The sequence below is a fragment of the Nicotiana sylvestris genome, chromosome 10, assembly GCF_000393655.2.
Source record: "Nicotiana sylvestris chromosome 10, ASM39365v2, whole genome shotgun sequence".
Classification (NCBI taxonomy): domain Eukaryota; kingdom Viridiplantae; phylum Streptophyta; class Magnoliopsida; order Solanales; family Solanaceae; genus Nicotiana; species Nicotiana sylvestris.
The window spans coordinates 79,603,339-79,675,427 of record NC_091066.1 but is presented as its reverse complement, the minus strand read 5'-3'; the positions used below and the strand labels follow the sequence as shown (position 1 = coordinate 79,675,427).

General features: G+C 38.5%; 1 protein-coding gene and 1 long non-coding RNA gene across 4 annotated transcripts; both read left to right on the top strand.

The window, feature by feature from the left end:
* Positions 1 to 28,075: 28,075 nt before the first annotated feature.
* LOC104211468 (uncharacterized) lies at positions 28,076 to 30,273 on the top strand. Its single transcript, XM_070159208.1, has 2 exons — positions 28,076 to 28,954; positions 29,443 to 30,273. The coding sequence occupies exons 1-2, from the start codon at positions 28,076 to 28,078 to the stop codon at positions 30,271 to 30,273; spliced, it is 1,710 nt and encodes a 569-aa protein (XP_070015309.1).
* Positions 30,274 to 33,896: 3,623 nt separating this feature from the next.
* On the top strand, positions 33,897 to 40,252 carry LOC104211469 (uncharacterized). Of its 3 annotated transcripts, XR_011403245.1 has the most exons (5): positions 33,897 to 33,949; positions 34,318 to 35,520; positions 38,113 to 38,460; positions 38,807 to 38,879; positions 39,855 to 40,252. It is a non-coding gene; the product is annotated as an uncharacterized lncRNA (long non-coding RNA). The 3 variants fall into 3 exon arrangements; XR_011403243.1 differs by having other exon boundaries at positions 38,807 to 40,252; XR_011403244.1 differs by having other exon boundaries at positions 34,318 to 36,054; positions 38,807 to 40,252.
* Positions 40,253 to 72,089: the final 31,837 nt, after the last annotated feature.

The window sequence follows — 72,089 nt, the reverse complement described above, 5'->3', positions numbered from 1 at the left end:
GACTAGAACTAGGAAGTGCGTCTCCTATGAATAAAATTTCGATTTAGGAAGTGCGCCTCCTAAAAAACTTGAAAGAACTCGATTAGGAAGTGCGTCTCCTACGTGTAAACTTCAAAAACTGGACTAGGAATTGTGTCTCCTATGGTCGAACTTAAAATAAATCAGACTAAGAAGTGCATCTCCTAAGGGCGAAATATCGATTCCGGAAGTGCGTCTCCTGAAATAAAATATAATCTAAAAGCCAAACTAGGGAGTGCGTCTCCTAAAGCAAAAGTATAACCTGAGCGAACCAGACTAGGAAGTGTGTCTCCTAATAATGAAAACTTAATTCAGGAAGTGCGTTTCCTGTGCATGGAATTAAACTTAGGAAGTGCGTCTCCTAGGGGTAAAATAGTCTTAGGAAGTGCGTCTCCTATGGGCGAAACCTTAATGATTTTGAACTAGGAAGTGCGTCTCCTATGAATGAAAATATTTTAGGAAGTGCGTCTCCTATGGGGTAAAAGTAAACTTAAGAAGTGCGTCTCCTATGGGCAAAACTAAACTTTAAGGAAGTGCGTCTCCTATTGGGTACAATAAACTTAGGAAGTGCGTCTCCTGTGGGTACAATACTTAGGAAGTGCGTCTCCTGTGGGTACAATAAACTTAGGAAGTGCGTCTCCTATTGGGAAAAACTGTTCTTATGAAATGCGTCTCCTATTGGTAAAACTTGCTTAGGAAGTGCGTCTCCTTATGGGCGAAACTATTCTTAGGAAGTGCGTCTCCTTAGGTGAAACTATTCTTAGGAAGTGCGTCTCCTTAGGAAGTGCGTCTTCTACTGGTAAAACTTGCTTAGGACGTGCGTCTCTTATTGGTACAACTATTCTTAGGAAGTGCGTCTCATCTGGTAAAACTATTTTTAGGAAGTGCGTCTCCTACTGGTGAAACTTATCTTAGGAAGTGCGTCTCCTATTGGTGAAACTAACTTAGGAAGTGCGTCTCCTATTGGTAAAACTTATCTTAGGAAGTGCGTCTCCTACTGGTAAAACTTATCTTAGGAAGTGCGTCTCCTATTGGTAAAACTTATCTTAGGAAGTGCGTCTCCTACTGGTAAAACTTATCTTAGAAAGTGCGTCTCCTATTGGTAAAACTTATCTTAGGAAGTGCGTCTCCTATTGGTAAAACTTAACTTAGGAAGTGCGTCTCCTATTGGTGAAACTTCTTAGGAAGTGCGTCTCCTATTGGGTAAAACTGAACTTAGGAAGTGCGTCTCCTACTGGTAAAACTTGCTTAGGAAGTGCGTCTCCTATTGGTGAAACTTAACTCAGGAAGTGCGTCTCCTATTGGTGAAACTTAACTTAGGAAGTGCGTCTCCTATTGGGTAAAATGAACTTAGGAAGTGCATCTCGTATGGGTAACATAAACTTAGGAAGTGCGTCTCTTATGGTAAAAGCTAAACTTAGGAAGTGCGTCTCCTATGGGTACAACTATACTTAGGAAGTGCGTCTCCTGTTGGTGGAATAAACTTAGGATGTGCGTCTCCTCTTGGTGAAACTATTTTTAGGAAGTGCGTCTCCTATGGTAAAAGCTAAACTTAGGAAGTGCGTCTCCTATGGGTACAACTATACTTAGGAAGTGCGTCTCCTGTTGGTGGAATAAACTTAGGATGTGCGTCTCCTCTTGGTGAAACTATTTTTAGGAAGTGCGTCTCCTTAGGACGTGCGTCTCCTATTGGTGAAACTTTTCTTAGGAAGTGCGTCTCCTCTTGGTGAAATTGACTTAGGAAGTGCGTCTCCTAATGGTGAAACTTATCTTAGGATGTGCGTCTCCTGTTGGGGGAATAAACTTAGGATGTGCGTCTCCTCTTGGTGAAACTATTTTTAGGAAGTGCGTCTCCTTAGGACGTGCGTCTCCTATTGGTGAAACTTTTCTTAGGAAGTGCGTCTCCTCTTGGTGAAATTGACTTAGGAAGTGCGTCTCCTAATGGTGAAACTTATCTTAGGATGTGCGTCTCCTGTTGGTGGAATAAACTTAGGATGTGCGTCTCCTCTTGGTGAAACTATTTTTAGGAAGTGCGTCTCCTTAGGACGTGCGTCTCCTATTGGTGAAACTTTTCTTAGGAAGTGCGTCTCCTCTTGGTGAAATTGACTTAGGAAGTGCATCTCCTAATGGTGAAACTTATCTTAGGATGTGCGTCTCCTATTGGTGAAACTTAACTTAGGATGTGCGTCTCCTATTGGTAAAAATAAACTTTAGGAGGAAATACATCTCCTATGGGTAAAAAACAAACTTAGGAGGAAATGCATCTCCTAAGGGTGAAACTAAAACAAACTTAGGAGGAAATGCATCTCCTAAGGGTGAAACTAAAACAAACTTAGGAGGAAATGCATCTCCTATGGGTGAAACTAAAACAAACTTAGGAGGAAATGCATCTCCTATGAGTGCAACTAAAACAAACTTAGGAGGAAATGCATCTCCTATGGATGAAACTAAAACAAACTTAGGAGGAAATGCATCTCCTATGGGTAAAGACGTGGAATGTATTCCCTTGTTATACAGGTGGGCGCCTAATGGTAAAGACACAAAATGTATTCCCTTGTTATACAGGTGGGCGCCTAAAATATGAAATGCACAGACAAAAGTATTCCTCTCGTTATTCAGGTGGGCGCCTGTCAAGAAAAACAACTTTGAAAATAAAATCCTATTTGAGGGCGGATGAACCCAAAATATCCTATTCGAGGGCGGATGAACCCAAAATATCCTATTCGAGGGCGGATGAACCCAAAATATCCTATTCGAGGGCGGATGAACCCAAAATATCCTATTCGAGGGCGGATGAACCCAAAATATCCTATTCGAGGGCGGATGAACCCAAAATATCCTATTCGAGGGCGGATGAACCCAAAATATCCTTAAGGCTTGAAAATGTCTTACCTCAACACTTGCTGGGGATTATTTACTTACCTGCTGGGGGATAAAATGTTATCAGCTGGGGGTACCTGACTTCCAGAAAATTTTTCTAAATGGAAGGAAAATTTTCTGCCCCAGTTTGATAATATCCCTTGTGGCATGCAGTTCTGGCATCAATGCCATTTCCGTTACCTGCTTCAAATCAAACAAAATTTTGTTAGTTTAAAACGCGGTGGTTGGTTGTGATACTCCTACTGGGATGGCTTTCCCTTTCTCTCTTCCTTGCTCTGTGCTCCACAACTTGTTGGGGATGATATTATGTGCTGGGGATAATCCCTTCCTGCTGGGGATATCCCTCTTCTTTTGTGGCATAGCTTGGAAACTGGCATTTCCCCGACCTTTTAGTCTAGTATGGATTTCGCCAAATCATGCTCACTGCTCTCCTTGCTTTGTTCACGGGCCTTGTCTTTGAGGTTTATAACCTTGGTTTTGGCAAGGATATCCCTCTTGACGCTCGTCAATCCTTTTGTCAATTCCCTTTTGCTGGGGATATCTTTATTGACACTGGCCTCGCGCTTGTTCCTTGCTGACTATACCATTTGGATGTACTAGTCAGATCTCATCTTGAAAAGCTGATGGCATATTTGAAGTCATTTCATACTTGTTCTGACCAGACAGACTCTATTGAGGAATTTTTCTATGAAAGGAGAAAGATAAAAGAAACAAAATAAAAGACAAAGGAAACGATGACTCTTTTACAAAAGAAACTATAAATAAAAATCTATCAAACGCAGATACCGACTCTAATGGCCATGACATGCGTATGTGGCCTATCCTCCTACCGTCAATCATCTTTCAAGATCTTCAATTGGCGATTCCCCATCTGATTCTCAATCTTATTCGACTTGTAGTGCCCGAAGGGTTTTCACTATCAAGCCTCTCTCATTTTGGTTTTCTCTTAGCTTTCATCGTCTTACGGTGCCTGTGAAGGTTTTCACCAATAAGACTCTCTCATTTGTATCACTTTCTAGTTGGGGATTTGGAGTGTTGCCGGTATGACTCCCTCTGCTGGAGATTAGAGTCTTTTCTGCTGTGGAACAGAATGTTAGGTTCGCCGGTAAGACTCTTCATTGGTCTGACTTGGCATCTTTTGAAAACTGATCGGAAGGTCTTTCTTTGGACCGTAATGTGGGTTTTGGATAGGGCTAGAAAGAAAGGGTATAAAAGGCTCAAAAATTCAAAATAAATTCGGGGTTAAAAATTACAACCTTCGGAACTAGATTTATTTACAACAAACTCAACCTCTGCCCCGGTTTCTTGCTTGGGGATATCCTAATTGATTTTTTTTCATTTTTTCAAAACTATGACCGAGCCGTGAAGCGCCTACGTATCCTCTTTGAGGAATCAGGTCAAACGTAGTTCCCAATTCCTCTGTTTCATTTGACTTTTTTCTTTGTTATCATTTTCCTTTCTTTTCTTTTTCTCTTTTTTCTCTTTTTTTCGTTTTGTTGTTTTCTTTCTTTCTCTCTTTCTTTTTTTTCGTTGCTACTGATTCCGAACGAGGGGTATGAAAGAAAATAAATAAGGCTCAAAAGGGGTAACGAAGAATAAAGTGTTTAGGTAGCAGAACAAAATGCCTTCGTCATTCCAGTCTTTAAAAACATGCCAAGTGCAAACAACACAATTAAACAATAGATTTATAGTCTCTTCCGATGGTGCTGGACTTGATAATTATGTTAAACATTTTATTTTTCCTTGTTCATTTCAAAAGCACAGTTGGGTGACACTCTCACCCTCATTATCTTGAACGGCCCTCATGCCAATTTGGCGAATCTTGCTTTTAACGGTTTTTCTTTGTGTTTCACTTGCCCCTAGTTCCACATGACTCGGGCTCTGAATAATCTCAAACCGTTCTTATTTTCTTTAAATGGTCTGATCGCCTTTACAGGGTTTTATGATTAACTTTAAAGACTAGGCCCAAAGTGTGTGCGCATGTCATGTCACTAGAATCGGTGCTGAATAAAAATGACATAATGACTAAACAGAAAGATGACTGGGAATAATCAAAGACTGAATTTTTTGCATTGGACTGAACAAATGGTTTTAAAAACAAAGCAAACCGGAATAAAATCCTAAACAACTTGGACAAAACTTAAACAAACCGCTATGACAAAACGGAAAGATAAGCGGAAAGATATTGACACAAAACAAATCCGAATTACAATCCTAATAATCCGAACAACGGAAATGACAACAAAATAGACCATCAAAGATCCTCTCCGGTTGACCCAAAATGGAGTGTCTTTCCAACTATCCAAGCACGGCATCTCCGGCTGACCCAAAATGGAGTATCTTCCAACTGCAAAGCATGACATTTTAGCCATTGAGCTCTATATCAACATTGCCAAGACCATCCCCAACTTCAGTATTATCAACATCAATCAACAAGTTCTCAAGATGATTCGCCTGCTCCCTGTCACTGTCGTCGATCACAATTGCCCCTTCCTGAATCATTCTTTCGATTTCCTTTTTCAAAGAACGACAGTCTTCAATGCTATGTCCTTGGACATTAGAGTGGTACATGCATCGTACAACAGGATTGAACCCTTTTGCATATGGATCTGGAGTATAGCCAAGGAGCGGCTCAATCAGTCCTGAAAGCTTTAGCTTTTCAAACAAACTTGCGTAGGACTCCCCAATTGGCGTGAAATTGTTTCCTTGCCTTTGTTTTCCCCCATGCCCCTGTTTTCTAGGGTCGTTGGGTGCTTGGAAACGATGTGAAGGCAAGAATGCATTACGTGGTGTTGGCTCTCGCCAGCGGGGGTGACCTGATGGTTGACCCTGCGACCGGACCTTGTTCGAAGGATAATACTCAGGCGGATTATGTGGAGCTCGGGGGCAGGCTTGGGCATGATGGTCTGAAAAGAGTGGCTCTGATGATGGGTAGTAGGGCTCTGATGGTGGATAGTAGGGTTGTGGAAGGTTGTATGGAGTGTGGGGCCTGGGCTGGTAGTGAGGGGAAGGACCTCTGAATTTGGACCCAGTACCTGCTTCGACTGATGCGACCTCGAGCACACCTCCCGCGCCGCTCTGAATAGCTTGGGTCGTTGCCTTGAGCGCTGAGTAATTTAGGATTTTGTCAGACCTTAGGCCCTCCTCTATCATGACCCCTATCTTTACCACTTCATTGAAGGATTTCCCAACCGTTGTCACCAAGTGACCAAAGTAAGTTGGATCAAGTGTTTGCAAGAAGTAGTCCACCATTTCTCCCTCTTTCATGGGAGGATCAACTCTGGCCGCTTGTTCTCTCCAGCGGAAACCAAACTCACGAAAACTTTCCCCAGGCTTCTTTCCAGTCCTCAGCAATGTGAGACGGTCAGGGACTATCTCGAGATTGTACTGGAAATGACCTGCGAAAGCCTGCGCCAGATCATCCCAAGTATACCACCTACTGGAATCCTGCCTGGTATACCATTCTAGTGCAGATCCGCTCAGACTCTGGCCGAAATAAGCTATTAGCAGCTCATCCTTGCCGCCTGCCCCTCTCATTTTGCTACAGAATCCCCGCAAATGTGCCATGGGATCACCGTGCCCTTCATATAAATCAAACTTAGGCATCTTGAACCCAGCCGGGAGTTGGACGTCTGGGAAAGGGCATAGATCTTTGTATGCTACGCTGACCTGGTTGCCCAAACCGTGCAGGTTCCTGAAGGACTGCTCCAGGCTTTTGAACTTTCTCAACACCTCATCCTGTTCAGGGGCTTTAACCGGCTTTTCGATCTCTGCCGGTACCTCCAAGTGTGGATTGTAAGCATGTGGCTCGGGGGCATGAAATGTAGGCTCAAGGGGATAGTATTGCGTATCGTGAGCCTGAAACAATGGCTCACTGGTCGTTCTGTGCAAGATGGCTGATGTGGGTCCCACAAAAGTGGGAACATTTGGTGTTGGGAGAGGTTGATGGGATGGTGGAGCTTGGGAATCATGGGGGCTTCTCTCCTGAAGACAACGGTGATTTGGGAGGCTTGTTGAAGGGCCGGAGTGGGGGTATTCGGGCACGTGCCCTAGTGGCTCAGGGCTCTTTTGTGCTTTGTCTAGAGCTAGCTGCATTGCATTCATCTCTAGTCCCATCCTTTCTATCTTTTCCATCGCTTCCTTTAACAACTGGCTCATCGGCCTTTCTTCTTCGGTACTATTATCTGAAGTAGTCATGCTTGTTGTTATCGGTCCTTTGGATCTAGTTTGGTAAGGGTGTGTTGCCAGAATTCTTTAACAACTAACTGTTTGAGATTCGGAAAACAACACACTTGTTAGCGTTTAGAGTTTAACAGATTTGATAACAACACATTGAGGATGCAATGCCCCTAGGCAGTTAACCGTTTCTAACATGCTTTGCTTCAAACAACGTGCGTCATCCCTGCTTCAAACAACATGCGTCATCCCGGCTTGCTTATTTGCCCCTTTGAAGTACTTTGGGAACCCCTGTATTTTATTATATTTTGTATTTTCTTTTTCTTTAGATTTTTTCATTTTTTTTCTTTTCTCTTTTTTTCTCTTTTTTCAAAATTTTTTTTCTTATTTTTTTATTTTTTTGTTGTGGTCGAATCTTATGGAGATTGCCTACGTATCATGACCCCGCATGAATCAGACCTTGCGTAGTTCGTGCCGCTGAAAGATAAACAATACTAAACATTTTTCATATTAGAACAAACTGGGTTTCAAAGGTTTGAATATGATCTACAAACTTGAAACTCAAGCAACCCACATTATTCTAATCAAGAGATTTATAAACTCAAAAACAAAAGGCTAGCTCCCTTTCTCTGTTCGACAAATGCAACCAAACAGTTATTTTTGCAAATGTGGCCCCTTCCAATTTTCACATGAATTTTGAGGCCGGGGAGGATTATTTTGACACTTTACAAACTTGTCCATTCTTTTACGAAAATAACCTTTCGACAACTGAAAGATACTCTAAGGCTATTTCGGCAAGAACGGTTTAAGACGCGGCCGAAGCTGGCTCGGCTTATTATGACAAAATTTGAACGGTATTCACCTGACCGTCGACTCTTTTTTTCCAAATTATAATAAAAACTTGGTGTTGCAAAACACGACCCTTCAGCGTCTCGGGGACGAAGCTTTTTAAGGCTGTGTGGGTCAACTGGACCAAACTCCTAGACATGACCCAAAATGTGGCTGTTTATGCAAAGTCAGCCTTCCGGCGTCCCTTTCGGGAACATTCGGCTATTTATGACAAACAGCATCTCCTGACTTAGTTATGACTCTTTTATTGTTTTTCGAAAATAGGAAACCCAATACTGTAAACACGGCCTGTCAACGTCTCGGGGACGAAGATTTTTAAGGCTGTGTGGGTCAACTGGACCAAATCTTAAAAAATGACCCAAAGGTGGCTGTTTATGCAAAGTCAGCCTTCCGGCGTCCCTTTCGGGAACATTCGGCTATGTCTTGATAAAACAGCGTCACCCGACTTCTTTATGACAAAAATTAAAATTTGACATATATATATTTTTTATGATTATTATTTGTTTGTTTTTGGCTTTTTAGCAAAACGGTGGGGTTGGACCCGATGAGGGTTGCCTACGTATCTCACATCCGGTGAGAATCAAACCCGCGTAGTTCGGGCAAATAAGAATAAGTAGGCAAATAATAATAAGCAGATGAACTAACTCTTTTAAAGAAGAAATGAAGTATATTTTTTTTTGGATTTTTGATTGATCTTTTTTTTTTTGAAAGAAATACTTCTAAGATATATTTTTGAATTTCATTTGCTTTTTTTTTTCATTCTAAAGAAGAAGAAGAAAATATTTTTTGGAATTTTACCTTTAATAAAAGAAATGCTTCTAAAATGTTTTTTTTTTGAATTTTGAATTTTCTTTTCAATTATTGAAAGAGGAATCAAAATATTTTCGGATTTGTTTTTTTTTATTATATATATATATATATATTTTTTTTTAGAAAAACAATTAGAAAGACTTTCTAAAGAAGTCAATAATGGAAAATATTTTTGGATCATTTGTTTTGAAAATTGGGATTCTAAAAACTTTTGGCAAGACCAATGTTCTTGCAACAGATAAAGATATATATACGTTTTTTGGAAATAAAGAAAAACTTTTGGATTTTTTATATATATATTTGCAATAATAAAACCACTTTCAACGCCCGACTCCCCTCTTTTTTTTTTTTATAACATAATAAACTTATTGGACTTTTTGACATTTTTCAAAACAAGACTTGCTAATAAAACAAACTTAATAAGACACATTTTTTTTCATTTTCTCAAAATTTCGGCAGAGCTACGACTCTACTAGGACTCTTTCACGGTTTTCTAATATGTGGAAAATGATGACAACATACAAAATCTTTTGAATTTTCATGCTCTTTTTTTTATATGTATATATATATTTTTTTATATGTTTATTATTATTTTTCAAAAAATGTGGCATGGGAAACATAAGGATTTCCAAGACATCTTGGATTCCGCAACTGTTCCCCATGCGCTTTTCCCAACATGTGAAGCATGGGGGACATAGGGAATTCCAAGACTTCTTGGATTCCACAAATGTTCCCCATGTGCTTTTTCCCCAAAAATGAAGCGTGGGGGACATGTGGAATACCAAGGCTTCTTGAATTCCACAATGTTCCCCATGTCCTTAATTAACATAATGGCATGCTTATCAAAAATAGTGCAACTTTCTTATTTAACGTGATCAGCATGATAAGGAGTGTCATTTGTCCGCAAATATCATTGGTCCGCCAAATGACCCATTCACCCTTGCATAAATACAACATGTAGCACATAGGATGCCAAAGATGGTCTATTATTTTCAGGTTGCTTGTCCTAGACGGACCCAACCCCTGTGTTGAGTCCCCTAAGTCAAATGCACATGATGCAAATAAACGTTCCTACTAGGGATCCGGCATGTGGCTTCGTTATACTAAGTTCATAACCTGGGTATTTGTTCTAGACCTGGCTTACCCGAGCGGACAGCTCGAGCCGAGGGGGGGCAGCGTACCGGGAATACAGAAGCTTCACCGGCTTAGCAACTTATCCGAACCTCGTTCTAAATTGGGATTTGACACTATACAGAAAAGAAGTCGTACGAAGTACGCCCTTCTTCATGATTTAGAAGACTCAGAAAGTATAGGGGGTTCGGCACAGTTTATATACAGTTCACGTAATATCAAAGCAGTAAAAGCAGCATTTAGCACATTAGGCTAAAACATGTAAAAATCAGATAATAAATAAAGCCAAATAATAACAATTATTTTAAGCTCGAATTCTTAACCCTGAACCAGTGGTTCTGGGTGCTAATCCCCAGTGGAGTCGCCAGAGCTGTCACACCTCCTTTTTACGCACCCGCGAGGGTGCAAGGGAGTTTTTTCCAATTAAAGGACAATCGAAACGGGATTTGTTTATTTATTTCAGAGTCGCCACTTGGGAGATTTAGGGTGTCCCAAGTCACCAATTTTAATCCCGAATCGAGGAAAAGAATGACTCCATATTACAGTCTGCGTACCAGAAATCTAGATAAGGAATTCTGTTAACCCGGGAGAAGGTGTTAGGCATTCCCGAGTTCCGTGGTTCTAGCACGGTCGCTCAACTGTTATATTCGGCTTGATTATCTGATTTTAGACAAATGTGAACTTGTGTGCCAATTTTATCTTTTAACCGCTTTTATCATTATTATTTTAAAAGAATGTGAACATCGCTTGAAACATGTCTTTGGACTGCGTCACATGAAATGCACCCACAATCCGGAAACACATTTTATTTGATGTTTTGGGATTTGGATTTGGGTCACATGAAATGCACACCCATGTTTAAGAAAGTAAATTATTAAACACGCGCCTAAAGAGACTATCGCGTTTATTATTTTGGGAAGACCGTGAAATTCGCTAAACGGTCCTTCCGAATTCTAATTAGACCATACATTTTGTGAGGGCCCCGCAATCTGTACGTTTTATTTGGCGAGGCTCGTCTCATTCTATTTATTTATTTATTATTATTATTATTATTATTTTTTTAAAAAGGATGCCATTTTTACGCCTTTAACAATACTAAACCTTACGGCTTCTTTACAACTAAAATCTCATAACTTGTCAAAAAATTAATAAAATGAGTTTAGTGAACGAGTGTTTCGGAAGTAGTAACAACAAGTACTAATGCTAATTTTTTGTCCGAATGAACTAAGCAAAGGACCCCGAACAAATTAACGTCAAACTTGTGTCATAGAACAACTAGTCAAACTTAATTAAATGACATCAAATAAACAAGAATCACATAACGCAAAATGAGCAAAAATGCATACGATGAAAACATAAGCAGAAAATTATCATACCAATTTCTATATTGCATCTTCGAACATTTAACGTAACATTTCCTTATCTAATACTTGAGGTTTACTAACCTTTGAACCTCGGCAAACTCAGGACGACAAACACGACCCCGACGGAACTCAAGCCGGACCTCACTGGACGAGGAACAACGACGAAACCTCGGACAAACACCTCGACGTACCGGACCTCGACGTACCGGACCTCGACGAACAGAAAGCTCGGACCCAAAGCTATCAACGACCAGAGATTGTTGGTTGTTGCTGTATTTTTCGACGCGTTCGACTGATACGAGGAGATGGGCAGAAGGGATCATTTGGACCCTAAAAGAGGCTGCCGGTTGGTGGCAGTGGGTCGACTGGGCAGCGCGACGTCGGGAAAAGTAACAGCAGTCGCTGCTTGACGGAGGCTGGACACGGTGGAGGAAGCTGACGGACTGGTTTGTTGGAGCTAGGAGGAGGAGGAGTGGTCGTCCATGGCTGGATATGCAGGCAGTAGGTGGTTTGGACAGTAGGGTCGAGGACTGGACGACGAGGGGCTGGTGCGACGGGTTTTCTCGTCGAAGGGTGGTGGTTATGGCGTCGGGGTTGCTAACGGGGGTGGAAGGGTCTTGGTGCAGGTGGTTTCATGGGGTAGCTGGGCTGTTTCGGACGTGAGATTTTGGACAGTCCGTTTCGTTTGGTTTTTGGGGTGTTGATGGTGGTTTCACGATGGGAGGGTGATGGGGAAGGTGACTTGGGGTCGGTTTCCGGCGTCGGGGAAGGTGAGGGAGCTGAAGGTTTGTTGATGGGGGTCCTATTTGGGCGTGACGGGGTAAGGGTTATTTTTAGTAGGGTTTCTCCTCTTCTTCTTTAAGAAGAAGATGAATAGTGCCCTCAAAATATTTTCCAGTTTTCTTTCAAATCCTTTCAAAGTCCTCCTTTTGTTCAGCAAAATGTCCGTGTGTGCCAAGAAAAATGAGCCCCACGCGTGGTGGGGTTCAAGGCATATGTCCCCCACGCGTGGTGGGGTTCCCCACGTGTCGTGGACTCGGTTTATTATGGGCTAGGTCCGAAAATTAGGCCTAAAACCGGGTAGTTTGAACCCGAATATTATTCTTTTGCCCGGACCCGAGAAATAGGAACACGACGTTGCTTAACTAGTCCTATATAAGCAAAATAGCTACTAAAATAAGACTAATTATTTAAAACAAAACTATATTATTATTTTCTTAATATTTTTTCAAGATTTAAAATAGCTACAAAATATTAATAAAACTATTTTGTAATTTTCGTTTTTATATGTAAAGATAAAATATGAAGTAATATTTTTTGTATTTTTTCAAAATTATAATGACTACAAACATTAATAGAACTGTATTTTTGTGATTTTCGAATTTATATAAAGTACCAAAATAAAGTACAATTTTTGTATTTTTTTCAAGTTTATGAGAAATACATAAACTAAAATTTATATATGTATTTTTGTGATTTTTTCTTTTTGCAACGAAATAAAGTAAAATAGTTAAAATGACTATATTAGACCCAATTACATATTTATGCTAACAAAATGTGAAAATCCTCGGGGAGGGTCAAAAATCACGTGCTTACAGGCCCCCTTACGACCCAAGTGCTATATCAAGTCACCTCGTGGCGTATAAAAGTATCTCAGGCCCTCGGCCTCATATCACTCAGCATATCCTCACATATGGTCCTCGGCCTCACTTAGTCCGAAAATCATCACAAGCCCCTCGGGCATTAGTAAAACAGTAGTTCTAAGCCCAAAACATCATTTAGAAATATCATTTAAGTTTCAAATATGAATAAAAGTGGCCGAGTTTGTGAAACAGTAAATATCTACAGGACTGAGTTCAAGTAATAGGTCAAACAGTGATGAATTAGTGATAAAAATCCCTCGAGGGTTCAAATAGTTGGCACGAAGCCCAAATATGGCAATAAACCCAAATCATGATGATAACAAATAAGTTTCAGTCAAATATGCGGTAAAATCATCAATCGGGATGGACCAAGTCGCAATCCCCAGTAGTAAACAACTTCACGCTCTTCATCAGCGCGTGTCTCACCTCAATATAGCACTACGATGTGTATACGGGGTTTCAAACCCTCAGGACATCATTTACAATCATTACTCACCTCGAACTGGCTACAACTCAAGCTCGCGACATCTTTGCCCCTCTAATCGGCCTCCACGCGCGTCAAATCTATCCAAAATCAGAACGAATACATCACAATATTCTAAGGGAACATAACCCAAGCAAAAACAATCGAAAAGTATAGAAAATCCTGAAATTAGCAAAACCCGAGCCCTAGGACCACTTCTCGAAACTCAGAAATTTTCACATCATTAGATTTCTTATCATCCCACGAGTTCATACATACCAAAAGTTCTCAATTCCGATCTCAAATGGTCCTTCAAATCCCAATTCAAAAGTTCAAAATCCCAAGCCCTAGTTCTTCCATTTTTAGCTTAAGTTCCAAGAATTTCTAGGTTAATTTCACAATAGATTCGAGTTTTTAGGTTCGAAAATCTTACCTCCAATCAATTCTCCTTGAATCCCTCTTTAATCACCTTCAAGAAGCTCTCAAAATACTCAGCTATGGAGGAAAAATGGCTCAAAATCGCGGATAAAATGACTTATAAACTTTCTGCCCTGGGGTTTTCGCATCTGCGATCCCACAACCACTCCTGCGGTACCGCTTCTGCGGTAATCCCTCCGCATCTGCGGAAATCACTTAGGGGGCCAGGTTCCTCATCTGCGGTCCACGAGCCGCATCTGCGACTGCGCAGGTGTGGTCCATATGCCGCATCTGCAGTCCCTGGATATTCTTCCCAAACCGCTTCTGCGGCTCTTCTTCTGCATGTGTGGCATTGCACCTGCGGTCCCATATCCGCAGGTGCGGAAATACCAGAAGCAGCAACTTCTGAGATCTCTTAAGTCCAAAATCTTCCCGTTAACTATCCGAATTCACTCCGAGGTCCCCGGGACCTCAATCAAAAGCACCAACATGACCCAATACCTTATTCAAACTTGTTCCAATCATCAAAGCACCTCAAACAACATCAAATTACCCTAAACACATCGTATTCAAGCTTAGTTTTTGAGAAATTTTCCGAAATACGTTTTCGATCAAAAACCCGACCAAACCACATCCGAATGACCTGAAATTTTGCACACGTATCCCAAATGACATAACGAAGCTACTGCAACTCTCGGAATTCCATCCCGACCCTTATATCAAAATCTCACCTATCAACCGAAAATCGCCAAAATATCAATTTCGCCAATTCAAGCCTAATTATACTCCGAACCTCCAAAATCAATTCCGATCACGCTCCTAAGCCATAATTCACCTCCCAAAGCTAACCGAACTGTTGAAACTCACATCCGAGATCCCTAACACCTAAGTCAACATCCAGTTGACTTTTCCAACTTAAGCATTCTTAAAAGAGACTAAGTGTCTCATTTCTTACCAAATCCTTTCCGAATTCAAACTAATCAACCCGATCACATAAAACACGGATAACGAAGCGTAAAGAAGCAGAAATGGGAAAAAGGGAGCGGTAACTCATGAGACGACTGGCCGGGTCATCACAACAAGTTAGCATAAAGTTAGTAAAAATGTGCAGTTTTGTGTGCAAGAGAAGGAAGGACTATCTATGCTTTTTCACACTAAAACACCAGACTCCAAAACCATTTCAATATTCGTTATATGCCTTAATTTTGTTTTTAAAGACATAAATAAGCTGAAAATATGCTCAACAAATCTTTCCAAAAGAAGAAAACGAGCTAAGCTAGAATGATGATTGTGACTCTCTCGACGTACGAAGTGGAAATGCTTTGATAGTGACGGTTGTGTTCAATCGATAACCAAAAAGTTATGGAAAAGATATCCATTGATAATTTCCTATTTGTTATGAAATAAAAGTAATTTAGTAAAACATGAACAATAAATAAAGATAGAGAGAAGGAAGAGATTTTCTTCTTCAATTGTGTATATTTTCCTATCTATTACAAGGCCTTTATATAGGCATGAAAAGTGAAAAAAATATGTCATGGAATATGTCATTGAACATAGAAAATATGTCATTGAATATGTCATTAAGCATTTGACATGAAGATCATAGAGGAAGAGTAGACATCCACCATAATATGATATTTATCATAACACTCCCCTTGGATGTCCATAAATAATGTGTCTCGTTAAAACCTTATTAGGAAAAAATCCTATGGGAAAAAAATCCTAATGAAGAAAAAAGAGTACACATATTTAGAAATACGCATTTGGTTGCCTCGTTAAAAACCTTGCAAGGAAAACCCGGTGGGACAAAACCTTGTAAGGGAAAAAGAGTACACCGCGTATTAACTCCCCCTGATGAGAGCATCAGTTCACATCCTTCAGCCTTCGCATCCCAATCTTGTACACCAGTTTCTTGAATGTTGACGTCAATAGAGATTTGGTGAACAAATCAACCATATTATCACTTGAACGAATCTGTTGCACATTGATATCACCATTCTTTTGAAGATCATGAAAAATAACTTTGGTGAAATGTGCTTTGTCCTATCTCCTTTTATGAGTCCTCCCTTCAATTTGGGCTATGCATGCTATATTGTCTTCATACAAAATTGTGGGTAGTTTGCAACACTTCAAACCACATTTGTCTCGAATAAGATGTATTATAGACCTCAATCGTACATATTCTCGACTTTCTTCATGAGTAGCAATTATCTTAGCATGATTAGATGAAGTAGCCATGATTGATTGCTTAGTCGATCGCCAAGATATGAAAGTGCCTCCATATGTAAACATATATCATGTTTGAGATCAAGCCTTGTGTGTGCCAGATAAATACTCTACATCGGCATAACCAACAAGATCGGGACTGCAATCATTGCCATAAAATAAGCCCACATTGGTAGTCCCTTTTAGCTAACACAATATGTGTTTGATTTCACTCCAATGTCTCTTTGTAGGAGCATAGCTATATCTTGCTAAGACATTAACTGAAAACGTTATGTCACACCTTGTAGTGTTAGCAAGATACATTAGTGTATCAATTGCACTAAGATATGGTACTTCAGGACCAACATGTTCTTCATTATTTTTATGAGATCAGAATGGATCTTTATTGAGTGATCTCACAACCATCGGGGTACTAAATAGATGTGCTTTATCCAAATAAAATTGCTTTAAAATCTTTTCAGTGTATGCTGATTGATTGATAAAAATTTCATCTTTCATATACTCAATTTGTAGACCAAGACAAAATTTTGTCTTTCCATAATCTTTCATTTCAAATTCTTTCCTTAAATAGTTTACTGCTTTAGGAAGCTGCCTGGGAGTTGTAATGATATTTGAATCATCAACATACACAGAGATTATAACAAATTCAAATCCAGATCTTTTTATAAAGATACAAGGACAAATTGAATCATTCTTGTACCCTTCTTTCAATAGGTACTCACACAGGCGATTATACCACGTGTGCCTTGATTATTTCAATCTGTATAAGGATTTTTGAAGTTTTATTTAATAAATTTCTTGGAAACATTAATATGCTTCAGAACAATTTTAATCCTTCATTGATTTCCATTATACGCATATCAAGTTTTCATGTATTGCGAGATTAAAACCTGATATGATTATATCAACCATAAGAGAACATGTCTCCATATAATCAATGTGAGGATATTTACTAATTTTCTTGTATCACAAGTCGTCTTTATGTCTATCGACTTGAACTTTTTGCATAAGAACACATTTATACCTCTATTGGCTTTATATTTTCAGGTGTTGAGACTATCCACCCAACTTCACATTTTTTCAAGTGAAGTCAATTTTCATTGCATATTTTTCATTTGGCCAATTATTTATCTGTCCAAATTTCATGACAGATTTGAGCTCAAGATCCTTGTCAATATTAATAATATTGAGCGCTACATTATGTTAACAATATCATCGATGATCATTTTATATCGGTTCAATTATTATACAATAAAGAGAGAACTTATTGAGATCTCTTTATCTCATTATTTTCAGGTATCTAAGCCTCTCCCATGAGGTCTTATGAAGTGTTATGTCGTGGTGCTCTTCTAGGTCACTTGCCTCCTTATTATGACCATTTTGAATATTTGCCCCTCTCCTTCTTCAAGGAGTTTTATCTTTGGAACCGATTGATCTGTTACGCTTCATGCGTGCCATAGACTCTGTCCCTCATGGACGTTATTCTATTTGGAGCATTAGTAGCTGAAATATGATGTTTAGCTTTAGGTCAGCAAATGCGTCTGGCAATAATTTATAAATTAATTATCACTTGAACTTGAAGTTCATATTTTCTTGTACGAGGATCTATATGTATTCATAATAATTCATTTCACGTATCACTTTCTCAGCTATCCATTTTATCCCCCTAATGTTGGGATCACCAACACATTTCCCAACTTTCTTTGGGAACCCATCTTTGTGCATTGTGGTGACATAATTAAATCATATAGCACATTCATATTTCTATATAGAAATTATTTGGTTCCTGACCCTGAACCGATTGTGATAGGGAGAAATTTTCATAACTTGGCTAGATGCGTACAAATGCTGGTGTATATTAAATAATACATCTCATACCAAATTTCATTTTTGGGAGTTTTGTTCTCATAACCAATGATTTATCTATAATTAGAGGCATACAATTTCCGCTAAACCAACTTGGATTTAAATCAGTATTATTAAGTTAAATCATCATAATTTATATTCTAGAATTGTGCTCTAATAACTTGAGCAAGTAATCTTGCAAAGGCCAAACTGCAAGTTGATAACAAATGCACATGTGACCATAGAATAGATGCATCTATTAAAATCATATAATAGTAAACGGTCCACGTGGCAGGTGATCGGGCCCATATATTTATCACCTTTTATTTGTTCCAGAAATCAGGGGATTCAATCTCAACCTTAACTGGTATATCATGAGAATAAGCAGCACAAGATAATTCTTGAAGAATATTCTATTCTTCAGTATATGCCAATGTAATTCTCAATTAATTTTTTCGCATCATAATTGAACCAGGATGGTCAACCGGTTATGCCAACTAATATTTATTTTAGTAAACCTCTAGTTTACTTATGGCTTATGATTCCATCATCATGCTTATATTTGTGTAGTACAAATAGAAAGAAAATCGGGTAACCTTTCATATTTACCCGGTATGATTATAGAAATATGAAGATATTCAATCTTCCTTTCATTTATAGTCTCAGTATGCCAACCACTTTGACTTATACATTTGAAACTCAAAAAGTTTCTTTTGAGACTTTACAATATCAATGTCATGAATAATTTTATCCATCCGGGTAGTAACAAATTAGTTTTTTCGGAGCTCTTAACAATTTTTTTACTACAAAATCTTTTATCATACCATTCATATGGTAAATGTCTCATTCACAGAGAAACTTATATCATAATAAATTGTCATGGTCAGAATTATCATAAGCAAAATCATTTCTTGCTTTAATTTTGCCTTTAATAACTTTAATAAGGCATGACAAAATAATATTTGGCGTATCACATGTACGCGACCAATGACATATTCATGTAAGCGCACAATAATACTTATTCTCTTTATTTCACTCAAACCTCCCTTAGAGGTGAGTTGTGTGGTATTTCATATAATCATGAATTGCATGTCTTTATTCATTGCTTTTATCACATATTGCCACATTCAACTTTAGGAATGAGTTTGTATTCTAAATGCTTATCACAAGTCACATTCTCTTCAAGGAATGGATCATAATCAGTGACATGCTTTATTATTTTCATACCAATTTGATGGTAAACATTGCCTTCACATTTTGAAGGACTATTTTGAGAACCCTTATTGTTCTCCTTTTATAATCATAGTGATGACTATTATTATTTTGATCTTTGGAACGCCCACGTTCGTTGTTCAACCACTTGTCTTCATTTAAACTTATTATGCACTGCTACCACATTCACTTCAAGAATGGAGCAAATCAAGTGGGACAATCTTCATGCCTTTAATGAAAAATGTATTATTTTTCTTTAGTCATCATTATATCATCAATATGGTATAGTGTGACTCAAACCCAATGTATTACCAATATAAAGATATGTTAGGCCATAATAAATTGGGACTCAAACCCAACTCTTATCATTATGGAGCATCCCGATGTCTTACCCTCAATCAATGGCATAATAGGCTAAACAATATTGAGATTCATTCTCAAGCCTTAATTTCAATCACATGCCAAGAAAGTTATACATAACTAATTTGCAACTTAGCAAATCAAATTTGCTTTCTTAAATAAGTGTACAAATCTCAAATCAGCGTAAAGCTTTATTCATTATTTGTAGCATCTATATGAAATACAACCGTTTGTAGTCGGAATATTTCTTCTAAATTCTATTAGAGTTTAAATGGATTATAAAATTATTGTCATAATATTTATTGAGTCTCTCTCAAAAATATTGTTGTTTTCGGGGTATACCCTACCTATTGGTTTGATTTAATACCATGACTTTCCTTCACTCAATTCAACCAAGCAATTAGTGAATAAATTTATCAAAAGTACATCATATAGGTAACAACACATATATAGTACTAATACATAAATTCAGCATTTATATTACCTGAAAAGTGACATTATAGGTAACAACTTACCAGTTGTAGCTTATGCATCATTCATATAAAATACTTGAAAATGGTAAGTCAGTAGCAAGCATCAAGTAGATCATGGATACTCAAAAATACCTCTTCTAGTAGTCATACTAATCACTGTTTGCTTTCAAATGATACGACCATAAATTATGAAGTATACTTTCTCAGTAGCTGATTTGTTTTTCAAATTTCAAAGAAGTAATTAATCAACCTAGATAAAAATGTGAAGTATTTCTTATTTTCTTCAAGATGATTTATGCTTCTAATCAGTATGACATTTTTTTTAATTCTCCCCCTTTTTTTGGTACTATATGCAAGTGCAAAAATTCAAAAGGGAAAAATATTCATCCAAGTAAAAGAAAATGTTAAAAGCGGTAGGATAGATTTAAGATAGTTAACACACAAATATGCATAAGACAACTTATATAAAATATCCTTAGTTACCATGACATGCCTCATATCAACAATTAACTGCTACTATGATTTTCACATATAGAACTTCGAAAATTTTATTCCATTCATGTGATATGAAAGATGTAATATTAATATATGCTTATGCAATACAGGTATGATATGAAGTTATGTGCATACGAGACATTAGAGGAATGACAAGTATAAGATAATACCTTCTTATGTTTCCTTACTTACCATATGTAGTTTCTCTTTACTTTCAACCATAAAATGATATGTATGGCTTCTGATTGCAATCTTTCCGGATGTAGGATAATTTTGTAGATATATATAGAATTGGTTAGAAACTCGTGCTGATAACATGTTATGAAATAAAAGCAATTTAGTAAAACATGAACAAGAAATAAAGATAGAGAGAAGGAAGAGATTTTCTTTTTCAATTGTGTATATTTTCCTATCTATTACAAGGCCTTTATATAGGCATGAAAAGTGAAGAAAATATGTCATGGAATATGTCATTGAACATAGAAAATATGTCATTAAGCATTTGACATGAAGATCATGGAAGAAAGAGTAGACATCCACCACAATATGATATTTATCATAACACTATTAACTTAAATATATTATTGTTCATATTTATTCCCATTTAGTTTACCTTTCTTTCTTTATATGATCGTCATGAGGTCGCACATTAGAATTTGTAATGATCAAACCTCCACTAGTGTTTGAAAATGGTATATTCTTTTTAGTTGACGAACATTTTCTTGTAAAAAGCTAGCAAAAATGAGTTGTGAATCTTTTGCACCGAAAAGCATACGACGTGGAACCCACTCCTTTTTCATTCCTAGATCTCAACGGCTTCATGTTAATATTTTTATACATAAATTCTCCAGAGAAATCAAATCATATTTCCTAGTTTAACCAATATTGGATACTCGGTACTCGATTAATTCGGATTCACAAAGGGTTAAAAGGAGAAATATTTCTTGCTAAGATTTTTTCATTTCCCAGACTTCTAAAGTGGAATCATACGCCTTGTTAAGGATGGGGGAAAATCTCATTCATCCTACACTCTAGTGGAGGCTAATAGAGACTGTGCTTTAGGATGCCCAAAATATTTTAATTGTGGATTTATGATTTTATATTTGTTTAGAAAATATTGTAGTTTTGTGTCGACCCAAAGGGTCATCACTTACTTTCAGTTGATTTCTGTGTCTCCGAGGCATTGAAAACCTCATTAGAGTCGCCTCGATTTGCGTGCGTAGTCCAGGCGCGTAGCCGGAAAGCTTAAATATGAAACTCTGTGAAAAATGCCAAGTTTTGATGTTAAAATGAATAAATTTGACTTCGGTCAACATTTTGGGTAAACAGACCCGGATCCGTGATTCGACGGTCCCGGAGGGTCCGTAGAAAAATATGGGACTTAGGCGTATGTATGCCCGGAATTGAATTCCGAGGTCCCAAGTCCGAGAAATGAATTTTTAAGTGAAATTATTTTCAGAAATTGTTTAAGGAAATTTGAAATGAAAACTTATTAGAAATCAATGGTATCGGGCCCGTATTTTGGTTCCGGCGCCCGGTACAAGTCTTATATATAACTTGAGTCATTCCTGTGAAATTTGGTTGAAAACGGATGTCGTTTGATGCGATCCGGACCTTAATTGAGAAATTTGATGTTTAAAAGAGTTTTTAGAAATATCATTGATCTCGAGGTTTAATTCGATGCTCGTGATGTTATTTTGGCAATTTGATTACACGAATATGTCCGTAGGATGTTTTTGAGGCCGTGTGTATACTTGTGTTGGAGTTTCGAGGGCTCGGGTGAGTTTCGAGTAGGTTTCGGGATGCCTTAGGCTTAGAAAGTCAGGTGTTGCAGGTTCAGGAAGCTGCAGTCTCTGAACCCTCTAGTGCGGTCTGCGAGAAATCGCGTGCGACCGTGGAGAGGCCAGCGCAGCCATGATCGCCTTTGTGCGGTCCACGGTGGTGTGCGGTCCGCACAGGCTGCTGAACTGCAGGTCTTCAGGTACGCTAGTGCGGCAGCGGTCCATTTGATGCGGTCCGCACTGGGGGTCTGGGAGGGGTATAAATAAACGGGAATATCAATTATTTTTCACTTTTCAAAACCCAAAAAAACAAACATAAGTGACGATTTTTCAAACATTCTTTCTTCTCCAAAACGTTGGTAGGTGATTTCTAACTCATTTTCTTCACTCCTTAACATCTTTTAACATGATTTCAACTTCAAATTAAAGATTTTCATGGGGGAAATTGGGTTTTTGGGTAGAACCTAGGTTTTTCTAAAATTGGGGATTTGGACCTCAATTTGAGGTCTGATTTCAAAACAAGTTATATATTTGGATTCGTGTGGGAATGGGTAATCGGGTTTTGGTCCGAACCTTGGGTTTCGACCACGTGGTCCTGGGGGTGATTTTTGAATTTTGGGTAAAACCTTAGAAAACTCATTTTTCATGCATTGGGGTTGATTCATTTAACACTTATTGATGTAATTAAGTAACTTGTGATTAGATTCGAGCGAATTGGTGGTGGAATCGAGGAGTAAAGCTATAATTGAGACTTGAGTGGTGTTTAAGGCATCGAGGTAATTGTTTGGTCTAACCCTAACTTGAGGAATTAGGAGTTGAGTCATATTTTCTACTTGCTTCTTATTGAGTACGACGTATAGGCATGGTGACGAGTATCTATACATTGGTGTCAAGCATGACCGTGGGTCTTAAATTGAAACTTATTGTGTTCTTGAATGACACCTTGTATTCTTTAATTAATGATCTTCTATGATTGAGCATTTCCATTAATTGAACTGAGTACCAGCTAAGTGAGATTGATTATAGCTGATTCTCCCTTGCCGGGATGACTATTTCGATATTGTTGTTCCCTTGCCGGGAAATTATTATATTGCTTTTGTTCCCTTGCCGGGAAGTTATTATATTACTTATGTTCCCTTGCCGGGATTTCTTGTGATTGTGTGATGAACTATGAAATGGGAGCGGGTGGTACGCTTACCACAAGATATTATGAAATGGGAGCGGGTGGTATGCCTACCATAAGATATGATAAAATGGGAGCAGGTGGTACGCCTACCACAAGATATGAGAAATGGGATCGGGTTGCACGCCTGCAATAAGATGGAAACTGAAAGTGAAAGTTGTCTTTACTTTTCTTTATCGGTGTTAGAAGTTATATTGTTAGCTTCCTTGCTATTTCTTGTTATTTTGTTTTGTCAGCTACCCCGAAGCATGTTCCTCTTCCCCAGCTTTAATTGCTTATTACTTGTTACTTTTCCGCCATATGTTATATAACTGCACAAGTTTATCTGGAGTCTGGTCCTAGCCTCGTCACTACTTCACCGGGGTTAGGACAAGCACTTACCAGCACATGGGGTCGGTTGTGCTGATACTACACTCTGCACTGTATGCATATCCCGGAACAGCTTTCGGATAGTAGTTGGAGGGCTTCCTTCAGTCCATTCGAAGACCCAAGGTAGACCTGCATGCGTCCGTAGGCCCTGGCGTCTCCCTCTATCTCTATTTCCTATTTCATTTTTCATACTTCAGAAACGGTGTGCTGTTATTTCTTCAGACCTTGTATGTAGTAACTCTTAGACAATCTATGATACTGTGACACCAAATTTTGGGGTAATTATAGTTTAAAAGTTGTAATAGACGTAGTTTTAAATTTTATAACTGTTGACTTCCGCTTATTTACTTAAAAATCCGTTGTTATCATGTTATCGCCTTTGTTTGTTAAAATGAAGCAATATGAAAGTGTAGTAGGTAGTTAAGATTTGGCTTGCCTAGCTCCCATTAGTAGGCGCCATCACGACTCCCGAGGATGAAAAATCTGGATAGTGACAAGTTTGTAGAAAAATAAGTACACAATCTCTATAAGAAAGAAAGTCTACCCACTTTTCAACAATAGAAAAGTTTTAGGTGTTTCAATTACACAATCAAACCTTCATATTACTTTACTTTACTATTCCCCTTATTAATAAGCGACAGTTTAAGGAGCTTGGGGTCGTCCGAGAGTATTTTTGAAAAACTACAAATATTTTGGCATAAATCACGTGTTAACCCTACTTTAGTTTTGACACGTTGCTTTACACTTTACCCTGCTCAAATGAACATATCTGTTTCCACCTAATTTGCCCAGTCTTTACGCTTGGTTTCTTCCTCAAAATTTCCGCCGCTGCACACCTCTTTTTTACAATTCCCCTTGTTTCTTTTAGTATTCTCTCTTCCCGGATAGTTAATTCGCCTTGATTGTATAGTATAAGGTGAGTTTTAGTTTCTTGTTTTCTTGATTTTCGGAATAGCTGCTGCATATAAATTGTTTAAGCTGATTAAATTATTCGTGCATCATTCTTTCTCATCCGTCCAGAAAAACCTAGGATATTTGAAGTTGTTGCTGATGTTGTTCTTGAATCATTTAGTGTGTTCAGTTATGTTGATGTATCTGTTTATGCTTTTAAAGGTGTTGGAATGATTTTACCTTTATGAAGCGATAACTGTAGATTCATAGTTGGATTTAATAGTTAGTGTCATAAAACTGATTAATCGATACTGTTTTCTATTCCTGTTTCTGAAAAGTTTTTCTTTTTTTTGCTTCTGGTTGCAATGAAAGAGCGCAGATCTGTGTTTAGTATCTAAATTTCACAAAGTAATGTTATTGTCTTACAATTTGATGATCTTTAAGCTATAAATAAGTTCAGACGATTGTCAACTTAACAAAGTGATTTACTCCAATGTACACATATTAGATGCGGTAAGAATCACTTAAGTTTTATTACTGGTTCTTCCAACAGATTTGGCTAAGGAAAAAGCACAAATCTGCATTTGGTGTATAAAATTTATAAAATAATGTCATCGTCTCATAGTTGATTGGCAATCTTTAAGCTATAAATATTAGGTGACTGTCAAAACTAATGTAATAGTTGCTTTTAACTTACATTTTATCCTATAATCTTTGTATTTGTTGTCATTGTGATCTCTGAAATAATTATTAATGATAATACAGTGAAAATGGTAACTCTTTAGCCCTGAACTATTTAAACTTACAATGATAATGAAAAAAAATTAATACAAATCATTGAAAAATCTAATAGACAAAATCAAACACATTTTTGTCTTCAACTTTTTGGGTAAAAGAGTAGATAAAAAGGAGAAAACGTTTAAAGAAAGGTGAGATTTTAGCGAGATCTGAAGATTAATGAAAGAAAAGATGAGATTTGAGAAAACATGCAAAAATGAAGTGTAAATAAGTAATAATAAAAACAAAATACCTGTAAAAGGGAAAGAATCAGTCCAAAAGGTTTTGTGAAAGAGATTAAAAGGCAAAGATGAAGGCATGATATTGAGCTGATGATATAAAGGATTATTTGTTGTACTATTCTTGTTATTATTTGGAAAACTAAGGATAAGACTCAAGCCCAAATCTTCTTTCTCAACCATCATTTTCTTTTCTTCTCAAATCCTTGTGATTCGTCTTTAATTTTTGTTCAACAGTTTCTTGAGAAATAAGGATTTTCATATGAGAATTAACTGGGGAGGGGAGGGGGTGTCCTACACATATTTTGTTTAAACAAAGGAGAACTAAAACTCTGCTACTGCTTTATTATACTAATGACAAAGCTGGTTGTTATGCTTTTGCCTTATTTGACTCTAATGTACATTTCTCTTCATCGTTTTGCGAATTATGTAGAGTACAATATGTATGAAGCTTATTGTTCGTATTAAGTATATCTAAATAGCAGATGATTAATTAATCACAAGCTGAGCTAATTTTTTTTGGCCAACAATATTTGACTTCTTACGATTTTGCCTTATTTGGGATCTAATGTAGATTTTTTCACCATTCTGAAAAATCTGCTTCGCTGCTCTCCATCGTCCTTGATATAATATTTGTGTAAACTTCTTATTGAAAAAAGGTGCAGCCTTGAAATTACATGCCTTTGCTCTTTATGTTTTGCTGTCATGTATTAGTATACTAAATGTTATCTGTTGTTCCCTTTTAAATATTTGTAGAAAATAATATACACCAATGTTCATGTATGGGCTTTGTCTTTGTTTCAAACTAATAAAAAAAATAATTTTATTGTAGGTTGCAAAAGTGATTAGCTAACACTTATAAAACTTAAATTTCTTCGTGAATGGATCGTCAACAAAAAAGAAAACAACCTTGCATAACAACAGATTCTTATGATAAGAATGCCAGGTGGCGTGAACTCTATCGTGACATGGCCACGGCTAAAAAGAACACACTTCTACTGCAACGCCGCCTCAAAAAGAGAGAGGCGACAACTAATCGTCTTCTTGGAAGTATAAAATCTATTAATCTTGCTGAATCAATGTGTGCAATTCAGGATAATGTTATTGTTGGAGGCTCTTGTTCTATTTCCAAAAGAGGTTAGAATATCAAATTCATTATTCCTTATTTCCTCACATATGTGTCTTCTATATGACTATGTGTGCACAATGGTTACGCTCCTGAAATCTCTATGTTTACAAATTATATTTTACTGCAGTTGCAACTGATCGTGAGGTTTTTACGCCACTAAATGTGCTTGACAAAGGGAAAAATGTGATTCATTCTATTTCTACTTTTGAAAATGGTAAGCCTATAAATCTGTTATGATCATTTATTTTTCTTCGTTTACTATGCGCAAACATTTAATCAACAACTATCTTGAACCAGGTTTGACATCAAGTACTTCAGGTAAATCAAGCAGTCCAAATACTGAAACAATCCTGGTCGATGGTTAGTATCAACAAAACACTATAACTATGTTGTTCCTTGTTTTCTTCTTTTCTATTCCTTAAGGTTGTTTGATATATGCAGGTCACATAAAGAATAAGAGAAATATGACTAATATTATCCGATTATGCCTTGATTATGTGCCATTAAAAAAAGTTCCTAACTGTAAATTCTGCTTCGCAAAAAATTTCAATACGAATCACCTGGATTTTGTTGTGGCTGCGGTTCAGTTAGGTTAACTTCTGAGAAAATGCCACCTAGATTGAGAAATTTATATACAGGAACTTGTGCAAAATCCAAACACTTTCAGACATATATTAGAACATATAACGATCTGTTTGCTTTTACCTCACTGGGTGCCACTTATGACAAAGATTTAGCGAAAAGAAATCGTGGTATATATACATTCAGAGTTCAGGGACAAATGTATCACTTTATAGATGATTTATATCCTAGAGAGAGAAGGCCGAGAAACTTACAACTGTACTTTTATGATAATGACAACGAGGTTTGAAATAGAATGGCTTGTTCAGACAAAATAAATGAATTAATAGTGAAAGAACTAATGGACATACTAAAAGATAATCCATACTCAATTTTTCTGCGATCTTTAACAGCTATTCCAAACTTGCAAAACTTTCATATTGCATTGAATTGTGATGCTGGATTGGATCAACTAGTATATAATCTGCCGACTACAACTAAGATCGCAGCAATATGGGTTGATGAAAATGATAATGATGCTACTCATGCACCGCATGTTCAAATTTATACTCATAGCGATAGCACACATAAAGTAAACTATTATTTCGGATGTTATGATCCTTTACAGTACCCGTTGTTATTTCCATTTGGCCAAGGCGGATGTCATTGTGGTATTAAAAAGTTTCGCCAACCAGAAAATATTCCTAGAAATCGCACCTTATTTGATTCTGAACAGTTGCCAAATATAAATTTTTTTAGCTCTGTTGATGGATATTTGATATGGAAACTCAAAATCTTGAACAAGGAAAACGCAAAAGAGATGTTGTTTCAGTTCGTGAATACTACTGTTATAAGCTCCAAATGAGAAATGATGATGAAGATGAAATTCTACATACAAGGAGATTATTTCAGCAATATTCAGTTGATGAGTATATAAAATTGGAGACACAAAGTTTGGATTTTGGTTCGTTCAATCAAGATTTGTTTAGAATGAGTGTATTGCAAGGACTTCTTTATGTATTACGACTTGGTGAAAGGGATGCTTCCAATGTTGGAAAACAAACATTTCTACCAAATTCCTTTATAGGTGGCCCTAGAGATATGCGTCAGCATTACATGGATGTTATTGCGCTGGTACAACATTTTGGTAAACCTGATCTATTTATAACTATGACATGTAACTCATCTTGGATGGAAATAGAAGAACATTTATCATCAAGTGATGAGGCACAAAATAGACCTGATTTGATTAGTCGAGCGTTTCGAGCCAAAATAGAAGAGCTAAAGACAGATATATTAAAACGAAATATTTTTGGAAAAGTTGCTGCTTTTATGTATACTGTAGAATTTCAAAAACGAGGCTTACCCCATGCTCATTTTCTTATTATTTTAAGTAATGAGCAGAAACTATTGACAACTGAGGCATATGATGATATAATTAGAGCAGAATTACCAGATAGTAATAGAGAACCAAATTTACACAAACTTGTTCTTAAGCATATGATGCACGGCCTTTGTGGTAGTTTAAACCCGATAAATTGTTGTATGAAAAAAGGTTGCTGCAAATTCAAATACCCACAAAAGTTTGTTGATCAAACATCAAAAGGAAATGATTTGTATCCTATATATAGAAGACGAAACACAGGGGAAGTCGTGCATGTGAGAGGGAAAGATTTATATAATCTTGGGTTGTTCCATACAATCCATATTTACTTGGCAAATACAATTGTCACATAAATGTTGAAGTTTGCTCTGATATCAAAGTCATGAAATATCTTTATAAGTATATTTGTAAAGGACATGATAAAATTGTATTCACTGTGCAAAATAATGATGCAAACACAGAAATAGATGAAGTAAAAGAATACCGGACTGCCAGATGGGTATCACCTCCCGAAGCCTTATGACGTCTCTTTGGTTTTTCTATTAGTAAAATATCTCCAAGCATTTATCGTCTTCAGCTATATCTTGAAGGCAAACAATTTGTTTCCTTTAAGAGCAATGTTGATATAAATACGATCGTGAACAATCCGATGATCAAGAAAACTATGTTAACAGAATTCTTCTATAGGAACCAAACTAATGAAGATGCTATAGAGCTGAATTTACTGTACAAGGAATTCCCTGAATACTTTGTGTGGTCCTAGAGTGGCAAATTCTGGGCACTTCGAAAACAACGCTCTGTAATTGGTCAAATCGTAACGTGTCATCCAACAGAAGGTGAACAATATTATCTCAGATTACTACTAATGCATGTGCGCGGACCGAAATCATATAACGATCTTTTGACAGTAAACAGAGAACTTTATAGTACTTTTAGAGAGTCCGTGGAGAAAAGAGGATTGTTACGTTGTAATAATAGTTTGATAGGATGCATGTCTGAAGCAGCAAGTTATCAGATGTCATATAGCCTAAGGCGTTTATTTGCTACATTACTGGTCTATTGTAATCCTACCAATCCAAGACAATTATGGGAGCAATTTGAAGAGTCAATGACCAAAGACTATAAAGTACTACAAACTAATGAAAGAAAGGAAATACGATACCAAGCTTTGAATCATATCAACGATATTTTACATTCTATGGGCCACGATGTGAATGAGTATGAACTCATACCAGAAACTGTTCGGCCTTCAACATCAGCAAAAGAGGCAAAAGAAGTTCATTTTGAAAAATCTATTACTGTAAGTGAAGAAGACATGTTATTACATATGAGATTAAACAAGAAACAACTGATAGCATATAATATGATTACTGATAGAATATTTTCGAACAAAGCAGGTGCTTTCTTTGTCGATGGTCCAGGAGGAACCAGAAAAGCTTTTTTATACCGTCCTTTATTAGCAACTGTACGATCTATGAGATATATAGCTTTAGCAACAGCTACTTCAGGTGTTGCTGCATCTATTCTCCCCGGTGGACGTACTGCACACTCGCGCTTTAAAATTCTTATTGATATTGATGAACATTCCAGTTGAAACATTAGCAAACAAAGTGCACTAGCATGTTTAATACGAGATGCAAAATTGATTGTATGGGATGAAGTATCTATGGCAAATAAAAGAATGGTAGAAGTTTTTGATTTGCTTCTAAAAGATCTCATGAATACAAATATTTTATTTGGTGGGAAAGTCGTTGTCTTAGGAGGTGACTTTAGACAAACTCTTCCTGTTGTACGAAATGGAAAGAAAGAAGATTTCATCAATGAAAGTTTGTTATATTCTAGAATTTGGTATGAACTTGAAAAATACAATTGTCTGAGAATATGAGAGCAAAAATAGATCCTCCGTTTTGTGATTATTTGATGAGAATTGGGAATGGACAAGAACAAACTAGCTCAACAAACAAGATTAAATTTTCTGATTCTTTTGTTATCCCTTTCACAACCGAAAGAGAATCTTTAGATAAGCTATTCACAGTGACATATCCAAATTTGAATTCGTTGAACTCCAACACATTGTGTACAAATTCTCGTATAATTTTGACTACAAAAAATGATTTTGCTAATGAAATCAATGACAAAGTAAGAACATTTGTCGGCATTGATGAGACCACTGAATTGATAATCAAACACAATTTGAAGATTTATTACACAGTTTAAATCCTCCAAGTTTGCCTCCTTATAAATTATCTTTGAAAGAAAATTTCCCAATTATGTTATTGCGTAACTTAAATCCATATGAAGGTTTATGTAATGGCACACGACTAACCAGTTGTGATTTTAAAACCCATGTGACAAGTGCTAAGATTTCAACAGGTGACTTCAAAAATACGCATGTATTTATACCGAGAATACCGTTATTATCATCACAAGATGAAAAAATGCCCGTTCCATTTAAAAGAATACAATTTCCAATAAGATTGTGCTTTGCTATGACTATAAATAAAGCACAGGGTCATACATTAGATTTTATAGGGATTTATTTGCGGGAACCTGTATTCTCACATGGTCAACTTTATGTTGCTTTATCGAGAGCTAAAAGTTCGAACTATATAAAGTTGCTGATTCGACCACCTATGCCAACAAGCGATGATGATCATTCTACATGTAACATTGTTTATGATGAAATCATTCAAAAGGCAACTAGCTGATGTTTTCGACATAAGATGATCCTCTAGGTTTTCTGTTCTTTCCGTACTTCATTATTTTGTATGCACATGTTTCCATGTTTTACTTTTGACAAAGTATTCTGTGTAACCTTTTTTCTTTCTTATTCCAGTTGCCAACACAATAGCTTTCAACTCAAGAAATGAAGTAAAAGAAACGTCAAAATGAAGACGCTGGGCAAATTAGTTAGCTCGGTAACTCGAATACAAACTACACGGCTTCTGATTCTCTTAGTCTTAATTTTACTATGTTATCTACAATTGAAAATTTGCTTATGCTTTGATATGGTCATCAGCTAAAAATCCTTGGATGGTAATCCAGTTTTAGTGGTTGATTATAACGAACATGTTATTGGCTACTCTATGTGATTGGATTGACTAATTAGTGGAGTTGATTATAATATGCATTCAAGTAGGTTCTTTTTCATTTTGTTGACCCATTGTGCATTTGCAATGTACTGGAGTTGATTATAGTATACTGTTTCAGTTATTACTTTGTTTTGAATTACAAATACATGAATATTTGATTATTTGAGCAATTGAAGTAGGAAAAAGAAGAACTTTTTAACTACGACTATGTACACTTCTTTTTAGTTGGTAATTTTAAAATTTGAAGAATATGTCTAAAAGTGTCTGATAGAGCTAGACCATGAAATATATATATATATATATATATATATATATTGAAGAAAGAAATCTGTTCTGATGAGTAGAAAGTTGGCATATTGTTGTACATTTTTCACTAGATAACAGTTGAGGTCTGAAACATTGACTTTCTTGATTCTATTGGCAGAGAGTATTTTAGAGGAGTGTCATGGGGTTGAGCAAAACTGAAGTGAACTTGAAGAGATTACTTGTAACAGCACCATAATAGCAAAATGAAGCAAAGCTTATACATGTAAGTGCATACATCATTGAAGTTCGATTCTTTATATAGAAATGATGGTTGCATTTTCTTATTTTTCTTTTCATTCTTCGAAGTACCTGGGGTGCTTTTTGTTACATTTATGTGAGACTGGTCGCGAATATGATGAGTTTATCATATGATTGATTCCATTGTGCTGTTTTTTTTTTCTTCTTATAGATATATATTAAGATATTATATTCTTGTACAGATTGTCGAGGGCCTCTATGTAAAGCAGTAGGCATCTAATACTTGCTAACGTTGCCTCAATCTGCTTGAAGATTTACAATTTATTCTATATTTTCACTGATAGTGTCGCAGATGCTACTGGATTCAAATGTAGTTGCATGGGACTTTTGGATGCAAATTCAGCTACTACTGGATTTGGAATTGGATATCAAGTACTGAACCCAAACAAATCTGTACCTAATCCTATGTAACTCAGAATAGTTTCATCTTGCTGTTGGTAATACTTGATAACATCACTTATTCTCGAGCTGCCAACAGAAATTCATCTCTTCAGAAAAGTAATACCAAGTCTCGCCCTGCGGGTTGGTGCTTTGAAAAAGATAGCCTATTTATTTTGCATGAGGAGAAGCAAGCTGAAAAGCAGCAGTGCGCCGTTGTTGCTTCAAAAATTCCCCACAACTTCTCTTTTATGCCAGATAATGAAGTCATCATGCGGCCATCATAACATTGTTTAGAAGCTCTATTCCAATGTCAACCAAATTATGTTACAGGTATGAAAGAAGCTCTGTTTGATATTTATGATCTTTGTTTGTGCTTACAACTTTGACTTCCGTGAAGTGATACATTCGTATTACCAAAAGTTATAATGTTTGACATATGTGATATCTGGTCCTTTTTTCCTTAAGTTGTCTTCATGGCTATAATTTGGTTACATTTTGATATTATTTTTCTTCAAATAATATTTTGGATACCGTTAAAATTAAAGAGATAAAGTTCATAGAATAATCCCCGATCATTCAAATAAGTTCATATTCCGAGCTCACTTTAAGTGTAGTTCACGTTATCTGGGTTCACTTGACCTGAAAAAATGACAGAGAAAAAGAGGGATCGAGCATGATTTTCAAATAATACACTATTGATACTGATCTTTCTACCGCATCATTTTCAAAAGGTTTGCATTATTTAAAAATTTCATTATTTTCAAAAAGTTTATTAGTTAGAGTTCGTAATGATTTACTGAAGGGATAAATTTGATTAAACTTATTTGTTTCTAGCAAATAGTCCAAAATTACGTATGTACAATATGTTCCTCACGGGAACCAACTAGCTTAGGTTTTCCGTGTTGCAATTAGGGACTGATAAGGCGAGTGGGTGGGAGCTTGCTATATTAAAGGCAATTATGAGAGTTATGAATGCAGTTGCGTTAAATTCTCAACTGAAGCCACTTTGCCTCAATGGGATTATAGGTTCATGATCTTTAAGCTATAAATAAGTTTAGGTGATTGTACCATTAGCAGTACATTCTGCTGACTCAGATTTGCTATATGTTCGTACTTCGTACAACTTTATTACTATTATATATGCAGCTTATACTAACAAAATAAAACAAGTAAGATTTACGTTTGTGTATGAATTTATAAACTGCAGTACATGTGTGCTGCCACAACCGAAGAGTAAGAAGGCCATTCGATTAAAATAGCCTCAGCTTAGTGAATATCAAATACTCTGCTAACTGATTATTGCTGCTTTCTATATGGTAGTTAGGAACATATTGATCTGGAAATGAAGTTAGTTGATTACAATAGAGCTATACTTTGCTTTGTGCACTAATTTCACATATCTATTTTGCTGCTGCTAACTTTAGCATACAAATAATTACTGCAATTACTCCGCTTGACATTTTGCTGTATAAACCTTCTGATTTGATCTTTAGAAAGATTGCCTCAATAGTGAAGTAAAAAAATATTTGTGCTTCCATTTGTTTAAAGCTCCATTCTTTTCTTAGAATTTATCTGATTTAAATTCTTGGTATCTCTTGCAGTTTGTACATCCGGTCAAAGATTGTTTCTTTTGACATTTGACCTCATTGTGGAAGAATCACTAAAAACTTGAGGCTTAGGAAAATAAAGGTATCTCAACTGTGAATTCTCTATCTATTGCATTTTACGTAATTTCTCGAGGTAATTCGTCTTTTCATACGCTATCTTAATTACTTACCTATTTCTGTTAGCACCAGTCAATTCTTGGTAAAAGAAAATTACTGTATTATCTTAATTTATTTCCAAGCTTTTCCAACTTTTAATAGCTCTGTTTGATTCTTTATTTCACATTGTTCTTCGTGGACTTTGGTAGATGCTTATATTCGTTTTCCAATTTGTATGGAACATCATATTGGTTATTCTTGATAAACAACAAGGTACACTCTCTCTCTCTCTTAATTTAATTTGTTTGTGGACTTTCGACTTACAAATTTGACCCGGCGCTAAATCACACGAGATTAATCTTTTTGTCATGAAAAACATACATATTGGGAAACTACATGTAAACTTTAACAAAAGAGTATTTCCTACATTTTTAGGCAAATCTTTTTTGATTTGAATCTCAAGATATTTTGTTACTATGGTCTGCTAAATCGCATCAGATTAATCTTTTTGTCGTGAAAAGCATATATATTCAAGAACTACACTAAAACTACTGCAGAAAAGAGATTTATATGGTTCTTTATAGAAATAGTTCATATTGGCAAAACAAATTATAATATGAAGTGATAACTGTAGATTCATAGTTGGATTTAATAGTTAGTATCATAAAACTGATTAATTGATACTATTTTCCATTCCCGTTTTCTATTATATTGTCAACATCTCCTTGCCAAAAAGTTTTGGTGTTCTGCTTCTGGCTACATAGAAAGAGCGCCGATCTATTTGGCATATAACTTTCACAAAGTAATGTTATTGTCTTACAATTTGATGATCTTTAAGGTATAAATAAGTTCAGGTCATTGTCAAATTTTCAAATCTCAGCTGAAGTTATTTCTTCTGTGGCGTTGCAGCTCCAAATCTTCAACTGCTAATAAAAAGTTGTATTTCTCTTTGTGGTTCAGATTTTCTAACACAAAGAAAGCTAGAACAAGATCAAGATCATTACCACCGATCCAAACTCCTTGACATCAGTTTCATTTAACAAACACCTTTTGCAGAGAAAAAGTGATCATTTGTCACCAACCATTTGCTATTATATTCTGGTAGTAATTTTTTTTAATTATTGCTGATCGATAGATGTTTCTTATACTTTGTTTGGTTAGTAAATTAGCACCTGGATAACTTATACCTCATAGAGGGTAGAGTAATTAGTGTCGGGATAACTTATACCTTATTTTTTGAAATTATGCAATTAACGACTCCTTAAAGGATTAACTATTTACATTCGGTAATCAAAAAAGTGTATAAAATTTATACAACTTTTGTAAATAAAAGTTGTTGGGCCCGGGCTTAGCCCGGGCAAACACTCACTAATATATTAGAAAGGCCGGTGGTTTCGACCTATGTGCCTAAGAGTCTTTTTGGAAAAGCTTGAGGGTATTTATGTCATTTCATATCAAATCTACAAATTAATTATGTACGTGTCTTAATGTTTCTACACAACCACTATGTGTAATTTTTAGATGATCCCATGTCTGTTTTAAGAAGCATATTAGGTTTTCTCCAATTGAGTAAAATATGCTTAGCGTTGTAATAAACTTCTCCGATTCTCTTCCTCAAATTTCTTCTACTTGCAGGTAAGATTTTAATCAATTTTGCCCATGATTTTTGCTAAACATCTGATATAGAAAACAATCCCTTCCTCTTCAACTTCAATTTTGTAGGTTTGTTTTTGTATTTGTTTCTCCATCTTTTGCCTTTTTAATTAGTTTCACCCAACATGCAATTTTTTTAGTTGAGATTCCCAGTCCATTGATGATACTGGTATGGGTATTAAGTCTAAATTGAAAGAAGAAATTTTTGGGTATAGTGTTACAGTGCTTACTCAAGTTTCATCGGCTCTGTTCATGCTTCTTTTGTGCCCTCTTCAACTTCAATTTTGTACTTCAATATTTGTTTTTCATTCTTTTGCTCTTTCAATTAGTTTTAACCCACATGCAAATTTCAGTCCGTTAATGATACTGGTATAGGTGTTAAGCCTAATTAAAAGAAAGAAAATTTTAGGTATTTGTTCATGCGTTCTGTTAAATCAGTTGAGTTAACTTCATTTTCATAAATGCTACGATCAAAGTTAGCAAATGGATCCTTCCCATTACACTTGATAGCAGCTTTATCATAAGCCCTGTTAAAGAAGAAAGAAAAGAGTGTGAACTTTAGCTCCCAACAATGACAAATAATTAAGGCCCTCACCCTCTAATAAGTTAGTAGTTTAATTTTAGTGAAAATACAACTAATTAATAGTAGAGAAACAAGAATAAATTAGGCACCGCAATTACACACCTGGCAGCTTCAACTTCAGTATCAAGGAGGCCCAAATAAACGTCCATATTGAAAAATAATTCAACAGTGAAAAGTCAATATAGCATTCTCTTCTTCTAATCTGTGCTCCATCTTCATTGGGTTCTGTTCATGAATTTTAATTTTGCAACTCCATAGTTTGTGTGTGTTAAATTGAACGATAAAAAAATATTTTTAAACTCGAAGCGTGCTGAATTTGGATTTTTTTGGTTTTCTTGGTTCTTCGCATACTTCTTGCTTTCAATTGTGTGTGTTAAATCGAACGATAAAAAGACATTTTTAAACTCGACGCATGCTCAGTTTTGGAATTTTTTGATTTCGTGTTACCACTAAACTTCTTATGCCGGATTTGAGAAAGCCGGCAGCTAATAAACTTGAGTTTAAAAAGGTGGTTGACATGGTTCTGAAATTTGATGATCTTCACATGTTAAAATTTGTACGACTTGAATCATTGAGAGTCTTAAAGAGACAGAAGTCTGAATGCATAATAGCCCCGCTTTTAGGACCTTTAATGTCTCCTCTGCCGGAAAATTTACATAGTTACCATGTATGGTGACTGAATTTTACTTATTATAACAAAGTCGCAAAACTATATTTTGTGAAAAGTTCTTAATTTAAAGTTTGTACTTTTGAAATTATTTTTGTGATGACCCAAAAGGTCATCACTCGTTTTAGAAATAAATTCTATATTCCAGGGCCTTAAAAAATTTCTTTCTGTTTCACCTCGATTTGCGTGCGCAGTCCGGGCGCGTATCCGAAAAGCCATTATGTGAAAATCTGTGAAAAATGATAAATTTTGCTTTTAAAATGAATTAAAGTTGACTTCGGTCAACATTTTAGGTAAACGGACCCGAACACGTGATTTGACGGTCCCGGAGGGTCCGTAGGAAAATATGGGACTTGGGCGTATGTCCGGAATTGAATTCCGAGGTCCCAAGCCTGAGAAATAAATTTTTAAACAAAATTATTTTCTGGAATATATATGAGTTTTTGGAAATGAAATGTGTTTGGAATTTGATGGTATAGGGCCCGTATTTTGGTTCCGGAGCCCGGTACAAGTCTTATATGTGATTTATGTTGAGCCTGTAATGTTTGGTAAGAAACGGAGGTCATATGACTTGATTCGGAACCTTAGTTGTAAAATTTGAAACTTTTCTTTGATTTTGATGCTAAATTCATAGTTGTTGATGTTATTTTGGTGATTTGATTGCACGAGCAAGTCCGTATGATGTTTTTGGGTTAGTATGCATGTTTGGTTTGGAGCCCCGAGGGCTCGAGTGAGTTTTGGATAAGCCACGGAGTGAAATTTGGACTTATGAATTTCTGGTATTTTGCAGGTCTGATGCGAAACCTGGCTCGCAAATGCGAGATCACAAATGCGAATAAGGCATCGCAAATGCGAAAGAAGGCTTGGGTAGGCCTAATTGCAAATGCGATCATTTGGTCGCAAATGCGGAAGACCCAAGATGCAAATGCCACCTCTGCCTTGCAAATGCGAACCCCTCAGAAATATGGGGTGGTCGCAAATGCGAAAAAATATTCGCAAATGCGAAGAGGACAGTCTTCTGAAGGGTTCGCAATTGCGACTTCATGACTTTGCTGGAAATCTTTCATTTTTCAAACTCTTTCAAAACATAAACTCTCTTGGGCGATTTTCCAAAGAAAAGTTCTTCTCCAAATCGATTGTAAGTCATTTCTAACTCATTTTCTTCAATCTTTAACATCTTTTCACATGATTTCAACTCAAAATCAAGGGTTTTCATGAGGAAAATTGGGTGTTTTGGGGAGAACCTAGGTTTTTCAAATTTTGGGGATTTGGACCTTGATTGAAGGTCCGATTTCAAAACAAATTATATATTTGGGTTTGTGGGGGAATGGGTAATCGGATTTTGGTTCGAACCTCGGGTTTTGACCATGTGGGCCCGGGGGCGATTTTTGACTTTTTGGGAAAAACTTTAGAAAAACCTATTTTCATGCATTAGAATTGATTCATTAAGCCTTTATTGATATAGTTAAGTAACTTGTGGCTAGATACGAGCGAATTGGTGGTGGAATCAAGAGGTAAAGCGATAGTTGCGGCTTGAATTGTGTTCGCGGCATCGAGGTAAGTGTTTGGTCTAATCTTAGCTTGAGGTATTAGGAGTCGTGTCCTAGTTACTATGTGTTAAATTGTTGAGTACGACGTATAGGTATGGTGACGAGTATCTATACGTTGGTGTCAAGCATGCCGTTAGTCTTATATTATGATTAATGTGACTCCATTTGTATTGCTCATGCTTTATGTGATGATTTTTATTGTTGAGCAAGGCTTGTGGAAGTAATATATGTATTTGAACATTGAAGAGCGTTGACTCAAGTTGTAAAGTAATTTGTGGAAGTATAAGTGGCAATTGAACCTTATAGAGCATTGGCTCAAATTGTGAATTGAGTTGAGAAGTAAGTGTGAAAGAGAAAAAAGAATTATGAAATTGTCTCCCTTGCCGGGATGTTGTTGTTTAATATTGTCTCCTTTGCCGGGATGCTATTGTTGATATTGTTTCCCTTGCCGGGATATGATTGTTGTACTATTGTTCCCTTATCGAGATTTAATTGTAAATTTGTTGATTCCCTTGCCCTTATTGCTTTGTGATTGTTGTTTGGGTGAGGAAGAGTGTTAAAGCACGAAAGGTGATGCCGTGCATTATTTTGGTAAGAGAGTGTTAAAGCATGAATGGTGATGTCGTGTATGATTTTGTGAGGAAGAGTGTAAAAGCGCGAAGGGTGATGCTGTGCCGCACGATGTACAATTCCATGCCGATTATATTGATTTTATGGTGAGGACGAGAGTAAAATCACGAAGGGTGATGCCATGCAGATTATATTGATTCTTATGGCGAGGACGAGAGTAAAAGTACGAAGGGTGATGCCGTGCACTTGTTTGATTTCTGATTCTTGTTGATAATTGAGTTATGGTGTTCCTTATATTTACCTGTTGTCCTTCTGTTGTCATTTGATGTTTATCCGCAGCATGTTTCCCCCTCCCATTCTTAACTGTACATTCCTACTTTTATTTTTCACTGTATATGATTTAACTACACAGGTTTATTTGGTAGTCTGGTCCTAGCCTCGTCACTACTTCGCCGAGGTTAGGCTAGGCACTTACCAACACATGGGGTCGGCTGTGTTGATACTATACTCTGCACCGTGTGCTGATTCCGGTGCAGCACCTTTCGGACCTTAGCTTTGGGGTTATTGCCTTCAGTCCATTCGGAGATCCAAGGTAGTCCTGCAGGCATCCGTAGGCCTTGGCGTCTCCTTCTATCCTTTTGTTATGTTTCTTTTATGTATTTCAGAGATAGTGTTGTAATAACTCTTTCGGACCTTTATTTGTAATATTCCTAGACAGTCTGTGAAATTGACTTCAGTCTTAGGCAGTTTATGTATGGATTGGTATTGACATCTTTATTAATATATTACGTTTCAGTCTTCCGCTTTTAATTTCCGTTGTTTATATAATGTTGACTCTTAATTGTTAAAGGATTAAAAAGGAGAAAAAAGTAAATAATTCAATGGTTGGCTTGCCTAGCTTTCACTAGTAGGTGCCATCACGACTCTCAATGATGGGAAATTCGGGTCGTGACAAGTTTCGAGGCGGCTTAACTTAAATATTGAAGTATCATTAATGGTCATATTAGAGAATCTGACCACGTTATTCTGTGCTGATGTAATGTCTTTATGTATGTATCTGTACGTATCCAATAACAGCTACTCCTATTATTTAGTGAAAACTTCCTTATTCAAACCTCACTTTTTACTATACCTTTTTAGAGTGTCATGGGTCTTTGAGTGATTTTTTTTTTCTTTCCAGTTTTTTATTTTCTCTTTGCTTTTTGACCTTTGTTGTCCATGTCAATTTATTTTTTCTATTATAGCAGTTCTTGCGATCCATTGTATGGTTGTGGTGTACTTCTGTTATTCAGTAGCGTTCTAACCGAAAGGTAAATTTATGAGCTCTCATCACTTACGTATTGGTATTATGAGTTTTTGCCTAGGTTTTTTGAAAATATAAACATGCATGCATATTAGCCATATTGAACATATGTTCAGTTGTGTCAAAATGTATTTGACATTTCACATTCAGGGAATAGGCGGTTGCTGAAATGTCGAATAAAAATCATAAAAATGAAAACTTCGAAAAAGTGCATACCGACAAGAAGGCTAGGTGACACGAACTGTATAGAATGATGCAATCCGATAAAAAAAGGTCCTCCTAGCACAAGCAAACAAAGCTAAACAGGCGGCAACTTGCTGCCTCCTCACTAATTAATAGCTCTGCTAACACATCATCTTCTATGAGTGCTAATACTTCAAGGCGAGCAGTGTGCTCCTTCCATAGCGAAAAGGTCCAACATATTCATGCTGGAGTGAATTTTTTAAACAAATTCGCTTAATGAAAATAAATAATTATGTCATAACTTTGTTTTAGAAATGATGAGTTTAGTGCATCATGTCAAATTAAAACTTAATAAAAAACTAGAAGCGTTCATGCTTCGTTTACATCACTTCATGTTAGCAAGATATAGCTTATTAGTTAAAAGATTAGGCAGATAGTTCATTAAGGGAATGGAATTGATCAAACAAGAAACAGGAATGACACTAATGAAACTGGAAAAGGTTAGAAATGGAACTGATGAAACTAGAAAAGGTTACTTTCACTCACCATACATATATATCTGGTATCTTGTATTTGTATCGTTGTTTTTGAATGTAGTTAACTTCATTTATTCCACTTCTTTCTGGATGCTCTTATACCTGAAATATGTCGTGACGGCACAAGGTTAGTGAACTTTATTACAAATTTAGATTTTCTCAAAATCCTTTATACCAACCGGTATAAAGCTAGTGCAATTTTTTCATATTAGTTTAGGATTGAGTAAATTCATTTGCTTTAGACTTCTTCCTGGAAATTTTAATTTGGAAAAAGAAAGAGGGATTTTGTCTATCACTATTGTTTGATGTTTTGATCTAGAATAAATAGTATATTGAGCAGTTAAACTAACGAATACTTGATCTTGTCCAACGTGGTGGAGATACTCATGAGTAACTTGGTAGTTTAGTGTGACGATCTGATCAGTCATCTCATGAGTTACCGCTCCGTTTTCCCAATTTCTGCTTCTTATTTCTTTATCTATCGGTTCTATATGTGATCGGGTTGGTCAGATCGTATCCGAAAAGGATTTGGCAAGGTTTGAGACACTTAGTCTCTTTAGAGTGAGTTAAGTTGGAAAAGTCAACCGGATGTTGACTTATGTGTGAGAGGGATCGGATATGAGTTCCGATGGTTCGACTAGCTTCCGGAGATGATTTGTGGCTTAGCAGCGTGATCAAAATGAATTTTGGAGGTTCATAGTAGATTTAGGCTTGAATTGGCGAAGTTGACATTTTGGCGATTTTCGGTTGATAGGCGAGATTTTGATATAAGGGTCGGAATGGAATTTCGAGAGTTGTAGAAGTTCCGTTGTGTCATTTGGGATATGTGTGCAAAATTTCAGGTCATTCGGACATGGTTTGGTTGGGTTTTTGATCGAAAGCGTAATTTGGAAGATTTTAGAAAGTTTGGCTTGAATCCGATGTTTTTTGGGTGATTTAATGTTGTTTGAGGTGTTTTGATGATTGGAATAAGTTTGAATAAGGTATTGGGATATTTTTGTGCTTTTGGTTGAGGTCCCGGTGGCCTCGAGGTTGTTTCAGGTGGTTAACGGAGAAGTTGAGATGTTATTGCAGCTGCTGAAATTGCTGCTTCTGGTGTTTTCGCACCTGCGGTTTGGGGACCGTAGGAGCGGCGCCGCATGTGCGAGAGAATGGCCGCAGAAGTGGATTATGGGGATTTGTTAGGGACCGTAGAAGCGGCTAAGAAGATCGCATCTGCGGAGTCGCATATGCGGACTGATGATCGCAGATGCGGATGTGGCCGGTTAAGTGATTTTCGCAGAAGCGAAATAATGACTGCAAATGCGGTACAACAGATGCGGTTGAAGGACCGCAGATGTGGAAAGGTTTGGGCGGAACATATAAGTTATTTCATTTCGCGAATTTGAGTTATTTCACCATTTTTGACTTCGGCTTGGGAGCTTATAGGGCGATTTGAGAGAGGGATTTCAAGAGAACTTCATTGAGGTAAGGAAATCGGACCTAAAACTCGTTCCTATGCTATTATTTCATGGATTAGAGCTAGAAATTATGGAAATCAAAGGTTAAAATTGGGGAAACTAGGGCTTGAAAACTTAGGCCTTTAATTGTGGATTTGAAGGACCATTTGGGGTCGGATTTGAGAACTTTTGATATGTATGAACTCGTGGGGAGATAAGAAACCTATTGATGTAAAAATTATCGAATTCCGAGACATGGGCCCGGTGGTTGGGTTTTGGTAATTTCGGGATTTGTGCCCTTTATTGATTGTTTTCGCTTGGGCTTCGTTCCCTTAGCATATTTTTACGTCCTCGTTCTAATTTTTGATAGATTCGACGCGCGTAGAGGCCGATTCGAGGGGCAAAGACATCGCGAGCTAGAGATTTAGCTGGTTCGAGATGAGTAATGATTGTAAATAATGTTATGAGGGTTTGAAACCCCAGATTGCACATCGTAATGCTATATTGAGGTGAGGCACACGCTCGATAACGAGCGTGGGGTCGTGCACTATTGAGGATTGTGACTTGGCCAGCCCCGATTGATGATTTTACCGCGTATTTGATTGAAAACTATTTGCTATCATTTATTTGGGCTGAATGCCATATTTGGGCCTAGTGCCAACTATTTGAACTCTTCAGGGCTTTTTATTGTTATTTCCTCACTATTTTGACTTTATACTTGAACTCAGTCATGTTATTTTCCACTGTTTTCATACTCAGCCATGTTTACTCAGTTTTTAAGACTTAAATGATATTTTAAATGATGTTTGGGCTGGAAAATACTGTTTTACTATTGCCCGAGGGGCTTGTGAGGATTTTGACTGAGTAAGGCCGAGGGTCTATGTTGTGAGGATTTGATACTGATTATGAGGCCGAGGACTTGAGATATGTACGCCACGAGGTGGCTTGACTGATATGAGGCCGAGGGCCTAGTTTTGATGCCACGAGATGACTTATTATTGCACTTGGGCTGTAAGGGGCCCCTCCAGGAGTCTGTATACCCCTAGTGAGCGCGGGTACCCATTGTAATGTGAGATTGAGCCCGAGGGGCTGGTACTGTTCTGAGATGTTGCCCGAGGGGCGGATTCGTTGATACTGTGCCCTAGGGGCGAACCTTTACATGTTTATTTTTCCTTAATTTCCCGTCCACTATCTACTTACTTGTTAAAAAAGGATTTTTCTTATCTTTTAATCAATTTGTTGTTTTCAAATGATTTTACTGCTTCATTATAGAATGCTTTGTGCCTTACGCGTTTTTTTGCTTTCAGTCTTTATTTAAATTTGTTACTCACTGAGTTGAAGTACTCACTTTACTCCCTGCACCCTGTGTGCTGATTCAGGCATAGTTGGTTCCGCTCTCGAGGGCTGATCCTTCCAGCTTCAGGCGAATATTCTGAGTTCACGAGGTAGCTGTTTGACGTCCGCAGTCCTGTGTTTCTCCATCTTTATCATCTCTATCTCCTTTCAGACAGTTGTACTAATTTATAGATATAGCGGATTTGTATTATGACTTATAGATGCTCATGACTAGTGACACCCCAGTATCGGGCTGTGTTGAGTTGTTCTTTCGCGTATTTATTACGTTATTGCTACTTTGGATTATTTTATCATGTCTCGACTGATTCTTAATACTTAATTGTTAATAATTGGAAAAATGGGAAGTGTCGGCTGGCCTTGTCTTCACGAGAGGCACCATCACGACCGGGTCTGGGTTTAGGGTCGTGACAAGTTGGTATCAGAGCCTAGGTTACATAGGTCTCATGAGTCATGAGTAGGTTTAGTAGAGTCTCGCAGATTGGTACAGAGACGTCTATATTTATCCTCGAGAGGCTGCAGAACCTTTAGGAAAAACTTGACATTCTTGAAATTCTTGTCGTGCGAATTTGTTGATCCGAGTACTAAACTTTTTTTGTTCTACTATCTCATAGATGGTGAGGACACGCGCTACTGGTTAGTGTGGACGACTCCCAATGCCACCAGCTATGGCCACCAGAGGCCGAGGACGCGACCGTGGTCGTGGTAGGGGCAGAGCAGCTAGAGCAACACCTGCAGATCCACCAGCTGCCCCTGTTCAGGATTAGGTCCCAGTTATGGACGCTCCTACAGCACCAGCTCAGGCACCAGTTGTGCCCATTGTGATTCCGGGTCTTCAGGAGGCCTTGGCTCAAATCTTATCAGTTTGCACTAGCCTAGCTCAGGCGGTTTCAGCCACTACAGCCGCAGCTTCTTCTTAGGCCGAGGGAGGCAATCAGACTCCCGCCGCTCACACACCTGAGTTGGTCGTGCACGGACTTCAGATGCCGGGGGCACATCCAGCCCAACCTGTTGCAGCTGCTCAAGACTATGTAGTTCCTGCTATGCCGTAGGATGAGCATCGTAGGTTGGAGAGGTTTGGTATACTGCAGCCTCCGACCTTCAGTGGTGCAGAGTGCGAGGATGCCCAGGGTTTCTTGGATAAGTGCCAGAGGATGCTTCGTACAGCGGGTATTTTGGAGACTAGCGGGGTCGCTTTCACTACTTATCAGTTTTCGGGGGCTGCCTTTACTTGGTGGAAGGCTTTTGAGAGGCGTAGGCCTATTGGTGCAACACCCCTTACCTGGTAGTAGTTCTCCCTTCTCTTTCTGGAGAAGTATGTGCCGCAGTCCCTCAGAGAGGAGCTGCGCAGGGAGTTTGAGTGGTTGTGTTAGGGAGAGATAACTATGACGTAGTACAAAATGAGGTTCTCCGAGTTAGCTCGTCATGCTATTTGGATGGTTCCTATAGATAGATAGAGGATTAGGAGGTTTGTTGATGGCCTCACTTACCAACTTCTTATTCTCATGACCAGGGAGAGGGTGATTGGTGCTACTTTCGAGGAGGTTGTGGATATTGCCCGTGAGATTGAGTCTGTTCGTCGCCAAGAGCGAGAGGAGAGGGAGGCCAAGAGGCCTCGAGGATCTGGTAGTTATAGTGGTACTCTTTCGAGGGGTCAGTTTTAGCACGACAGAGGCTGTCCATTCAGGCATGCTCAGCTAGCTCGCCCAGGTTATCGTGGGGCATTATTGGATCATGGTTCTCACAGTTCTCATCAGGGACAGTCATCACTTAGTGCCCTTCAAGCTCAGAGTTCGTCTCGTGCTCCATCAGTTCAGGGCTCTTCTATGCCGAGTACATCTACTAGTCACTCTAGTGTGAGGGGTTCCCTTCAGTCCCCTTCTCCAGCACCTGGGAGTTGTTATGAGTGTGGTGCAATGGGTCATATGTGGAGGTAGTACCCTTGTCGTCTTGCTAGTTCATCTCAGCAGAGGGGTTAGTTATCGGCTTTAGTGCCAGTTACTTCACCACCACCCGCCCAGCCAGCTAGGGGTGAAGGTCAGTCAGCTAGGGGTTCCCCTAGAGGGGAGGTTAATCGGTGGTAGTTAGGCCCATTTCTATGCCCTTCTATCTAGACCCGATACTATTGCTTTAGATGTTGTTATTACAGGTATTGTTTCAGTGTGCCACAGAGATGCCTCTGTATTATTTGATCCCGGTTCCACCTTTTCTTATGTGTCCTCATACTTTGCTCGTTATTTGGGTACGCCCCGTGAGTTTCTTGCTTCACATGTTCATGTATCTACCCCGGTGGGCGATACTGTGGTTGTAGGCCGTATGTACCGGTCGTGTGTAGTGACTATTGGGGGTCTGGAGACCCGTGTGGATCTTTTATTATTGTGTATGGTGGAGTTCGATATCATTTAAAGCATGGATTGGTTATCTTCGTGTCGTGCTATTCTAGGCTATCACGCTAAGACAGTCACATTGGCTATACCGGGTGTGCCACAGATTGAGTGACGATGTGTGACTGATTATGTTCCCAATAGAGTGATCTCATTCTTGAAAGCCCAGCGTATGGTTAGGAAGGGTTGTCTTTCGTATCTAGCCTTAGTGAGGGATGTCGGAGCTGAGACTCCCAATATTGATTCTGTTCCAATTGTGAGGAATTTTTCCGATGTGTTTCCTGCAGACCTGTCGGGCATGCCACCGGATAGGGATATTGATTTTGGTATTGACCTGGTGTCGGGGACTCAACCCATTTCTATTCCACCGTATCATATGGCACGAGCGGAGTTGAAGGAATTAAAAGAACAACTTCAAAAACTTCTTGATAAAGGGTTCATTCGACCTAGCGTGTCACCTTGGGGTGCGCCGGTTCTATTTGTGAAGAAAAAGGATGGCACTATGAGAATGTGTATTAATTATAGGCAATTGAACAAAGTAACAATTAAGAACAAGTATCCTTTGCCTCGCATTGATGATTTATTAAACCAACTTGAGGGAGCGAGAGTGTTCTCCAAGATTGATCTCTGTTCAGGTTATCATCAATTAAAGATCAGAGACTCGAATATTCTTAAGACAGCCTTCAGGACCAGATATGGTCATTATGAGTTCTTGGTGAGGTCTTTTGGGCTGACCAATGCCCCAACAACGTTCATGCATTTGATGAACAATATGTTTCGGCCTTATCTTGACTCGTTTGTCATAGTCTTCATTGATGATATTCTGGTGTATTCGCGTAGTCAGGAAGAGCACGCGGAGCATTTGAGAGTTGTGTTGCAGAGATTGAGGGAGGAGAAGCTTTATGCAAAATTCTCCAAGTGTGAGTTTTGGCTTAGTTTAGTGGCTTTCTTGGGGCACGTGGTGTCCATCGAGGGTATTCAGGTTGATCCGAAGATGATAGGGGCAGTTCAGAGTTGGCCCAGACCATCCTTAGCCATAGAGATTAGCAGCTTTCTTGGTTTGGCAGGCTATTATCGCCGGTTTGTTCAGGGATTCTCATCTATCGCATCGCCTTTGACCAAGTTGACTCAGAAGGGTGCCTCATTTGTATGGTCGGACGAGTGTGAGGAGAGCTTTTGGAAACTCAAGACAGCTTTAACCACAACTTCGGTGTTGGTGTTGCCATCAACTTCAAATTTATATACCGTGTATTGTGATGCTTCGAGAGTTGGGATTGGTTGTGTATTGATGCAGGAGAGTAGAGTTATTGCTTATGCTTCTCGTCAGTTGAAGCCCTATGAGAAGAACTACCCCATTCATGATTTGGAGTTGGCTGCCATAGTTCACGCGTTGAAAATTTGGAAGCATTACTTGTATGGTGTGTCTTGTGAGGTTTTTACTGATCATCGTAGCCTCCAGCATTGTTCAAACAGAAGGATCTCAATTTGAGGCAGCGGAGGTGGTTGGAGTTACTTAAGGACTATGATATCATTATATTGTACCATCCTGGAAAGGCTAATGTGGTGGCCGATGCTTTGAGTCAAAAGGCAGTATGGGGAGTTTGGCATATATTCCAGTTGGGGAGAACCCCTTGCAGTTGATGTTCAGGCCTTGGCCAATAGGTTTGTGACGTTAGATATTTTGGAGCCCAGTTGGGTATTGGCTTGTGTGGTTTCTCGGTCTTCCCTATATGATCGCATCAGAGAGTGCCAATATGATGATCCGCATTTGCTTGTCCTTAAGGACAGAGTTAAGCATGATAATGCTAGAGATGTGACCATTGGCGATGATGGGGTGTTGAGGATGCATGGTTGGATTTATGTTCCCAGTGTGGATGGGCTTCGGGAGTTGATTCTGGAAGAGGCCCATAGCTCGCGGTATTCCATTCATCCGGGTGCCGCGAAGATGTATCAGGATCTAAGACAACATTAGACAACATTATTGGTGGAGAAGAATGAAGAAAGACATTGTCGGATTTGTAGCTCGGTGTCTCAATTGTCAGCAGGAAAAATATGAGCATCAGAGACCGGGTGGCTTGCTTCAGCAGATGGATATTCTCGAGTGGAAGTGGGAGAGGATCACTATGGACTTTGTTGTTGGACTTCCATGGACTTTGAAGAAGTTTGATGCTATTTGGGTGATTGTGGATCGGCTGACCAAGTCCGCGCACTTCATTCTTGTGTGTACTACCTATTCTTCAAAGCGGTTGGCAGAGATCTATATCCGGGAGATTTTTCATTTGCATGGTGTCCCAGTTTCCATCATTTCAGATAGGGGCACTCAGTTTACTTCATAGTTTTGGAGGTCTGTGTAGCGAGAGTTGAGCACAGCTTTTCATCCTCAGACGGACGGGCAGTCCGAGCGTACTATTCAGATATTGGAGGACATGTTGCGTGCTTATGTCATTGATTTCAGAGGGTCATGGGATCAATTTCTATCACTCGCAGAGTTTGCTTATAACAACAACTACCAGTCGAGTATTCAGATGGCTCCATATGAGGCTTTGTATGGGAGGTGGTGTAGATATCCAGTTGGTTGGTTCGAGCCCGGTGAGGCTAGGCTATTGGGGACTGATTTGGTGCAGGATGCTGGAGAAGGTAAAGGTGATTCAGGAGAGGCTTCGTACAGTGCAGTCAAGGCAAAAGAGTTATGCTGACAAGAAGGTTCGAGACGTGTCCTACATGGTTGGTGAGAAGGTCCTGTTGAAGGTTTCACCCATGAAGGGTGTTATGAGATTTGGGAAGAAAGAAAAATTGAGTCCGCGGTTCATTGGACCTTTTGAGGTGCTTTGGAGGTTGGGGATGTGGCTTATGAGCTTGCTTTTCCACCTAGCTTGTCGAGTGTGCATCCGGTATTTGATGTTTCTATGATCCGGAGGTATATTGGAGATCCGTCTCATGTTCTGGATTTCAGCACAGTTCAGTTGGATGATGATTTGACCTATGATATGGAGCCAGTAGCTATTTTGGGTCGTCAGGTTCGAAAGTTGAGATCAAAGGATATAGCTTCAGTGAAAGTGCAGTGGAGAGGTCAGCCCATGGATGAGGCTACCTGGGAGATCGAGCGGGAGATGCGGAGCAGATATTTTCACCTATTTGAGGCTTCAGGTATGTTTCTTGATTCGTTCGCAGATAAACGTTTGTTTAAGTTGGGAAGGATATGACGCCCCGGCTAGTCGTCTTATGAGTTACCACTCTGTTTTCCCCATTTTATGCTTCTTATTGATTTATCTATCAGTTCTATATGTGATTAGGTTGGTCGGATCGAATCCAGAAAGGATTTGGCAAGGTTTGAGACACTTAATCTCTTTAGAGTGAGTTAAGTTAGAAAAGTCAATCGGATGTTGACTTATGTGTTAGAAGGCTCGGATGTGAGTTTCAATGGTTTGTCTAGCTTTGGGAGGTTATTTGTGGCTTAGGAGCATGATCAGAATGAATTTTGGAGGTTCGTAGTAGATTTAGGCTTGAATTGGCGAAGTTGATATTTTGGCGATTTCCGGTTGATAGGAAAGATTTTAATATAGGGGTTGGAATGGAATTCCGAGAGTTGCAGTAGTTCCGTTGTGTCATTTGGGATGTGTGCGCAAAATTTCAGGTCATTCGGACGTGGTTTGGTTGGGTTTTTGATCGAAAGCATAATTTGGAAGATTTTAGAAAGTTTGGCTTGAACCCGATGTGTTTTGAGTGATTTAATATTGTTTGAGGTGTTTTGATGATTGGAACAAGTTTGAATAAGGTATTGGAATATGTTTGTGCTTTTTGTTGAGGTCTCAGGGGCCTCGGGGTGGTTTCGGGTGGTTAACGGAATAATGACCGCAAATGCGGTACCGCAGATGCGGAAAGGCCTGGGTAGAACATATAAGTTATTCAATTTCGCGAATTTGAGTTATTTCACCATTTTTGACTTCGGCTTGGGAGCTTTTTGAGCGATTTGAGAGAGGGATTTCAAGAGAACTTCATTGAGGTAAGGAATTCGGACCTAAAACTCGTTCCTATGCTATTATTTCATGGATTAGAGCTAGAAATTATGGAAATCAAAGGTTAAAGTTGGGAAAACTAGGGCTTGGAAACTTAGGCCTTTAATTGTGGATTTGAAGGACCATTTGGTGTCAGATTTGAGAACTTTTGATATGTATGAACTCATGGGGAGATAAGGAACCTATTGATGTAAGAATTATCAAATTCCGAGACGCAGGCCCAGGGGTCGGGTTTTGGTAATTTCGGGATTTGTGCCCTTTATTGATTGTTTTCGCTTGGGTTTCGTTCCCTTAACATATTTTGACATCCTCATTCTGATTTTGGATAGATTCGACGCGCGTTGAGGCCGATTCGAGGGGCAAAGGCGTCGCGAGCTAGAGATTTAGCCGGTTCGAGGTGAGTAATGGTTGTAAATGATGTTCTGAGGGTTTGAAACCCCGGATTGCACATCGTAGTGCTATATTAAGGTGAGGCACACGCTTGATGATGAGCGTGGGGTCGTGCACTGTTGGGGATTGTGACTTAGTCCGTCCTTTATGATTATTTTATCGCGTATTTGACCAAAATCTATTTGCTATCATCATTATTTGGGCTGAATGCCATACTTGGGCTTTGTGCCAACTATTTGGATCCTTCGGGAATTTTTACTGATATTTCCTCACTGTTTTGACTCTATACTTGAACTCAGTCATATTATTTTCCATTGTTTTCATAGGCAACCTTGTTTACTCAGTTTTAATACTTAAATGATATTTTACATGATGTTTGGGCTGAGAAACACTGTTTTACTATTGCCCGAGGGGCTTGTGAGATTTTTGACTGAGTAAGGCCGAGGGCCTATGTCGTGAGGAAACATTTGAGACTGATTATGAGGCCGAGGGCCTGAGATATGTACGCCACGAGGTGACTTGATTGATATGAGGCCGAGGGCCTAGTTTTGATGCCACGAGATGGCTTGTTATTGCGCTTGGGCCGTAAGGGGCCCCTTCAGGAGTCTGTACACCCCCAGTGAGCACGGGTACCCATTGTGATGTGAGATTGAGCCCGAGGGGCTAGTATTGTGATGTGAGATTTGAGCCCGAGGGGCTGGTACTATTCTGAGATGTTGCCCGAGGGGCGAATTCGTTGATACTGTGCCCGAAGAGGGCGAACCTTTACGTGTTTATTTTTCCTTAATTGCCTATCCACTATATGCTTACTTGTTGGAAAAGGATTTTTCTTATCTTTTAACTGATTTGTTGTTTTCAAATGGTTTTACTGCTTCATTATAGAATGCTTTGTGCCTTACGCGTTTTCTTGCTTTCAGTCTTTATTTACATTTATTACTCACTGAGTTGGAGTACTCACTTTACTCCCTGCACCCTGTATGCAGATTCAGGCATAGCTAGTTCCGCTCCCGAGGGCTGATCCTTCTAGCTTCAAGCAGACATTCTGAGTTCACGAGGTAGCTGCTTGACGTCCGCAGTCCCGTGTTTCTCCATCTTTATCATCTCTATCTCCTTTCAGACAGTTGTACTAATTTATAGACTTAGCGGATTTGTATTATGACTTACAGATGCTCATGACTAGTGACACCCCGGTATAGGGATGTGTTGGGTTGTTCTTTCGTGTATTTATGACATTATCTGCTACTTTGGATTATTTTATCATACCTCGATTGATTCTTAATGCTTAACTGTTAATAATTGAAAAACGGGAAAGTGTCGACTGACCTTATCTTCATGAGAGGCGCCATCACGACTGGGTCCGGGTTTAGGGTTGTGACATTTAGTGTTATGGATCATCGAATAAACACTTGCATACTCGAAGCCAGGGGCGGATTTAGGGGGGCGCAAGGGGGTTCACTCGAACCCCCTTCGCCGAAAAAATACACTGTATATATAAGGCAAAATCTATTTTTTTACCTCTATAGATTAAGTTTTGAACCCCCTTAACACAATCCAAAAGTGTAGTTTAGTGGTCAAGGGGGTTCAAAATCTACATAAAGTTATGAGTTCAATTCCCACTAGATACAAAAAAAAAATTTTGAACCCCCTTAGTGGAGATCCGGCCTCCGCCACATCTCGAAGCTATCTGTTATCGTGCTTTTACCGATATGGACGGTTGACCTTCAGTTCCCACCTTACTAGCATGTGAATCTGTTATTGACTTCAATAATCCAGCATGATAGAAACTGCAAATGGTGTCACATATTAAGTTGAACATGATACAAGGAAAAGTTCATGATAAGAAGGGTGGATAGTAACAGAGTAACTTGTGCAATTTTCGTTTAATGATCCCAAACGAAGAGTATAGAAGCCTTGTGTACAAATCCTATCTACTAAATGAAACAACCAACACATGGACACCGACTAACTTGCTTAAAATATTTGTATTTGTTGTAGTAGTTGCAGCACAACTGGTTACCCTACTGGTTCGTTATTTATTTTTTGCTTTTTTTTTTCTTTTTTTTATTAGGTTTTTAAGACATTTTAAAGTTGATATTGGAATTGTCATATGCATTTGAGGATGATTTGGAAATGAAGTGAAATGAGCTGAATAGAACAGAATTGATACAGAGGATTTTTATAGTGGACTTCAAATACTTTGAGACTGAAGTCCCTGTAATGTGTGAATCAGTCACGTAATAATCTTCTAAGAGCTCACCAAATATGTGCCTGTGTGTGAAGCACTCACATAAGAAGAAAGGCATAGATATCTTTAGTAAATTTTTTCTAAGGGATTGTGAATTTGATTTATCCATTTTTAGTCTCTACTCTACTATATATTTGTGATACTATCATAGTCTTTCTGATATAATTTCCTATGTTCACTGATTGGCTATTTATTACTAACTTAGCAACACAATATTTGCCTTGAACATATGTTGGCTTCTTTTGACTATGAAATATAACTTTTTTTTTTTTGCAGGCATTTTTTATCAAGAACTACTAAAAAGAAGATCAGAAAGAAGATCAAGCACCGCATACACAACGCATCTCTTTTTGCTAATATGTAAATAGTTATGTCATAACTGTTGTAACTACTATGGCACTTTAAGCCTCCCTTAATCTGATGCTCTCATGAATATAAATATATATTTTAATCAAACTGTACGTAAATATGAATCTACCAATTAGCATGCAATATTGTCTACTAGCTTTCACACTTACAACATCAATTTTCATTAGACCTACAACAAGAAATCAGACAACATTAAATAACCAGCACGGGCAGACCCAACCTAGTTATTAAATAATATTTTTACAATAAAATCAAAGTAATATAATACAAATATATGGCTAACATCTTAGTGACTTGAATTAATCCTTATCAATGTAAATAACAACATTGCTATCAGGTTATATGTAAATCTATACCATATTAAAAGTGGGGACCCTTGTTTAAAAAGTTAATTTACTTTAGTTTCCCTCCAATTCATCTAGACATGCTATTAAATCATATCATCATATATAAAAATAAAAGAAAAGGAAAAAAAAACCCTACAAGACACCCACCGTTTTAGACGTTTCGCAGAGAACTCAGAAACATTGCTATGGGAAAAGTCGCCATCGCGAACAAAAAAATATTCAGAATAATATTCTACTAAACTTGTGCATAGAGTGAGTACGTCCTAAACAGAAAGCTTGATTTTGTTAATGGCCTGAAGGAAGATTTCTCAAAGAACGTCGCGTACGGGCATCATTGCCCATGTACATATTGTCAATCAAATTCTGCCCAACAATGTTTCTGGGTTCTCGGCCATATCTTCTCCAACGAAATTAATTTGTAAGTTCACTTCATAAGATGTTCATATTTGTGGAAACTTCTCATGTCCCATCTTAATTGATTTCTACATCTACTTTTACAATTTTATTGTAATTCAGAGATTTAAAGTTTAATTGAATTTAAGATATTTCGGTCTTAGTTTTCTCTGATTCTCTATTGTCTTTGATTTTCTGCCTTTATAATCATGGACAAAATATAGATTTGCTCTCGATTATATTCTCTAACTATAATTGAGTTTATTTTTATGACGGCAAAATATTAAAATGGAGATTAGTGATATAGCTATTATTGTAGTTTCAGATTCGTGTTATTAAGAGATAATACTAGGTCAATTTTACCCAACAGTGCATACTAGAAAATACATCATGATTTGAATATGTACATGATTAATGGCGTATCTTAGCAAGAACTTTAGTCGTTATTCTTCCATAATTATAAGGAATTACCAAAGGAAACTAATTCGATGGCACTTGAATAGGAATCTAATAGTTTGTTGTGTTCGTGTTATCCCCATATACACATTATTTGAAGGGCTTGCAAGGTGCAAGTATCTTTTAGTGAAAATAGTAGCATTTATCATTAAGCTTTGGTAATAGAGATAAGGAAACATATAGTATGATCAGTACCAGGGGGTCAACAAAACTGGGATTATATCATATATAGACCAAATGAACGTTTCATATGTTAGATGAAATGGACGAGCATATAGCTTTGAGATTGGTGGCCAGCATCATAATGAAGTAAATTTCCTCTATGCCATCTAAGTATCTTATTCAGACGGCATAAGTATTTTTATTACTCTAGATCTTCCCATTTTTGGCCTAATCTTAGGTGTAACACCAAAAGTTAGGAGATCATTATACTAAACTTTTCTAACAGAGTGAGTCGTAAAGAAAGATTTGATCTTCTTAATGGCCTGAAGAAAGATTTTCTCAAAGCACGCTGCATATCGAACTTTATAATATATCTAACAGAGCAATTAGACGTTAGAAAGCAATATAGTACTTGAGCACCAACAAGGATGAAAGCAGAGAAATCACTTACAGTGGGATGAAGTCCAACACGTGGAGGATTATGAAAGGTCAAACAATCTCAATATTGGATTGTATCTAACACAACAAATTCTTTTAGTTGGTTAGCTTTACATTTGCACTATCAAGAAGGATATTGTCACCTGCTGACAATTGAGACACCGAACTACAAATTCCACAATATCCTTCTTTATTTTTCTCCACTGATAGTGTTGTCTCAAATCCTGATACATCTTTGCGGTATCCGGATGGATGGAATACCGCGAGCTATGATCTCCTCCAGAATCAACTCCCGAAGCCCATCTACATTGGGCACACACATCCGGCCCTGCATCCTTAATACTTCATCATCACCAATAGTCACATCTTTGGCATCGTCGTGCTGGACTTTGTCCTTAAGGACAAGTCGTGCTGAACTTTGTCCTTAAGGACAAACAAATTAGGATCATCATACTGGCGCTCTTTGATGCGATCGAACAAGGAAGACCGAGAAACCATACAAGCTAAGACCCGACTGGGCTCCGAAATATCCAACCTCACAAACCGATTAGCCAAGGCCTGAACAACAACTACAAGAGGTCTCTCCCCAACAGGAATATACGCCAAACTACCCATACTCACCTCCTTCCTACTCAAAGCATCAGCCACTATATTGGCCTTCCCCGGATGATACAACATAGTAATATCATAATCCTTTAGCAGCTTTAACCATCTCCGCTACCTCAAATTGAGATCCTTCTGCTTGAACAAGTGTTGAAGTCTACGATGATCAGTAAACACCTCACAAGACACACCATAGAGATAATGCTTCCAAATCTTCAACGCGTGGACAATGGCAGCCAACTCCAAATCATGAACGGGGTAGTTCTTCTCATGGGGCTTCAACTGACAAGAAGCATAAGCAATCGCTCTACCCTCCTGCATCAACACACACCCGATACCAACTCTCGAAGCATCATAATACACTGTATAAGAACCTGAAGCTGATGGCACAACTAACACCGGAGTTGTGGTCAAGACAGTCTTAAGCTTCTGAAAGCTCGCTTCACACTCATCCGACCACATGAAAGGAGCACCCTTTTGAGTCAATTTGGTCAAGGGTGATGCTATAGATGAAAATCCTTGAACGAACCGACGGTAGTAGCCCACCAAATCAAGAAAGTTGCGAATCTCTGTGGCTGAGGATGGTCTGGGACAACTCTGAACCGCCTCTATCTTCTTCGGATCAACCTGAATACTCTCACTAGATACCATGTGCCTCAAGAAAGCCACTGAACAGAGCCAAAAATCACACTTGGAGAACTTTGCATAAATCTTCTCCTCCCTCAATCGCTGCAACACAACTCCCAAATGCTCTGTGTGCTCCTCCTGACTACGCGAGTACACCAGAATATCATCAATGAATACAATGAAAAACGAGTCGAGATAAGGCCGAAACACATTGTTCATCAAGTGCATGAACGCTGTTGGGGCGTTAGTCAGCCCAAAAGACATCACAAGGAACTCATAATGACCATATCGGGTCCTGAAAGCTGTCTTAAGAATGTCCGAGTCCCTGATCTTCAACTGGTGATGCCCTGAACGGAGATCAATCTTAGAGAACACCCTTGCTCCCTGAAGTTGGTCAAATAAATCATCAATACGAGGCAAATGATACTTGTTCTTGATTGTGACCTTGTTCGACTGCCTGTAATCAATGCACATCCTCATAGTGTCATCGTTCTTCTTCACAAATAAGACAGGCGCACCCCACGGTGACACACTAGGCCGAATAAACCCCTTATCAAGGAGTTCCTGAAGCTACTCCTTCAACTTTGCCGGTGCCATACGATACGGTGGAATAGAAATGGGCTGAATGCCCGGCACCAAATCAATATCAAAATCAGTATCCTTGTCCAGTGGCATGCCCGACAGGTCTGCAAGAAACACATCCGGAAAGTCCCTCACTACTGAAACTGAATCAATGGTATAAGTCTCTGCACTAACATCCCTCACGAAGGGTAGATAAGAAAGACAACTCTTCCCAACCATCCGCTGGGCGTTCAAAAATGAAATCACTCTATTGGGTATATAATTCGTCGATCCTCGCCACTCAATCCGTGGAAACTCCGGCATGGCCAACGTCACTATCTTAACATGATAGTCCAAAATAGCACGACACGGAAATAACCAATCCATGCCCAATATCACATCAAAATCAACCATACTAAGCAATAAGAGATCCACTCAAGTATCCAAACCCCCAATAGTCACTACACATGACCGATATACACGGCCCACAACAATAGTTTCGCCCACCGGAATAGATACATGAACAGATAAAACAAGAGACTCGCGGGGAATATCCAGATAATGAACAAAATATGATGACACATATGAAAAAGTGGAACCAGGATCAAATAATATAGAGGCATCTCTGTGGCAGACTGAGACAATACTTGTAACCACAACATCTGAAGCAATAACATCTGGTCTGGCTGGGAGAGCATAGAAATGGGCCTGACCACCACCTGATCAACCTCCCCTCTAGGGCGACCCTTAGCTGACTGACCTCCACCCCGATCTGACTGAGCGAGTGGGGAAGTAACTGATGCTGAAGTCGAAGGCTGACTCCTCTACTGAGATGAACCTCCCGTAAGGCGGGGACAAAACCTCTTAATATGACCCAAATCTCCACACTCGAAGCAACCTCTCTCAGCAAATGGTGGTGGGGACTTAAGGGAGCCCCGTGTATCGGGATATCCATTAGAAGAACCAGGCGTAGATGAGCCCTGAATTGATGATGCCTAAGTCGAACTCTAAGCTGGAATAGCATTGAGAGACGAGTGACCCTCCTGTGAACTGTGAGAACCGTGGCCAGATGATCCACCACGATTGCCCGAACAGGCTGGCTGAGCATGTCTGAATGGACGGCCTCTGCCGTGCTAAAACTGACCTCCCAAAGGAACACCACCAAAACTATTAGATCCCCGAGGCCTCCTGGCCTCCCTCTCAACTCGCTCCTGGTGGCGAACCGACTTTATCTCTCTAGCAATGTCAACCACCTCCTCAAAAGAAGCACCAGACACCCTCTCTCTGGTCATAAGAATCCGTAACTGATAAGCGAGGCCATCCACGAATCTTCTGATCCTCTCCCCATTGGTAGGAACCAACCAAACAGCATGACAGGCTAACTCAGAGAACCTCATCTCGTACTGTATCATAGTCATATCATCTTGATGTAACTGCCTGAACTGCCTGTGCAGCTCCTCTCTACAGGAGTGCGACACATAATTCTTCAGGAAGAGAGTAGAGAACTGCTTCCAAGTAAGGGGCGTTGCACCAAAAGGCCTACACCTCTCATAAGCCTCCCACCAAGTAAAGACTGCTCCAGAAAACTGAAAAGTAGTAAATAAGACCCCACTAGTCTCCAGAATACCTGTTGTACGTAACATCCTCTAACACTTATCCAAGAAACCCTGGGCATTCTCACCCTCTGCACCACTGAAAGTCGGATGCTGAAGTCTACCAAACCTCTCCAATCAACGCTGCTCGTTATCAGGCATAACTGGAACCTTATAATCCTGAGTAGGTGCAACCGGCTGGGCTGGTGGTGCCTCCAGTGTCTAGAGTCCCTGCACAAACTGCTCGGGGCGTACGAGCGGCGGAGGTCTGAGTGCCTCCCCCGGCCTGAGAAGTAGCTGCTATAGTAGAAGCTGTGACTGCTTGAGCAAGACTAGTGCACACGGTCAAGATCTGAGCCAAGGTCTTCTAGAGACCCGGAATAACAATAGGCACAGTCGGTGACTGAACTGGCACTACTGGAGCATCCTCCGCTGGAGCCTGATCATGAACTTGGGCGGCTAGTGGATCTGCAGGTGCTGCCCTAGCTGCTGTGCGGGCTACACCCCTTCCCCTACCACGGTATCGACCGCGACCTCGACCTCTAGTTGCCTCAACTGGTGGTACTGGTGGTCATCCGTCCTGACCAGTAGCGTGTGTCCTCACCATCTGTAAAAGAATAGAGTAACAGAAGTTTAGTACTAGAATCAATAGATTTGCACGACAAGAATTCAAGAATGTAAAGTTTCTCTTAAAGGTTCTGACGCCTCCCGAGGATAAGTACAGACGTCTTCGTATCAATCTGCGAGACTCTACTAAACCTGCTCATGACCCGTGAGACCTATGTAACCTAGGCTGTGATACTAACTTTTCATGACCCCAAACGACCCGGTCGTGATGGCGCCTATCATGAAACTAGGCCAGCCAACTCAGTTCCTAAACAAACTACATTTTGATTTAAAACTTGAGAAAAATCATTTTTCAACAAAAATCCGATAAAGATATAAAAATACAGTTTAACAAAGCGAAAAAATACAAGCCCGACCTCGGGTGTCACTAAGTCATGAGCAAAATACTACAACTATTCGAAATAAACAAGACTATCATAGTCTGAGAATATTCAACAAATATACTAAGAGGAAGATAAGGAAGGAGAAGGTGGAACTGCGATCGCTAGGCAGCTACCTCGCAATCTCCAAGGAAAAATCCACAACTGGTATGATCAACAATCGTTACCTTGGCCCGAAATACGCGGATCTGTACACAAGGTGCAGGGGGTAACGTGAGTACACCAACTCAGTAAGTAACAAGTCAAAACTATGGACTGACAGGTAGTGACGAACCAAACCTCAACAGGTAATACAATTAAACTGTACAGAAAGTAGATGCTTGTTCAAGTAAAAACTCAACAACAAATGATACAATCTGAACAGTACGGAGTATAAAGCTCTAAAAATATCTATGTACTAATGCACAGATAGTATGATCAATGTTCCGTGTACCTCCACTCACAAGTGTTCAACCACTCGGTACCGTATATGGCCATCCGGCCCAGGAAAGATCCATCCCGAAATAGATACATCACTGACCGCAGTCATCCAGTACCGAGGAAGGCCATCCAGCCTTGTGGAGAAGATCCATCTCCAGGTATAAGTACTTTGGACAAGATCCATGTCCAGGGGAGCTCCATCCTTCAATATCATCAACTGCGCTCACTTGGGTGTGTACAGACTCCGGAGGTGCTCTTACAGCCCAAGCGCTATCATAATCATCAACATAACCGCTGCGGTGTGCAGCCCAATCCCATATACTGTCACTCACAATTAGGCTCTCGGCCTCACTCAGTCATCACTCTCCAGTCTCAAACTTACGGGCTCAAAATGTCATGAAACTAGCCCGAAATAATGATATGATGTGCCAAATAATTATAACTGAGACATGATATAGAATGCATGAACAAGAGTGAGTACAGAATATCAATGAAGCTAATGATATGGCAGCAAGAAACGAACTCTCGGGTCTCAACAGTATCGGCGTGAAGCCTTAACAGGATATCTAGCATGATTTCACAACACATTTACTTATTCACATGATAGAAACACGGATATCAACAAGAAAGAGTTACTAAGCGGTGCCATAGAATGATCCAGGCCACAATTCTCACGGTGCACGCCCACACGCCCTTCACTTGGCATTTGCATCACCTCAATAGTAATCATAGAACATAAGTTCGGGGTTTCGAACCCTCAGAACCAAGTTTGGAAGCGTTACTTACCTCAAACCAAGCCAAACTCTAGCCCACGATGCCCTTTCTTCTTGATTCGGCCTCCAAACGCTCTATCTCTAACAAAAATCAGTATATTATTATCAATATACGCTAAAGGAATGAAGCCCAAGTGAAAATAATAAAATTAACTCAAAAATCCCAAAATTGGCTCAAACCTGGCCCCCGAGCCCACATCTCGGAATTCGATCGCGTAGAACAAATCTCGCCTCTACCCAACTAGGCCTTACGTGATCGTGAACATCTCTATGCGATCGCGAAGAACAAATTTTCTGCAACAGAATACTAGTAAAAACTGCTAACTCCTCAAGTCCAAAATGTCTCATTGAGCATCCGAAACACACCCGAAGCTCCCGGGACCTCAACCAAATATACCAACACATCCCATAACATAATTCAAACTTGTTTCAACCTTCGAAACGCTCAAAACAACATCAAAACATCAAATCACCATCGGATTCAAGCCTAAGGATTTCCAAACATCCAAATTTTGCAATCGATCAAAAAGTCTATCAAACCTCGACCGAATGACCTGGAATTTTGCACACACGTCCTAAATGACACAATGGGCCTACTTCAATTTCCAGAATTCCATTGCGACCCCGATATCAGAATTTCCACTACCAACTGAAAAATGCCATATTTTCAATTTTGTCAATTCAAGCCTAAATCTTCTACGGACCTCCAAAACATATTACGATCACGCTCTTAAGTCCCAAATCACCTCACGAAGTTATCCGAATCGTAAAAACAAAATTCCAAGATCGTTTACTCACAAGTCAACTTTCGGTTGACTTTTTCAACTAAATGGACAACTTAAGAGACTAAGTATCTCATAACACTCCAAAACCACCCCAAGCCCGAACCAACCAATACGATACGATGAAATGTAGTTGAACAACACATAAAGAAGCAGAAATAAGAGAAACAGAGCAATAACTCATGAAAAGACCGGCCGGGTCGTTACAGATATCAATATTAACACAAATTTTTTGATTATGACAAAATAACCAAAATAGATGAAGACACGATCAGCGCACGGGAAGGATCGTTGGCCGGTTCGGAAAGCTTTATTATACGGATATTCTTCTCTACATTCCTTTTTTTCAGTTGCTTCATTAGGATAAGGAATGGGACCCGCCGTCGCATGAGACATGCACAACACACAGTTCAAGACTTCTTCCATTGTCTAGGGTATATTCCTGCATTTCATTCAGATGGGTTGAACAATTCATATTATTGTTTACAATTGGCAATTGTATGCTCCTGGATTAAACATAAGAATCCAAAAAAGTGTGCCTTTCTTTGGATTGATTCATTCGTTAGTGTCCACTTGTGATTTGACCTACAACTGATTTAAGGATATATCACAGACAACTACTTGAATTTAATTAAGGGATCCTACTAGAGTGCAGTCATTCATAGGTGCAAGGTACTTTACTTAATATTATAAGTGGATGACTACAGTAGATAGATCTAAGAATAAACATCATGGATATCCTCTTATTATGCGAGATACACTTAATTACATGTTTGTACCTCATAATCTTAACATTAACAAAGAAGCCATCATATGACAATCAATATTGATCATTAACATAAACTTGTATTTTATTCTTTTATGTATAATCGTTTACTCAATATTTTATTTTAATAGTATTAATATTAATCCACAAAAATGGACTACATGAACCGGCCAGAAAAATTGAAGGTATCTTATTAAAAATTGGTTTTAGACCACTAGTTTTGTGTAGCTGCCTTTGCATCCTCTGATTTCCTGAAAATATATATTAAAATTATAGAATTTACACGCTAGAGCGAATAAGTCTAATGACTTGGTTGACGCCCAAAAAAAAATAATGCATTCAATTCCCCTCGAAATATATGAAATTCGTTGCAGTTTTTTAATGTTACTCAATATGGGTAATTATTCATCTTTTATGTCGTATTTGTAAATAATTAGTTATTTTCATTTGATACGAGTGTATAACTGAGAAACTACATAGGTTTTATCGTTTCAATAAAATAATATTATAGTGGATTAGGCATCTCAGTTTTGTCTCTTTAGCATATACTATAATTCAGTCTATGCTAAGGAAGATAGTTAGTACTATAACTATTTTTTTTTTAAAACCAAACACCCAGGATTTCAACCCTGTGGTTTTGGGGATTTGGCATGACCTCTACCTTATTTATTCATAGCAAAATAGTACAAAGAAGGGGACATAAACCAAAACCTTCCGAACATACAATTGATAAAGATCTACTATAAAGGAGTATTCTATAAGAATGGCAATAGCTCTTCAGTAAACATTTATGAAGGTTCAAAGTACCATCATGTGTGTTTCTTTGGTCTGATCCTGAAAGTTGGAAGTTGCAATCTATCCACTCGAATGGCTCCTCTTGCTTCACTGGGGAGGTCCATTTCATTAGTGAAAATGACCTTATCAGTAAGAGTAGTAGCATATTTCATTCACATCCTGCAGCTTCATTCTCCATTCCCCTCTCTGTAGAAATGCTTCACTTTAACTCAAAACTGTGTGTAACTTTATGTTGTATAACCTCTATATCATCCTATAGTTTACATGGGATTTTGTGGAGTCCAAGGATCATATTGACTACAAAAAGAGAGTCTAGTTCTAAGATTAGACTTGGGCAGTTTTGCTCACATCACCATAAAACACCTTGAAGGGCAACTTGAACTTCAGAGTAATTGTTAGTCGAGAATTGGACTAGTGAGGAATAAGCCATGACGAACTCTCCATTTCTATTTCTAACAATACCTCCTGCTCTAGCTTTTTCTTTTTGTGCCATGTAGCTACCATTTTTATTCGGTTTCCAAGTATTATCATGTGGGAAGACTCATCTGACAATAATGCTTTTAAGACGTGTTTTGTGTTTTCAACTGTTAAGCAAACTTTATTCAAAGATAGGTTCCAGTCAAGTTGGCTGAACTTTTGGTCCAATGAGTTTTTAACCTGGAAAAGGACTTGTTGACAAATTCTGAAAACCGAGATTGTCTTCTTATCATATTTCTTGCAACATCTTGCTTTCCAGATTTCTCAGCATGTAAAACTAGTGTGATTTCTAGTAGGAGTTTCTGAGTTGCATTCTTTGGTTGTTTTTTCCGCCAAATGTTGAAGATGTTGGTGATGCTTCTCCCTGTAGATTGGAATCCCATTCGACTCGACAGTGTATTCCACACCTTTATGGCTATGCCACCTGTTGCGAAAACATGATCTATGAATTTGTTCCTCTGGTATCCTGCAGCAACAATATCAAGAAATAATATTAATACCAAATTGTTGTATAGTATCATCAAGAGGTAACCTTTGTCGCGCCCCCTTTTTTCCCTCCGCGGAGAGAAGGTCCGGATTTCGACATTCATGGGGAAACAACTCATTTTCTTTTGGGAATTGAGTATTTGAAGAGTCGCCACCTAACGAATTAAGGTGTGTTAGGGCACCTAGAGTAATTAACTCATGTAACTAGTTTGCATTACCAGAGATTAGGGTAAGGGCTCGAAATAACCTTGAGGGAAAGGTGTTAGGCACCCCTCGCGGTCCACAACGATGGGTCCTGACCGAACTTAACTTATGAATCAGTCCATTAATAAATAAATAGTTGAATCAAATAATTTGCAAGTAAAGCACGTTGGACATTGTATAACTCAAACAATAAGACAAAGATTTTGAACAAATTGTATACATATAAAACAAAGTTTTAATGTCCCAGGTTGGTTAGCCTACAGGATCACCCCACACAATGTCCGGTAAACACTTCTCAATGAGGGGCTACATGTGACATAAGCACGTAGTCATCATATCCCATATCTACCCTTCCCACCCCCTTAGTGGTTATTAAAGCGAGTGTTGGTTAGCGATCTCTATTGCGTGCTGTTACCCGTCCCTTCTTATTGGTCCTGGAGGAAATTTAGGACCTCAACCTATAGGCAGATCTAGACAAACCCCTAAGGTTTAAAGGAGAAAATACTAAGGCGACAAGCAAGAAAAAATAGGACCTTAGCATATAAGGCATAAAAGAAGCAATTAAAGGCTCAAGTTTACCTCCTCAAACAACGCACATAAGCAGCACAACTCAAATACAAATAAGGGCCGTATTGTTAAACAGTATCCTAAGATATGATGTCTAAGTGAATATCAAGACATAGAAGATAGGTGGTTTATTTTTATAAACTCAGAAGTAATGGCCCTATCAGTTTGCCTACTGATTTTAAGCCTGTTAATCAGAACAACATTAAGTAGCAGAAATAGTTTCAGAGTTTCAGGATTTGAAAACGCCCTATAGGCTTGCCTACACGCTGAATAGTGGTGTCCTAAGAGCATGATAACTACGTTTGATATAGTAAAAACAGTGGGCAGATTTTAAAACAAACTCTTGAGATCCTATAGGAATGCTTTCTAATAGTAAATTAGAGCAGTACTCGAAAGAATTCATTTCAGGGAAAACAAACCACTAATTAGACCAGTTTCAAAATAAACTAATCATGAACTGGATTGACTTGTTTAAACTAAACTATTAGATCTGTAGGCAGAATTTCTGATGTTGTTCCTTATAGGCATGATATCTAATTGTTAAGAGCTGATATTAGAAACTTGCAGGCATGATAACAAATGGAAACACATGTAAATACCCGTTATAACAGAAGTTAAACTGGATCATATTCTATAGGCATGGTATCTACTTGTGAAGTTGATTTTAAGACCTACAAACATGAATTCTATTATTGGAACCACTTGAGACCTATAGGCATGATTTCTAACATGGTAAGACAAACATAACAAATATAAAATCTTATAGGCATGGTTTCTACCCATATTACCCCACAAATATGTAACTACCCACACTTTTTCACTAATCACCCCAATATTCGTTTACAAATTATTACAAACTAGATGAATGAATTATATAAATCGATAAAAAGGAAAAGAAGAAGTTACACTATAGGGAGCCTGAAGCAGGCCCAAGTGATTTTCCAAACCTCCAATAACCTCAAATGCCAATTTCATAGACAATATCATTGTCCATGTGCGTCAGAGTTCCCTAAGGATCTCAAGGATCCAGGGCAGTGCTCACATCTAGACTTTGTAACCAAATTTATAGGAAGCCTGAAGCAGGCCCAAGTGATTTCCCAAACCTCCAATAACCTCAAATGCCAATTTCATAGACAATATCACTGTCCATGTGCGTCAGAGTTCCCTAAGGATCTCAAGGATCCCGGGCAGTGATCATACCTAGACTTTGTAACCAAATTGAGTAAGTGTAGTGTGGAAGGGCCAGCCTTAGTGTGCTAGAGTTCAGAGGGTTCTCAAAAGGATCCCAAGGCAGTACACACACTGGAGGGGGCAGAACCTAGTAACTTAGGAGTAAAGTGAGAGTGCTTGACATAGTTTCAAAAGGTTTCAGTAGGAAAATAGTGTTACAAGAGATTTGCTTGAAATAGTTTTGTAAAAAATAGGGAGTTATTAAATAAGATAATTTTGAAAAGGGTAAGGTGACTAACAATCAATCAAACCAAATACAGAATTAGAAGAAGTTCATCAGCACTTCAATACATGGAATCAACCAGGTGCACATATCCACTCAAGGGGTAATGGGGATTTGGGGTAAGTATAGGGCACATAGTAAGCACAGATGCACATAGGTACAAAATCAGAGAAGCCTTGAAAGGGGTTTAAAGGATTTTAAGGGATAGCTATTGGTACCAATACAGTAGGAGTTTCAGAAACAATCATCAGCCATTTAAAGTGACAGATCAGCTTACATATCAAAACTGGATAACAAGTAGACAAACATTCAAAGCAAGGTAGAGTCATGTTGAGACAGACTACTAGGGGAGGGGGTAGAACATGTTCTGAAAAACCCTAAGAAGGTTAGACTAGCATGATAGATGAAATAGTAATGTAAACACGTCAATTGCATGTTGAACAACAGAACCATATATAGAAACAAATGAGAAACATGATAAGCTGAAGTAGTAAAAGAAATATATTGGTTTTGAGACTTGAATTAAAATCAGAACATACCAGTAGAGGGATAGTAAAGACAAAGTGAGGAATAGGAAAGCACAATAGCTAGCCTTGGCTTGCAGCCGGCTAACTCAGAATAATAACAAGTAACCAAAGAGATAACAAGAAGTTTTTTGAGTGTGAGAGAGCTTTTTTGAACCAATGTGTTCGTGTGTCTGTGTTAATGAGAGAGTATGTATATATAGTAGTTCAAAACTAGGTAAAATAAGGCAAGAATCACAATAGTATAGTAATTATGGAACTCAGAACCAATTAGAGCAAAATCAGTGCAAGTACTCCCTTAATTTAAGGGAATCAGTTCAAGCGGTAAGGACAAGTAACAAATAAGGAAAGAAATCAATGTACGACCAATAAGGAAAGATTTCAAATACAGTAAGTATAGGGTAAACAATTAGGCCTAAGTTTAGAAAACTCTAATTAAGGAGTTAGTCAGTAAGAATAAAATACCAATGCATACAAGGTAGGCGAATCAATCAATTTGAATAGAAGGGTAGGGATCGAAGGTTTAAAGGAAGGTCTTCCAATCAAACCATGAAATAGGGAATCCAGAATCAATCAAGGAGAAAGTCATGAGTCAATGTTCTAGCATATAAATAGAGTGAGATAAGAATAACCAGACATAACAAACATGAAGGTTAAACATCAATGATAGAAAGAGGCAAGCTTTGAACAGTCAAGATGAACACAAACACATAGAGTTGATGTAAGTTAGGCTAAGAAACTCAATAGAAACATATTCGAGGCAAGATAGTCACAGAAACTCAAACAAGAACTGGCCAGCCACAGAACCAAATGAAGAAACCTAGAAAATTAGGGCTTTCAACATAGACGAGTTAAAGATGTGATAAAATCATAGAATCAGTCAAAATACGCAAGAAATAGAAGTTTAAACACAAAGAATCAGTTAAACAAAGTTTTAAAAGAAGCTCCGAAACCCTATTTTTTAGAAGAAGGTGAAAAACACTTGAAATCAACGATTCTTGTAATGGAACTAGATCTGTATAGATCTAGGAGATACAGTAAGAAACTAGGGTTTCAAAAGAAACCTATCTAGAGATGAAAGAACCTGTCTAGAACCCCAAGGATCGTAACAAATACAATATGATTTTGCTCGAAATCACACTGGAGTAGCCAAGATGAGACAAGTAAAGAACCCTAGATGCAAGTCGGCATGGCCCAACCCTTGAAGACCTTAGAGAAGGCAGACATGGCATGAGAGAAGCCATTGGAGGCTTAAGAGACGATGGGAGGTCACCGGAGATGACCAGAGAAGAGATGTCAGCGTTTGAAGGGCTAGGGTTAGGTTGAGAGTGTTTTGAGAGAGGAGAGGATCTTAGGGCGGCAGATCAGGGAAAATGGTTAGGGTTGGGAGGTCGTTTGGAATAAAAAAGGCAAGACTAAACAAGGGCCGTTGATCTTTTAGATTAACAACCAGAATTTGATAGGTTTTGGGTCGGGTAGGTGCATTTAGGGCCTGGGTCGGGTTATTTAATTTGAAATTGGGCTGGGGTATTGGGTTTAATTGAAGCTAAAATTGAAAATGCTATTTGGCTAGATTTTAAATAGCCAATTTATCCCCATATAATTTATAATAAATAATAGATAATTTCTAAAAAATAACTTCATGCACTAAAATGATTTAAAATAGATATTCAACATTTTAAAAAATATAAAAGGTCGATTTTATGCATATAAATGTAATTATACATTAATAGGGCTAATATTGCAATTATATGCAGATTAGACCATTAAACTTGGCCCAATTTTTCATTTTGGCACTTTAACTCAGTCTTGTTCCATTTTGCCTCTCCAACCTCATTTCTTTTGTTCCACTTTAACACAAATTTTTTCTCCCAGGTAAAAATGCAGCGCGTGCAAATACCCAGCTGCTACCCCCACCCCACTGCTCCCCCCCCTCCGCATTTAAAAATTACTTTTTTTGTAATTTCAAATTATTATTTTTTTCATTTTTCTGCCCCCCTCCCTCGAAAAAAATATATTTTTTAATATATTTTCAGTAATAACTACAGGTTCAACTGAACACATAACTTTTGACGCGGAGTAAAAATTTGTATGTAAAAATTCATTAAAATTGAAAAAATAATAGATATGAACTCATAACTTTAAAAATATAACGGGTTCAATATTAAAAATATTAAAATTGAATCCATAGGATATAAATTCCGGATCCGCCTCTGCGTTGGGAGTATGAAATTTGGCTTAAAAAATCACTCTCATGCGCCTACAAGGGTGAGGCAAATCACACATGAAATCTAGTCACCTTTTGTGTTAATGTGGAACAAAAGAAATGGGGTTGGAGGGCCAAAATGGAATAAGACTGAATTAAAGTGCCAAAATAAAAAATTGGGCTAAATTTAATGGCATGTCTATGTATTTGGCCTTAAAAATATAAATGTAATTATAAAAATGCACTAAAAATATTTTAACAATATTTTGGCATAAATATAGAATTTAATGACTAAATTACCACAACAATAATTTGATGGATAATTAATGGGGATTTTATGAGTAAAAGGGAGGGAATAAATCAATTTAAAATCCTTAAAATTATAGAAAAATTATAAAAACCTTGTGCATGCTTATATATGCATATGTATGCTATTTTGAAAGTATTTATGCATATTAAAAATATATAGAGAAAAATTGGGTATTAGCAGTTGCCCCTCTTTACCTGAGAAGGATGAAAAGAGTTTTCAGGCAAAGTAATGGTGGCCAATTTTTACCGGCGGGATGCTTTGGAATCACTGCAAGAACGGACACGAGGTGCAGAAGCGGCTATGGTGAGCGGTTAAAGCTCAGAACAATTGAAGAAACTAGAGCGAGATTGCTAATGCTAGAATAATGATTGCTTATTGGTTACCTGCAGATAAAACATGTGTTTGCGAAATTTTAAACATGATGCGAATTCCCTTTGGACCATGAAGGTTGTCTTCGGACGGTTAAAAATGACGTTCTCAGACCATGACGTCCTGGGCCATGAATTGTCCAGTGAGGGATTCGCAGGCCATGAAATGATGTTCTCGGGTCATGAAGATGGTGCCTCCGAACCATGACGCCTTTGAATAATGATATGTAAATTTGAGAGAACCTCAGGCCATGACATGGTGTCTTCCGGCTATGAGGATGATGCTTTTAGACTATGACACCTCCGAATAGATTAGCAATATTTAGCCCATGATATGCAATAATATGACATTAACAAGACAAGGCTTAGTCTTGTGAAATGGAGGGCAGAGCTTAGCCCGATTGAAAGACAAATGGATAGTAAAATAGAGAAATATTTGTGCGAAAAGGAACAGTGCTTAGTCCTTATGCAAATGGGGAGGCAAAGATTAGCCTCATGCAGGTATGGAGTCAAGGATTAGACTCATGCAAATATCGAGGCAGGGATTAGCCTCATACAAGTATGGAGGCAGGGATTAGCCTCATGTAAGTATGGAGGCAGGGATTAGCCTCATGGAGTCAGGGATTAGACTCATGCAAATATGGAGGCAAGGATTAGCCTCATGCAAATAGGGAGGCAGAGATTAGACTCATGCAGGTATGGAGGCAAAGATTAGCCTTATGCAAATTAGGAGGCAGGGATTAGCCTCATGTAGGTATGGAGGCAGGTATTAGCGTCATGCAAATTGGGAGGCAGGGATTAGCCTCATGCAAGTATGGAGGCAAGGATTAGCCTCATGAAAATAGGGAGTCAAAGATTAGCCTCATGAAAGTAGGGAGGCAGGGATTAGCCTCATGGAGTCAAGTATTAGACTCATGCAAATAGGGAGGCAGGGATTAGCCTCATGCAGGTATAGAGTCAAGGATTAGACTCCTACAAATAGGGAGGCAGGGATTAGCCTCATGCAGGTATGGAGTCAAGGATTAGACTCCTGCAAATAGGAAGACAGGGATTAGACTCATGCAAGTATGGAGGCAGGGATTAGCCTCATGGAGTCAAGTATTAGACTCATGCAAATAGGGAGGCAGGGATTAGCCTCATGCAGGAATGGAGTCAAGGATTAGACTCATACAAATAGGGAAGCAGGGATTAGCCTCACGCATGTATGGAGTCGAGGATTAAACTCATGCAAATAAGGAGGCAGGGATTAGCCTCATGCAAGTATGGAGTCAAGGATTAGACTCATACAAATAGGGAAGTAGGGATTAACCTCATGGAGTCAAAGATTAGACTCATGCAAAAGGGAGGCAGGGATTAGCCTCATGCAAGTATGGAGTCAAGGATTAGACTCATGCAAATAGGGAGGCAGGGATTAGCCTCATGGAGTCAATGATTAGAGTCATACAAATATGGAGTCAGGGATTAGACTCATGCAAATATGGAGGCAAGGATTAGCCTCATGCAAATAGGTAGGTAGGGATTAGCCTCATGCAGGTATGGAGGAAAGGATTAGCTTCATGCAAATTGGGAGGCAGGGATTAGCCTCATGTAGGTAGCAAGTAGCAAATAAGAGTAGTATATGTCTTAGATGGAGATATATTCGGTGTCTGATGGCCGGATGGATAGTGAATTTGCTTTGTGTATATATGTTTGCGAGCGTTATCGTTACTTCAAATGTGCCTGCGTTCAAAGAAAAGTTGTAAGTTTTGTGGCGGGATGTTGGTTTGTGCTTCTGTCCGCTGGCCTTGCTTTGCTCCATCCTAGAAGCCCATTTTGAGTTTCCCTAGGTAACACCTGACTGTTATGGAGATAGAGTTTTTGAAAATATGCAATTATTGATAAAAATAGAGTTGATATATCAAGTAATTTTTGATGAGCTAGTGATTGTAATACGTCTCAAAGGCATTGCAGCTCTCTTATGAAATTTTGAGGGTCCTTCTCAAAATTCTGCCCCAGTTTGGTAGATGATCTTTGACCGCTTGCGGATAATAGGCTTTGCTGAACCTTCTTCGGAATTTTGAGAATCCTTCTCAAAATTCTGCCCCAGTTTCTTAACTGACTTTCTGGCATGCG

Bases quoted from the DNA above. Each gene is read 5' to 3' on its own strand.
- LOC104211468 (XM_070159208.1), top strand. From the start codon at position 28,076: ATGGAAACTCAAAATCTTGAACAAGGAAAACGCAAAAGAGATGTTGTT. The intron at 28,955-29,442 runs GTGAGAGGGAAA...GTGTGGTCCTAG, and splicing joins ACACAGGGGAAGTCGTGCAT to AGTGGCAAATTCTGGGCACT.